The sequence below is a fragment of the Macaca mulatta genome, chromosome 2 (genome assembly GCF_049350105.2).
Source record: "Macaca mulatta isolate MMU2019108-1 chromosome 2, T2T-MMU8v2.0, whole genome shotgun sequence".
In the NCBI taxonomy this organism is placed as follows: domain Eukaryota; kingdom Metazoa; phylum Chordata; class Mammalia; order Primates; family Cercopithecidae; genus Macaca; species Macaca mulatta.
The window spans coordinates 90,407,366-90,479,454 of NC_133407.1; the positions used below are offsets into that span (position 1 = coordinate 90,407,366).

A 72,089-nucleotide genomic window follows, 5' to 3' on the forward strand; every position below is an offset into this window, starting at 1 on the left:
CTCTCTGCAAGGACAAATGTCCTTGTCTTTTTATACAATATAATTCAGATGTTTTGTTATGATGCCCTTTCAGTGGTTGTGCAACCCTTTTCCATGGACAGGATGTATCTCAATCACCCAAGGCCTTTAAAAATCATTGAGGATTCACTACATCTCAATGGATCCTGGAGTTCTATATTCTGAAAAAGCTACTTATAATTATTGTGATGGTTGGCCGAGTGAGGGTGCCTCTCTGCTATCATCTTATTCCATTCTTTTGCCCTCATCCCAGCATCTGCATGACAACAAATAAATACAGGGAAAAAGTACACAGTTTCAAATCCTGCATACACAGATTTAAATTCCAGATCCCCTGTTAACTAACTGACCCTACACAAGTGAAAATCTCTTTGAGATGCTGCTGAAAAGGGATATATTAATAGTTAATCTAAAGGGCTATTTTAAAAGTTAAATTAGATCATGTATGTAAAGCACCTAGCATAGTCATTGGCACTTAGGAGTTCAATTTTTAAAAAGCAATTATTGTCAATTTATCATTGCTACTCAACTCCACATATGACCACATTTCTTTAATAATTTATTAAATTATAGCTGAATTTAAGGGCACCATAGGTATCCATAGAGAGTTTCAAGCTCTTCTCATTTTTCTCATAAACAGTGGCTAACATCTAAGTGAACTTGGTCCAATAAAATGGTCAGATATTGTCAAGAAAAATTAGAATATTTTTGCTCAGACAGGACAAAAACAGAATCATTAAACAATAATTTACTGTACTTTATAAAAAGAAAGGAAATTGAATGATTGAAAGAATCTATTAAAATTTCACCATCTAGTTTTAATCTTATTCTTTCCAAATATGATCTTTTGAGGTGCATATTTTGAAATAGCCAAAAGTCACTCTGAGCAACTTCTGAAAAGCAAGAATAGGTGGAGAGGTTAATAAATCATAACCTATTTTCTTAGCCTTAAATTTTATTTCTCCTTTCTATGAAGTGTTCCAAGTAATTTTTCTCCTGAAGTTATATTTTTGCCCTTGTTCTACAAGTATCCATTTGGTAGGGAAGAGTGCAGTTAATGCTGTGACATAAATTTAAGACTTCCCTTTTTTTAATCCTTGAAGGGATAAAGTTTTCTAAAGGAAGCTTACCCCTTAAGTTTCTGACTCTCTTCAAGTAAGTATTAATAGTGAGTATAAGTGTTCAGAAAGTTCTAATATGGGTTTGCCTTTAAAAACTTCAGTGACTCAAAACATTTATTTTTTGCTACCTCTGCCAGCAATCTGAATATAGAATAAACTAGAATGTATACAGTTGGTCACCATTCTTGCCATAGCTCTCTGGTTGGACACCTGCAACCCTAATTCTTATAGGATTGCTCTTATTGAGGCTGCTAGTTAATATCCAGCCTGGAAAATAGTAAATGTTCAAGAAATAGCTATTTAATCTATGAATGAATGCATGAATGGGTGTTATGGGAAGAAAAGGAAACAGGTATTATCACAAGTTATAAAAGGAAAAAAAAAAAGCTTTTGGAGAGAGATTAAATTGGAGTTGAATCTCACATGATAATGGAAGCTTGTTGGTGGTAGATGTGGAATGCTGTGGAAAAATAACCAGGCAGAGAAAACTATGAGTTAAGACACAAAGAGGAGACAGAGTGTCTTTAATGTGAGGACCTGCAAGCAGATTTTCAAAGCACTAGTTGGAGATAAGCCTAAAGAAGCAGGCAGAATCTAGGTCATAAAGGACTTTGGTGTTACATGAAGAAGTTTAAACTTAATTCTGTAGGTGATGGATAGTTACGTGATATAAGAGAAAGATTTTAAGAAGTGAGATAACTTGATCAAATGGATCAAATATGTATTTGGTTTGTTTATGGATTACCATAGTGGGTGTGTGTAGGAAGTATATGAGGAGGGCAAGGTGTGACACTTGAGTCCAGAAGACCAAACTATTGGGTGTTCAATACCTATCTCTTGACACAATAATGGTGGAAATGAAGATAATAGTGATAATAATAATGACAATGGTAACTATGATGATGACGATGGAGATTGTATGCCTAACATGTTATCAAAGCCTTACTTTGCATCAAGTCCTGTGCTAAGCACTATGTTTACTGCCTCATTTAATTATCACAGCACACCTATGAGGAAGGCACTTATTTCATTTTATAGATAAGAGAACTGGGACTTAAACAGGTTTTAAAAAATGCAACTCAGTACTCCTATAGTATTTTTCCTCAAAACACTTAACCTCAGTTGAAGAAGAGAAAACATCATATAAACCCCATTGAGGGTAGTGGTTCTGTGAACTAACCAGCTTGCCAGTACTCTTCAAAAGTGTCCAGTTCATAAATGATAAGAAAAGATGGGCCGGGCGCGGTGGCTCAAGCCTGTAATCCCAGCACTTTGGGAGGCCGAGACGGGCGGATCACGAGGTCAGGAGATCGAGACCATCCTGGCTAACACGGTGAAACCCTGTCTCTACTAAAAATACAAAAAAAACTAGCCGGGCGAGGTGGCAGGCGCCTGTAGTCCCAGCTACTTGGGAGGCTGAGGCAGGAGAATGGCGTAAACCCAGGAGGCGGAGCTTGCAGTGAGCTGAGATCCGGCCACTGCACTCCAGCCTGGGCACGAGCGAGACTCCGTCTCAAAAAAAAAAAAAAAAAGAAAGAAAAAAGAAAAGATGGAGGAACTATTTGCTTTGCTTTGACAATTATACTATGGTTACATAAGATGTTACCATTAGGAAGAGCCGAATGACAGATATATTAAAACTCGAGGCTGGGCACGGTGGCTCATGCTTGTAATCCTAACTCTTTGAAACGTTGTGGTGAGAGGATCACTTGAGCCCAGGAGGCCGAGGCTGCAGTGATCTGTGGTTGTGCCACCCTATGACCACAGCGTGAGACCCTGACACTGTACGAGGCAGTGTGAGACCCTGCCTCAAAAAACAAAACAAAACATAACAAAAACAGAACAAAACTTCACACTATCTTTGTAAATATTCTGTAAGCATACAAATATTTCAAAATAAAAAAAGTTTTTTGCACGTCTATGTGCTCATGAAACATGGCAGGCAAAACACAAGTAGAGCAATGTATTCTGTACTGCTAGAAAATACATAGTAAATGAAAAAATACAGGATCCAGTGTGAAAGAACTCCCAATGGTCTGAAACTATTTGAGCAACCAAATAAATAAAAATAATGTCAGATTATAAGTAAAATAATAAAAGAGAAACCTGTTAGTCTGTGTTTATAAAAGTAAACGTCCCAATAAATAACTAAATGAGTTTCAAGGAACAAATATTTTTTTACAGAAGAATCCCCAAGAATAAATGTAGAAGGAATGGGAAAAAGAAAAAGTACCTTAGAACATCACATGATAATTGGTACAGGCAAGATCCACTGGCAAATGCTAAAATAAGTGGTTAAAACTTTAAAGAGAAAGAGGATATTTTCATGTCTGAAACGTGTATTTATGAAATTTTAAAAAATTAATATGGTGGTTTTAACATATATCCACCAATTCCTTGATGCTCTCCCTTCAAGAAGTAGAGTGTAATTTTCTTAAATGTTTTCAAAATTGAAAAAAAAGTTTCAGTACCTAACTCAAAAGACATTAATAGGCCAGGCGCGGTGGCTCACACCTGTAATTCGAACACTTTGGAGGCCAAGGCAGGCGATTACTTTAGGTCAGGAGCTGAAGACCAGCCTGGCCAACATGGTGAAACCCCATTTCTACTAATAAACAAAAATTAGCCGTGCGTAATGGCAGGTACCTGTAGTCCCAGCTACTCGGGAGGCTGAGGCAGGAGAATTGCTTGAACCCAGCAGGCAGAGGTTGCAGTAAGCCAAGATCGCGCCACTGCATTCCAGCCTGGGTGACAAAGCGAGACTCTATCTCCAAAAAAAAAAAAAAAAAAAAAAAAGACATTAATAAACCAATCACAGAAACCGAAAGAAAAAGGAAAATGGCCACTAAACAAGAAAGGATTACTATTACTGATAATGAGAGAAATTCAAATTCGTATTACTATGTCATTGGTATTTTTAAGATTAGCAGAAATTCAAAAGTTTGAAAAAACACTTTGTTGGTAATGTTGCAGACAGAACTTCTTATAAATGGATGCTAGCACTTAACTCCTCAAATACATACAACATATGCATTAGACCTCATTTGTAGGTGCAAAATTAATTTATAAGGGATATATTGAATAGACAGTGGTGCAATAATAGGTCAATGCTATAGAGTCATGAAAAAGAATAAGGAAAATTTCTATGTATTAAGATAAAATGATTTATAGGAAATATGTAGAAAAAATCAAGACATTGATTTATTCTTACACAAAATTTAGTGACTCTGGATTTTATATAAAATGTGAAATTTGGCATGAAAATGAAATATGAATTAATCTACCTACATACATATTTGCCTAGTGTTTCTAAAATAAACAAAGGAAAGATAAACCAGAAAGTAATGAAATTCGTTACCTATGTATGGATGTAGAAATGGGGTGGAGCAGATAGGAATGAAAACCATATTACTTTGAGTATAATTTTTACTTACTTTTGATTTTAATCAAGACTATATATGCTAATGTAAAACTAAAGGAGAAAAGAACAATAACAATTAATAATACAGATACAGATAAGTCAATACATCAAATTTATAATATAGCTACACAGAGAGAAGTATTATTTCAAATAAGTTTTGAGTACAGTGTTCTAAATTTCTATCCTTTATAGAATACTTTCTACAGACAAAAAAATTTAACAAAAAAATTTAAACTACAGAGAAAACTTCAAAATCTATACTTAAATTTATAATAGTAATATACTGGTATTATAATTTGAAACCACTTGTGAATATTGTAGAATAAGTAATTTAAAATAAATATATTGTTACTATAAAATGATTTTTCCATGTTAAAAATAGATACAAATATAAAATTAAAAAGTAATAAAAATCTCCTTATATTAACTTTAACCCCTAAATATCAACAGAAATTTATAATTTTTAGCAATTTATTTCCTGGCTCTGTCTACTGAAGTGGCCTAGAAGCAATACTATCCTCGTAGGAGTGAAAATACCTAGCACTCAGAACTTCATTTCAAACTGCCACTCCTCTCTAAAAGGAATAGTGTCTAAAAATAATGACTGACTCCAAATCTTGAACAGGTAAGATACAAGGTGAACCCGAGACATTTTAGTGAGCCACAAAGAAAAAAAAAAAAAAAGGCTTAAATGAGAACTCATTATTATCCCAAATCTGTAGTTACATTAAGGTTCACTCTTAGCGTTGTACATTCTATGGGTTTGGGCACATTAATAATGAAATGTATTCACAATCAAGCTGTCACGCAGAGTAGTTTCACTGCCTTAAATTCCTCTGGGATCTGCCTATTCATCCCACCCTCCCCATTGACCCCTGGCAACCACTGATCTTTTGGCTGCCTGCATAGTTTTGCCTTTTCCAGAATGTCATATAGTTGGAATCAAACAGTATGTGGTCTTTGTCGATTGGATTTTTAAACTTAGTAATATGCATTTAAGGTTCCTCCACATGTTTTCACGGCTTGACAGCTGAATTCCTTTTAATGCTGAATAATATTCTATTGTTTGGATGTACCACAGTTTATCCATTTGCCTAGTAAAGGACATCTTGGTTGCTTTCAAGTTTTTGGCAATTATAAATGAAGCTGCTGTAATCATCCATGTTCAGGTTTTTGTGTAGACATAAGATTCAACTCCTTGGGGTAAATATCAAGAAGCACAATTTGTGAGTCACATGGTAAGAATATATTTAGTTTTGTGAGAAACTACCCAACTGTTTTCCCACATGGCTGTGCTATTTTGCATTACCATCAGCAGTAAGTGAGAGTTCCTGTTGCTCCACATTCCCACCAATATTTGCTGTTGTCAGCGTTCTGGATTTTGGCCATTCTAATAGGTTTGTAGTGGTAGCTCACTGATGTTTTAATTTGTGTTTCTCTGATGATATATGATGTGGAGCATCTTTTCATATGCTTGTCGTAAGTATATCTTCTTTGGTGAGGTGTCTGTTAAGGTCTTTGGTCTCTTTTGTTAATCATATTATTTTTATTGTTGATTTAAATAATTCTTTGTACAATTTGGGTAACAATTCTATAACAGATATTTCTTTTACAAATATTTTTCCCACTAGGTGGCTTCTCTTTCCACTCTCTTGTCAGTGTCTTCCATAGAGCAGAAATATTTAATTTTAATAAAGTCCAGATTATCAATTCTTTCTTTCATGGATTGCATCTTTGGTCTTGTCTCTAAAGAGTCCTTGCCAAACCTTAGGTCACTAGATTGTTTTTTATGTTATCTTCTAGAAGTTTTGGAATTAAATGTTATACATTTAGGTCTGTGATTGATTTTGAGTTAATTTTTTTAGAAGATGTAAGGTTTGTATCTAGATCCTTTTTTTTTTTTTTTTTTTTGCATGTGGACATGCAGTTGTTCCAGCACTATGTGTTGAAAAGACTATCATTTCTTCATTGTATTGCCTTTGCTCCTTTGTCAAAGATCAGTTGAGTATATGTATGTGAATTTATTTCTGGGCATTCTATTCTGAAAATATTAATTTTTCATCTTATTGCGCATGGATAGAGACATCAAAAATGCCAATCATTTCAAAGCAGCGAAACTACTCATGTTTTCCTGACTGGTTCATCTCCCCTCAGAACCAGCTATACATTGCTAGCATGATTTTTTTTTCAGGCCTTTTAGCCAGAAATTGCTATAAAAATGGGCTTTTTTAAAAACAACTCTGTTCTATTACTTGAGTTGAAAACCATTTTAAACAGTTACTAAAATAACAGCAGATTAAATTTCTATGCCGTGGTATAACTCTATGTATCAGAGATGTCAAGAAGCGACATTATCTTTGCATATTATATGCTATATTGATATGCAAGTGTATGACACGCCTTGTTTACGCAGAGGGAAATTTAGTTTCAGTACATTTCTGGACTAAACATTTCTGGGTTAAAGTACAATTTTGGTATCTGAAAGGGGGATCTGCGAGCTATCCATGCTAACATGGGGAAAGTGTCAGAGGAGGAGCCTTTCCTTCCTTCGTTGCCATTAGCACAGGTCTCCAGGGCATATCTTTTCTCCTGGGTTTCTATGTTTGTTTTACTCACTGCCTCTCGTTCCTCTGCTTAGGACGTTTTCATGAATAAGCCAGAAGAGAGTCAGCACAGAAGCCTCCCCACAACCTGGAAAAAGAAATGAGCTTTAACTTTGAATATCACACAGACATAGTGAGGTAAGTCATTTTTTAAAAAAAATCAGTAGAATGATTTTTAAAGGAGTAGTGTTATCACAGATATTTCTATTGGCATATTGGCCTAACTTTTCCCACTTCTCAATAGGGAAATATGACTTAGCTGTAGTATCAAAACAAGAAATGGCATATGAGCAATTGGTAAAGTATCCAAAAGTGTTTTTGCCATATATACATACATGTAATAAAAAGCATAAGAAAAGCTAAAGGCAATCAAATGTGTTAATTACTGAGACCCTCAAACTGATGTTAATCCTTTAATCTTTTACTTCCTGTTGCATTAGGTAAAAATGCGTTTGACAATAAAAGTTAAATTTTTATTCCAAGATGTTTCTTGAGCATCCCATTGTTTACTATCTGTAACAATCAGGGACTGGAACCAATAATAAACCCATGTTATTAAGGAATTGATCACCTCTTCTAGTAGAAGTGTCAACACATGACAAATACATTTCAGAATAGGTTTATTTGAGCAATCTTGCTTTCCCATTCTTTAAAATTATTGCCCTCTGATTTATCTTGAATATTTAGCTGATATTTGAATCCATATTCAAAAGCTAAAGAAACGAATGTATTTTGTTAAAAATCACCATAAAAATTCAGCTAAATAAACCCCCAAACCAAAATTATTTCTCTGAAATCACACAACAATATTAGCTTAAACTGAGGGGCCGACCCTGATTGTATAAAAGGCTTTTATTCAAGTAATCCAAGGCAACAGAGAAGAGCACTTGTTATTAACTTCACCATAAAAAGGCAGCAGGGGAACAAATACAATGATTGTTGTGGAGAAGCAAATGCTAGATGAATATGTATATTTATGAAATGTATATACATACTGAAATGAAAATATATATTTAGAAGTTGTCTCCAATCTGCTAAGTCATATCTAATATACCACTGATTATATTTGTATGCGTTTTCTTATGAAATGGAACAATGCCAAGTGAGTCATAACACTAGACTTCAATATTTGTAATGTTACATTTTGAATCCTTTGTTTAACGCATATTACCAGAATAAAGTGTTTGAAATTACACCTTTTATAACCCATACGCAAAGCAACTTCTCTGACATACAAATTATTCTGACATACAAATTATTTGAGTAATCTTAAAATAATGTGATGCACAATAAAACTAGAATATCATCTATTGAGTTTTTATAAATATTTTCATTTTTTCCTCTATGAGCTTTTTTACAACTTATAAATGTCTTCTATAAAACATGATGTTATTTTCTCTAATAATTTAAAAGTGCTACATGAACTATTTCATTGTTTTTTCATCTGTTCCTTAAGTCAAATAGAAAGTCTATTAAGAAAATCATTTATAAATTTAAATCCCTAAATTGGTAACCAGTAAAGTATAAACTCATTCTACTTTAATGAGTTCAAGTTTTACTAGTGTTCATGCATAATGATCTTGAGATATAACTGTTTGCAGAGAGGAAATTTATATATTCTCAAATGCCTTAAAAGTATTATGTAGAATGTAACAATAGTGTTCTGCTTAAATTTTAGTGTATGATTTTTTTTTTACTTGAAGAAACAGGGAATTCCTCAGTGTTAAAAATTTAAAATATTATTAGCTTCACTTTTTTTTAAAAAAAAAAGGATGGTTATTAAATTGGGCATTTAATCTGGAAAATTCAAATCTAGATATATGGATTGAATGGTCCCTAAGTAGCAAATGGAGTCTATTTTGAATGGTTAATTTATTTTCAGGCATACACACTTCCTCTGCTATAAAATCCCTCAATTTGATCCAGTTGCATCTGTCTTTCTTGTTTGTTTTAAGTGACGAAATAAAAATAATCACAGTTCAAGCTTTCCTTACCTACTCAGGGAAGAAGGAAAGAGGGTACGCCGTGGTGCCAGTCTGGTAATCATTGATGAAAAAGTGTCAGGGAAGAGCAGTCATCTATGTTTGTTCAAGGAAAGTTGATCCTGGGAAACAATATTAAATATTTTATAGACCAAAAGTCCTACTTAAGGATCAAAAAAATCAATAAACATTGTACCCAACATGTTGGTTGTAATAACACAGCATATATTGCTGACCATACATCATCACTTTTCTCTTGCCTGCAGTGCTTCTTTCAAACATTTGCACGTTTCTCCCTGAGCACTAAATAACAGAATCATTACCAACATAATAATCAGCTTAGGATCAGCAGATATGTAAGTAAAATTATTTAATGACACCTTTCTTTAGAAATTATAATGTACTAAAGTACATTCTTCTCTCTGAAAATTTTATTTTGATCACTAGAGCTTGTAGACACTAACATGTGAATGCAAATATAAGAGTTCTTAAACATGAAAATTTGTATGTACACAAAGGATTGAAAGAAATCTTTTAAAATATGAATTTAGTTTCTATGTCTGGAGGTGGATACTAAAAAGTGTAAAACATGATCCCTGGCACTTAGTAGTTGATGATATGGTCGGAGGAATCCAGGAGACTACATAGGAAACAGATGATGATTAATGGCAAAACCAGAGATAATAACAGTAATTTCCAAAGGACTTTCAGAAGGTGAAAAATGTAGGTTAACAACTCAATAAAGGTCATGGGCATTTGAGAGGAATAGTAGCATTATGTGGACACTCGAATAGGATCTGAAAAAAATTGAGGAGAAGAAGAGGATCAGTTCAAATGTCACCTCTAGAGCTACTAGCTTCTTTAGGTTCCCATCTAATGCTGTCCAAGCAATGGCACTTGTTGCTAAATTGCTTACTCCTTCTCCCCTTCCCTCCCACTCCCAACACACTCTCCTTACATCCTTATGAACTACTAAAGGGCAGAGCAGGATCTTCATTTTTGTATTCCCAGAGTCTTGAAGGTGCTCAATAAATATTTGTTGAGTGCATTCTTGAATGATTACAAAGCAATACAAGCAAAAGCACAGGGCAGAAATAAGCACAGCATGTTCTGATTATACTGAAAGAACTAGCTGTGCAGAAGAAAGAATTTTATATTGCAGGTAATAAAAGATAAGTCAAAATAGCTCAGGAGAAGTCAGATCTTTGAGGACCTTGCTCGTCCAGATGAGCATTATCTTCTCTTTGCTTGATTCATGATTATAATTTCTCTTGGTCAACCCAGTCCCATTATCTCCCAACCTTCTGTGACCAAAAGATAACACTAATGAGATCTGAGATCCTCCTTCGGTATCAATCCTTAGGCTTCATTCTGCCCCCTATCTGTGACATATAGAAAGTGAATTTTCTAAAGATTAATCTGGCCGAGTACAGAATGAATGAGAGAACTAAGAGCTATTGTGAAAGACCTGTCTAGAGGACAATACTGGAGAAAGTTTTAAGGAAACCACCAGAGAGGAATAATTGAAAGAAACGGGTATTGATAAACTGTAATACAGGATATCAAAGAAAGGCGAGCAGTTAAATAGACTCCAAATTTCTGTGAGAGCGTAACTGTGCTTTTGACAGATGTAAATGAAGGAAGAAAACGCTAATGGATCTGCTATAAGGAAAAGATGGCAAGTTTGTGTAAGGCATGTGGAGTTGGGGATGATGTAATGACACATAGTGGAAATATCTTAGAAATATGAGGAGGTACACGTGGAAATAGAAATGACAATCTAAATATAGTGAAAGTTGATGCTGCGAGTATGGGTAAGATTTTAAACATGGAAGAGAGCTCTGGACCAGGAATTTTAAAAGTATCTGAATGATCTAAGTGTCTTTAAGTTGCTCAATCTCTTTTCTGTAGATCGAGGATAATACCTCTTCTCTTTACCTTATGGGGAAGATGTAAAAGTGAAATGGGGGTAAGACTATTTAATAACATAATGCATTTTTTATTATTTTATTTTTATTTAATATTTTGTGGGAAACAGAATAATCATAGCAACAACACTTAATTGGAACAATTGCTAAACTCAAGAAAGTCACGTGGTTTGTTAGTAAGTGTAGACAGTAATTCATTTGCTCTGTTGTATATAAATTGTCTACATTCATTTTTACTTCTCATGTAGCAGTGAAAATGGTGCTCATAACTAAGTAGATGTTTCAGTGAAATATCCTACCATGGCCACATTTAATATATTTCTTTGATGCACTTAACTTTTGTTCCCAGTGTCATGAAATGTAGTCCACAGAATAGTACTCTCATCTTATACGTTACACATACCCTCATTGTTTTCAGCTAGTTAAGTATTTATATCTGGAACTTCTCTTTGATGAGCCCTTTGACATTTTACTCTTCTCATTTTCAGAAGTTCCCTTTCTTCTTCCTTCTCTGACTTCTTTTGTTCTAGAGCTCCATTTCAATCTCCCAGCCTGTGTGAGCTCATCTCTAATGTCTCATTAGCATTTTTCCTACAATTTCTCAGAGATCTTAACACTTAGGCAATTTTTGCATTTCTTCAAAAATTTTAAATATTTGAGTAAGTAGCTAAATATTAACAATACATAAATTTTAAATGCACATAAAATTAGTAGAAATAGAAACCTTTTTAAGTGATACATTTTAATGTTATGTAGTAGAAATTCTAAGCTGATTTTTTAAAACTTTTTATTAATACATACTAATTATACATTTCATGGGGGTACATGTGATGTTTTGATAAATGCATACAAGGTGTAACGATTAAATCAGGGTTACTAGGATATCCAGCACCTCAAACATTTATCTTCTCTTTGTGTTAGAAATACTTCAAATCTTCTCTTTTAGCTATTATGAATTATTACATATCATTATTAACTATAGTAACCCAACTGTGCTATTGAACATTAGAACTTATTTCTTCTATCTAACTCTGTTTGTATTCGTTAACCAACTCTTGTTCATCCCCAAGCCCTCGTCTTTCCCAACCTCTGGTGACCATCATTCTATTCTCTGACTCCAAGAGATCAACTTTGTCAGCTCCCATATATGAGTGAGAAAATGCAATATTTGTCTTTCTAGTCCTGGCTTATTTTGCTTGACATAGTGACCTTCAGCTCCACCCATGTTGCTGAAAATCTGAGCACTTCATTTTTTTTAATGGATGAATAATGTACATATACTACATTTTTAAAATCCATTCATCCATTGATAGATTTAGGTTGATTCTATATCTTGGCTATTATGAATCGTGATTCAACAAACATAGGGTGAGGGGTACAGGTATCTTTTTGATATATTGATTTCTTCTCATTTTAATAAATGCTCAGTAGTAGGATTGTTGAGTCATATGGCAGTTCTATTTTCAGTTCTCTTAGAAATCTCCAAAGTGTTTTCCACAATGCCTATACTAATTTGCATTTTCCTCAACAATGCATAAGAGTTCCTTTTGTTTTCTACTTTTATTTCAGGTTTGGGGTACATGTGAAGATTTGTTATGTCGGTAAACATGTGCCATGGGGGTTTATTGTACAGATTATTTTATCACCAAGGTATTAAGCCCAGTACCCGATAGTTATCTTATTTGCTCCTCTCCCTCCTCTCAGCCTCCCCACTCAAGTAGATCCCACTGTCTGTTGTTTCCTTCTTTATGTTCATAAGTTCTTATTATTTAACTCCTACCTCATGAGTGAGAAAATATGGTATTTGGTTTTCTGTTCCTGCATTAGTTTGCTAAGAATAATAGCCTCCAACTCCATCTATGTTCCTGCAAAAGATATAATCTCATTCTTTTTATGGTTGCATAGTATTCCATAGTGTATATGTACCACATTTTCTTTATCTAATCTATCATTGAAGGACATTTAGGTTGATTCCATGTATTTGCTATTGTGAATAGTGATGCAATGAACATTCATGTGCATGTGCCTTTATGGTAGCATGATTTATATTCCCCTGGGTACATATCCAGCAATGGGATTGCTGGATCAAGTGGTAGCTCTGCTTTTAGCTCTTTGAGGACTCACCATACTGCTTTCCACAATGGTTGAACTAATTTACACTTCCATCAGTAGTATATAAGTGTTCCCTTTTGGTTGAACTAATTTGCACTCCCACCAATAGTATTAATATATAACTTTCCCTTTTTTTTCACAACCTTGCCAGCATCTGTCAGTTTTTGACTTTGTAGTAATAGACATTCTGACTGGCGTGAGATGGTATAACATCATGGTTTTGATTTATATTTCTCTAATGATCAGTGATTTTTTTTTTCATATGCTTGTTGGCTGCATGCATGTCTTCTTTTAAGAAGTGTCTCTTCATGTCCTTTGCCCAATTTTAATGGGGTTGTTTTTCTCTTATAAATTTGTTTAAGTTATTTATAGATGCTGGATCTTGCACCTGTGTCAGATGTGTAATTTGCAAATATTTTTTGTCATTCTGTACATTGTTTACTCTGTCGATAGTTTCTTTTGCTGTGAAACAGCTCTTAAGTTTAATTAGATCTCACTTGTCAATCTTTTGTTTTGTTGTGATTGCTTTTGGCATATTCATCATTAAATATTTGCCTGTTCCTGTGTCCAGAATGGTTTTGCCTAGGTTGTCCTCCAGGCTTTTTATAGTTTTGGCTTTTACGGTTTGAGTCTTTAATATATCTTGAGTTGATTTTTGCATGTGGTGTAAGAAAGAGGTCCAGCTTCAATTTTCTGTATATGGCTAGCTAGTTATCCCAGCATCATTTATTGAATAGGGAGTCTTTTCCTCATTACTTGTTTTTGTCAATGGCTTTTGGGTAAATAATAAAATTAAGGGGGAAATCAAGAACTTTTTGAAAATAATGAGAACAAAGATACATGTACCATAATCTCTGGGACCCAGTTAAGGCAGTATTAAGAGGGAAATTCATAGTGCGAAATACCCACATCAAAAAGTTAGAAAGATCTCAAGTTAATAACCTAACTTTATGACTGAAAAAATTAAAGAAGCAAGAACAAATCAACCCTAAAGCTAACAGAAGTTGAGAAATAACACAAATCAGAGCTGAACAAAGGGAAATCGAGACATGCAAAACCATTCAAAAGATCCATGAATCCAGGAGTTGTTTTTTGAAAAAATTAATAAAGTAGGTAGGCCACTGGCTAGACTAATAAATAAGAAAAGACAGAAGACCCAAATAAGCACAATTGAAAATGATGAAGGGAATGTTACTACTGACCCAAAGAAATAAAAGCAACCATCCCAAACTGCTACACACACCTCTACGCACACAAACTAAAAAATCTAAGAGAGATGGACAAATTCCTGGATATATACACTTTCCAAGACTGAGCCAGGAAGAAATTGATTCCCTGAATAGAACAATAACGAGGTCCTGAAATTGAATCAGTAATAAATAGCCTACCAGTCAAAAAATGCCTGGACCTGATTGATTTACAGCTGAATTCTAACAGATGTACAAAGAAGAGCTGATACTATTCCTACAGAAACTATTCTAAAAAATTTAGGAGAAGACGCTCCAACCCAACTCATTCTATGTGGCCAGCATCATCTTGATACCAAAACTGATATAGGCACAACAGAAAAACAGAACTTCAGGCCAATATCCTTGATGAACATTGATGCTAAAATCGTCACCACACTACTGGCAAACTAAATCCAGCAGCACATTGAAAAGCTAATCCACCATAATCAAGTAGGCTTCATTCCTGGGATACAAGGTTAGTTCAACATACACAAATCAATAAATGTGATTCATTACATAAACAGAACTAAAGACAGACACTGCATGATTATCTCAATAGACACAGAAACGTCTTTCAATAAAATTCAACACTGCGTTATGTTAAAAACTTTCAATAAACTAATTATTGAAGGAACATACCTCAAAATAACAAGAGCCATCGATGACAAACCCACAACCCCCACAACCAACATCAACTGAATGGGCAAAAGCTGGAAGCATTCCCCTTGAAAACCTGCAAAAGACAAGGATGCCCTCTATCACCACTCCTATTCAACATAGTATTGAAAGTCCTGGCCAGAGCAATTAGGCAAGAGAAAGAAATAAAAGACATCCAAATAGGAAGACAGGAAGTCAAATTATGTCTATTTGCAGATAACCTAAATCTATACCCAGATAACCCCCTAGTCTCATCCTGAAAGCTCCTCCGGTTGATAAATAACTTCAGTAAAATTTCAGGATACAAAATCAATGTACAAAAATTACTAGCATTCCTATACACCAACAGCAGAAAAATTGAGAGTCAAATCAGAAAGGCAATCCCAGTCACAATCACCACACAAAAAAATAATACCTAGGAATACAACTAACCAGGGAGGTGAAAAATCTTCACAGTGTGAACTACAAAACACTGCTCAAATAGAGAAGACACAAACAAATGGAAAAATATTCCATGCCCATAGATAGGAAGAATCAATATCATTGAAATGGGTATGCTGCCCAAAACAATTTACAGATTCAATGCTATTCTATGAAACTACTAGTGACATTCCTCCAGAACTAGAAAAAACTATTTTAAAATTCGTATGGAACCAAAAAAGAGTCCAAATAGCCAAGCCTATCCTAAGCAAAAAGAACAAAGCTGGAGGTCTGATGTTACCCAACTTCGAACTATACTACAGGGCTGCAGTAACCAAAAGAGCATGGTACTGGTACAAAAACAGGCACTAGGTATACAAAGAAGAGCTGGTACAGAAACTATTCTAAAAAATTAAGGAGAAGACACTGTATTCTGATATAAGCTCAAAAATAAGGCTGCACATCTACAACCATCTGATACCTTGTCATCTTTGACAAAGCTGACAAGAACTCTTTTTCTCTGTAACCTCACTGGCATTTGTCATGTTTTTGATAATAGCCACTCTAACCGAGGTAAGGTGATATTCCATTGTAGTTTCTATTTGCATTTCTCTGATAATGTGATATTGAGCATTTTTACATATTCTTGTTAGTCATTTGTGTGTTTTTGGAGAAAAGTCTATTCAGATCCTTTGCCCACTTTTTGATGAGATTTTTTTTTTTTACTGTTGAGTTGTTGGACTTTCGTGTACATTCTGAATATTAGCAGCTTGTTGGATACATAGTTAGCAAATATTATCTTCCATTCTACAGGTCGTCTTTTCACTCTGTTGATTGTTTCCTCTGCTATGCCGAAGTTTTTTACTGTAATATAATCCCATGTGTCCAGTTTTGCTTTAGTTGCTTGTGCTTGTGAAGTCTTAGCCATAAAATCTTTGCCTAGACCAATGTCCTGAAGTGTTTTATGATTTCTTCTAGTAGTTTTATACGTTTTGGTCTTACATTTTAGTCTCTAATTCATTTTGAATTGATTTTTGTATATGACGAGAGACAGAGATCTAGTTTTATTCTTCTGCATATGGATATCCACTTTTCCCAGGACCATTTATTAAAAAGATTGTCCTTCCCACAATGTATGTTCTTGGTACCTTTGTTAAAAATCAGTTGACTGTAAACGTAGAAATTTATTTCTGGATTTTCTATTCTGTTCCATTGGTCAATGTGTCTGTTTTATATCAATATCATACTTTTGATTATGATAGCTTTATATTATATTTTGGTGCCAGATAATTTGATACTTCTACCTTTATTCTTTTTGCTCAGAATTGCTTTGAGTGTTAGTGGTTTTCTGTGGTTTCACAAAAATTTTAGGATTGTATTTTCTATTTCTGTAAACAGTGGCATTAGTATTTTGATAGGGATTACATTAAATCTCTAGACTGACTTGGGTGGTTTAGCCATTTTCATTAAATTAATTCTTACAATTCATGATCATGGGATGTATTTATATTCTTTGTGTGTGGCCTCTTCAATTTCTTTCATCAGTGTTTCATAGTTTTCATAGTAGAATTCTTTCACCTCCTTGGTTCAATTTGTTCCTAGAGTTTTTTTGTAGCTATTTTAGGTGAAATCACTTTCTTGATTTTTCTTTTTTCTTTTTTTTTTTTTTTTTGAGATGGAGTCTTACTCTGTGGCCAGGCTGGAGTGCAGTGGTACGATCTCAGCTCACTGCAACCTCTGCCTCCCAGGTTCAACTTTCTTGATTTTTTTTTTTTCCAGCTAATTTGTTATTGGTGTATAGAACTGTTACTGAATTGTGTATGTTAGTTTTGCATCCCGCAACTTGACCAAATTTGTCAGTTCTAAGAGGTTTTTGCTGGGGTTTTTAGTTTTTTCTACATATAAAATTGTGCTCTCTACCAAGAAGGACAATTTGGCTTCCTCTTTTTTCAATGTGTATGTCTTTCATTTTTCTTCTCTTGCCTGATTGCTCTGGTGCTGGCTTCCAGTATTAAGTTTTAGAGTGATGAAAGTGGGGATCTTTGTCTCGTTCCAATTTTTAGATGAAAGGCTTTCATCTTTTCCCCATTCAGTATGATGTTAGGTGTGGGTTTATCAAAAATGGACTTTATTATATTGAAATGTGTTCCTTCTAGGCATAATTTGTTGAGAATTTTTATCATGAAAGGATGTTGAATTTTATCAAATGCTTTTTCTGTATCTGTTAAAATAATCATATTTTTTGTCCTTCATTTTGTTGATGTGATGTATTACCTTTATTAGTTTGTGTGTTTTGAACCATTCTGGCATCCCTGGGATAAACCCCACTTGATAACGTTTGACCCCTATATCAGTGAGTTTCATCTTTGTGTGTTTTCATTACGGCAAATATCATCCTTTCACTTCCAAATATAGTACCTCTGTGAGCATTTCATGCAGGGCCAGTCTAGTGATGATGAATTCTCTCAGTCTTTGTTTATATGGAAAATATTTCATTGCATTTTTTAAGGATGGCTTTCCTGGGTAAAAGTTTTCTTGGTTGGCAGCATTTTTTTCTCAGCAATTTGGATATATCATCCTATTCTCTCCTGACCTATAAGTTTTCCATTGAGAAACCAGCTTTAGTCTGATGGGAATCTCCATATATATGACTGGACTCTTTTCTCTTGTTTTTAGAATTGTCTCTCTTTGAATTTTGATAGTTTGCCTATAATGTGCTTTGGAGAAGACCTTTTTGAATTGAGTCTATTTGGGAATTTTGAGCTTCCTATCTCAGACTGTCTATGTCTCTTGCAAGAATTGAGAATTTGGGCCACTAGGTGACATATGTAAGTACCAGCAGTGGAGGATTCAGGTGAGTTGGTCCTCAAGCCTCCAGGAAACATGCTCAGGTGCCAGCAGTGGCAGCAGTGGGTCAGGTGGGTAGGTCCTCAGACCGTTAGGTGGTGTGCATGACATTGGAGTGGCAATAGTGAAGGAAGATTAACCTTTGGATTCCGAGTGGCATACATGGGGGCCAGCAGTGGTAACAGCCAACTGGGTAAGTCAGTCCCCAGGTCCCTGGGTGGCATGCATGAGTGGGTACCAGTGGTATTGGCAGTAAGCTTAGCAGGCTGCTCTTTGGGCTCTCAGGAGGTATGTGCAAGGATGAGTGACCAGTTGGGTTAGACCCATCTTTAGGCCCCTGGATGGCTTGCATGTGCACCAGTAGTGGCAGGCAGAGCTGGTCAATTGGTAGGCCCCCTACACAGCATGCATGGACAGCGGCAGTAGGTGGGATAGACCACCCTCAGGCCCCAGACAGTGTTCATGGGTGCCCACAATGGCAGGTATGGCAGCTCCTTGGAAGATGTACACAGGCACTGGGAGCAGGGCAGACCTGTCCTCAGGCTCCTGGATAGTGCATGCAGGCACTGGTGGTGGCAAGTGGCAGAGATGAATCTCCAGGTCTCTAGAAGATGCGTCCAGGTGCCAGCAGAGCCAGCAGCATATGGGCCAGGCCTATCTTTAGGCTTCTGGATGGTGCACACAGGCGCTGGCAGCAGCAGGCAGGCTAGGAAGCATAAGACATTTTGCAAATATATATTGTTATTCTTCTCCATATTTATTTCCCTGCCCCACCCATGATCATCTTTCGTAATAAAAATAAATCATCATATGATAATTAGAGTAATAACATTAACAACTAAGTAATCACATAACACATACTTCTTAATATGCAAATAAATTTAATTTATGTTCTACTCTGTATCACAGAGATGAAGAAATCTAGAGTAATATAAGATAAAATATAGAAAAGCAATCTTGTTTCTGCAGTTTAGTAAGTGCTAAGCATTGTGCAATTAGAGTTATATGCATTATTTAATTTAATCTTCGTAGCAACTCTATAAAGTAGAAATTATCCTGTTATGTCAGTGTGATATGTAAGCATTTAGGTAACTTTTCTATGGTTCACATAGGTAATGCCATATCATCCTCTAATCTAGGATGATAGTAACATTATTGTTTCATTTACCACTCACGGGGACAAAAATATGGCCAATTAGACTATAACATGCCATCAATTTCAATTTGTGCCTCAATTTCAGAAATGTTACATATACAGGAAAAAAATGCATCTTGTTAATTGATGAAGTATTATAATTGATAGCTATGAATCCTTTTTTGCTTTCAATCAATACACAATACCACCTCCCAAAAGAAAACTGATTTATAAATCCCAGTTTCAGGGGTGTCATTGTTTCTCTAATACTTGGTACCACAATCAGTTAGATTTGGAGTATGGTCCAATGAGCTTTAAGCCAAACAAGCAAGCAAGGAGACATATATTGTTTCACCAGCTGTACCCCATTTTATTTCATGGTATTTCCCATTAAGAAGAATCATGGCAGGATCTGAGACTTTCAAGCTGTTCTAAACATGAGACCACTACTGATGGTGCTGAATTTTTTGAAATTTACAGCCAGAACAGTTCTTCTGTGATAAGAATCGTGTCCAAGAGAGATTTAGAAATGACTGAAAACTCTCTTACAAAGAAGAGAGACCATAATACCCAAATAAGTTGTCAAACAGATGTCTAGTTGGCTTCATTAAAAGCCTTATAATCAATGAGGATTCAAGATATGTTTTGCTGCATTACTAATATGAGGTTTTTTTTTTCCATCATGATCCCAAAAAGTAAACACTGAGAATGCAAACAACACAAAAAAATATTTGTTTGGCTTTACAAAGTGCATTGAAAGTTATTTATATTATTTAACTCACATATTGTTACTTTGAAATTATGTCTCCCCTCCAAGTACTAACCATGCTAGATCCTGCTTAGCTTCTGAGATCAGATGAGATTGGGTGTGCTCAGGGTGGTATGGCCATAGACACTTTGAGATTATGTCTATAAAGCAATCAATAAAGGTAATACTGAAGCCACTTGTGAACCATATACCACAAATGAGAAATTACATTGTAAGTAGTCAATAAAATATTTCCACAAAGCATCAACTACCTTCAGTCTCTCTAATGCTGTCTCCAACCTCCAGTCCTATGTATCTCTCTAAGAACTACACACCCACACACAGTTAGAAGGAGCTGGTGTCACCTCAGAAATTACCACTCAGCCTAGTATATACTTCAGATCCCTTAGACATGTTAGTTAAGGAACCATAAAAAGCCATGAGGCAAACCAACGATCAAAGAGAAAGGGAAGGCAAACACACTCATCCCAGTTATTTGCACTAAGTTAAAAAAACTCCAGATAGAATCACAAGTGTTTACCTGATCCATATAAGACTGTGAACTCTAGGAGGGCAGTGCTGGAACCCACTCATCTGTATTCCTGGAGTTTAGCATAGGGGTGACACTCAGTAAAAATTGGATGGGGCAAGGCATGATGGCTCACACTTATAATCTCAGCATTTTTGAAGACTGAGGTGGGATGATTTTGAGACCGTCTTGGGCAATAAAGCAAGACCACATCTCTACAAAAATATTAACTGTGTATCAGGCATTGTGGCACATATCTGTAGTCCCAAAATCCTGATCCTAATAGTCATGTAGGAACCATCCAACCCAATTTTGCATAACTAAGCAAATATAACTTAAAATAATTTTTGACCAGGAGTTTTATGACAAATGAATTTGTTAAGAATAATCAAAGCCATACTTTTTTAATGAGAAGATAATCACATTTACATATACATGATAAGCTCTAAAAGATAACTTAAGGATATTCAGTGGGTTATGCTATCAAACTCTAGATTCTTTTGCACATATAATAACCCATAACTGGTGAAGCAGGGGAGTAGCTATTATCCTCCGATAGCTCCCAAGCTATTGTTTGCTTCAATTGTCAGCAACTGAGATGCTTATGCTTGACTTCAGAGCCCTCCTTACTAATTATTGGTCTTGTTTGCTTGCTTTTTGTGTTTTAAGTGTTATATTTTATCATATTTTTAAAACATTTTATGCTCTTGGTGATGCATTTCATACATAGTTCTTGGGATATTGTTGGTGCTTCCATAAACATTTTTGAATGGAGGAATAAATGAGTAATCATACTTGTGCTGTCAAAAACTTCTTAAACGGTAGCCTCTCTGAAGACAAGAACTACAACTTGGTAAAGCAGTGCAATGTGTACAAAAAAATTTCTATAGGAACCTTTATGATTCACCATGTATTTTTATGAACAGCATTTTATTTCATTCTTGCGATAGCCTTGTGACTGACATGAAAGTAAACACATTACATCGTAGTGAGTGGCAGTGTGTATAAGACACAGAGGAAGGAATGATGGACTCTATCTGGGAAGGCATCCTGCAAGTGTTGACCTACAAATTGAGTTTTGAAGGAAAAATAGATTGCTTTCAGGTGGGCCTGAGCAGGATAGACATTCCAGATAGAAGGACTAGCATGTTCAAAGGCAGATCAGGCATCATTATTCCCATTTATTAAAGGCTTAAAACCCAGTTAGTGAGTGATAGGTAGGACTTGAATCTACTTCTGATTTTTAAGTCCTGCATTATTTCACTACATTATATTATCCTTCTAGTTCATTTAGTATTAGCCAATCAGTTGGCATACCCTGAAAGACAGGAACTGAAAAAACAGCTGCAGGCTTCCTCAGAAATAACTTGTTGGGTCACTACAGTAAAATCTATAAAGAAGAAAATTCAAAGATAAGTAATAATCTGTGAAAATAAATCTAGACAGCAACAGGAAATAAGGACACAGCATCAGAGGCAACCAGCTGAAGGAAATCAAACACCTAATAGGTGCCCTGAATAAACATAATAACAATACTAATCCTGAAAATAAATCACTGTGAGTATCCAACTTTGGAATACACCCCAGGAGAAGATTAAATAAGTCATCATGAAAACAGACCAAGTATGAATCCACTAAAAGGAAAATATTTTATTTTTTAAAAACCACACTAAGTTAATAACTATTGTAAAAAATCTTTATATAAAACCTATTAAAAGGTCCTCACATCCCACAGTAAACATCGTTTTTGCTATAAAAATGTGAAAATATTTTTATAATTTTCCTTTTTAAGTGCTTTGGATCTGACTAGTTTATTTAATTTATGATCATCAAGTATCCAGCATTCATGGTACATGCTTCAGAATTCTTGTAAGTGAGGAAACTTAACCTAAAAATTGTTTTCAAATATTATAAAATGTTTGTAAACATTAACTATTAATCAAGCTTATATAATATTTCATTTTAAGGCTACTAGGTGTTTTCAAATTAATATTACCATGATTTTTCATATTTAGGGGCCGATAAATTGTATCTTTCACATCTACTAAAAAAGCCATAAATCCCTGGCATTGTATCTGTATGTCCACATTGGCCAGTGTATAATAAAGGACCTACTTAAAAATTTATATATGTACATATGATGTGTGCAGATTTAAAGTAATGAATCTAAGTTACAGGGTCAGGTGTACTCTTCTATTTTTAAAATATTTATATTTTATTTTGATATTTTACCTGATTTTGGTAACAGATTTCTAATCTCAAGAAGAATAGCATCCAGGTAGACTATTGCAGTTTCTTTCCCTATGGCTTACAACATTTTCAAATGCAGAGCTGACCTTTTGTCATTTACATACAAGTCTACTTAGAGATAGTAGGATACATACAATGAGACCTGTCACAGTGCTGCTTTCCTGCACAAGCTGTCAGGAATTAAACAGTGTTAAAAGTGCACACTTTAAAAATGCTCAATGAGTTGAAACTAAGTGACATAAAACAAAACAAGAAAGGCAACCATTTTTTTCCCCCAAAAACTATGTGATGTGGTTTGGATGTCTGCCCCTCCAAAAGTCATGTTGAAATGTGATTCCCAGTGTTGGAAGTGGGCCTGGTGGGAGGTTTGGATCATGTGGGGGGGAGGGGGTGGTTCCTCCATGAATGGTTTAACAATATCCCCTTGGTGACAAGCGAGTTCTGACACAGTTCACAGGGGATGTAGTTATTTAAGAGTCTGGGGCCGGGTGCAGTGGCTCACGCCTGTAATTCCAGCACTTTGGGAGGCCAGAGCAGGCAGATGACCTGAAGTCAGGAGTTTGAGACCACCCTGGCCAACATGGTGAAACCCCATCTCTACTAAAAATACAAAAATTAGCTGGATGTTGTGGCAGGCACCTGTAATCCCAGCTACTCAGGAGGCTGAGGCAGGAGAATCACTTGAACCCAGGAGACAGAAGTTGCAGTGAGCAGAGACGGCACCACTACTCTCCAGCCTGGGTGACAGAGCCAGACTCCATCTCAAAAAGAAAAAGAAAAAAAAAAAAAAAAGAGTCTGGGACTTCCCCCTTCTCTCTTTTTCTTGCTCCCTCTCCTGTCATGTGACATGCCTGCTCCCCTTTTGCCTTTTGCCGTGATTGTAAGCTTCCTGAGGCCCTCAACAGAAGCAGGATGCTGGAGCCATGCTTGTACAGCTTGCAGAGTCTTGAGCAATTAAACCTCTTTTATTTATAAATTACCCAGTCTCAGATATTTCTTCATAGCAAATCAAGAAGAACCTAATACTAGATGTCAATAATTTTGCCATCCGGCCTTCCCCAAAAGCTTTCTATCAGAAGCATATACTAGGAGTCTTTAACAAGAAGGGAATTTGATTTAACTATAAATGAGATTAAGTCCCCCTTCATCCACACATCTAAGCAGATTTTGTGAAGAAGTGGTTTTTGTGGGGGAAACACCTTATTCAAAGTATGAAGACATTCCAGCTTGAGTACTTTAAAATCATGTTCTAAGTTTAACCTGAAAAGTCAATTATCCCAGAAAACACCCAGGAAATCAGAGTGAAGACAGGCATCGAAATTAAGCTACCAATGTTTCTCCTATTCTCAGTTATTTCTTTTTTTTTTTTTTTTTTTTTTGAGACGGAGTCTCGCTCTGTCGCCCAGGCAGGAGTGCAGTGGCCGGATCTTGGCTCACTGCAAGCTCAGCCTCCCGGGTTCCCGCCATTCTCCTGCCTCAGCCTCCCGAGTAGCTGGGACTATAGGCGCCGCCACCTCGCCCGGCTAGTTTTTTGTATTTTTAGTAGAGACGGGGTTTCACCGTGTTAGCCAAGATGGTCTCGATCTCCTGACCTCGTGATCCGCCCGTCTCGGCCTCCCAAAGTGCTGGGATTACAGGCTTGAGCCACCGCGCCCGGCCAGTTATTTCTTTTAATGACTGAAATTCTCAGTTATTTCTTTTTTGTTTCTGACTCTGACCAAGAAATGGAGCAATAACAGAAATTATGACTTGTCTGGATACATCTTTCCATCAGGCTTGTATTGAAGCCCTGTAATATTACACAGGATTACAGAGTAAGCATCAACAGTGACAGTGGATGGTAGCTCAATTAATAGACATTCATTCATTCACCTATTTATTGCACATTGATAGTGAGAATGTGGTCTGTTCTTAATGCTTGGGATACAGGGACATCTCTGCCCTAAAGAAGCTCAAAATCAGGTATAAAGCTATGAATAAATTATTTATAAATTGGAATCAATATATTAACAAAGAAAGTGATAAATATAAAGTAGAAGCCTGTACAAATGTAGAGTCACAGAACAGAGAAGAAAGAGATTAATAACATTTTCAAAGACTCAAGAAAGAGTCATCGGAAATGGTAATATTTCTTCTAAGCATGTAAAGATGAGTAGGAGTTTACCAGATGAGAGAAAGCTCATTCCAGGCAGAAAAAAGACTGTGCAAAGGTCCATGGTTTGAAACATAACTAGTGTATTTGGGGAACTTACATTTAGCTTGAGATTCCTGGAGCTGAGAATACACGTGTCTATTGAACACTTGAAATGTGTGTGGTATCAAAAGTTAATTAACGTGATAATATTCTGGGTAACCTGTTGTTGTTTGGACGTATTTCTTTTATTTGGTTAGTTGGTTTTTCCTCTCATAATGTGGCTACTAGATAATTTTAAATTACATATGTAACTTGAATTATATTTTTATTGAACAATGCTATCCCAGAGTGTAGAAAACGAAGAACTGGCTGAGCGCGGTGGCTCACGCCTGTAATCCCCGCACTTTGGGAGGCCAAGGTGGGTGGATCACGAGGTCAGGAGATCAAGACCGTCCTGGCTAACACAGTGAAACCCCGTCTCTACTAAAAATACAAATTAGCCGGGCATGATGGCGGCGCCTGTAGTCCCAGCTACTCGGGAGGCTGAGGCAGGAGAATGGTGTGAACCCGGGAGGCGGAGCTTGCAGTGAGCCGAGATCGGCCACTGCACTCCAGCCTGGGGGACAGAGGGAAACTCCCTCTGAAGAGCCTTTCGTGACGTGAAAGATAGTCTCCACTTGCTCTCCAGAAAAATCTCGTGTAATAATCAAAGAGCAGTCATGGGAGGTAGTGTGATAGGGACATTGCAGGGTAGGAAAATCTTGCAAAACTCCTAGGAAGGCAAAAAGGAGAGGATTGAGGCAAGAGCACAAAGGTAATCACCACTTAGGTGGGTAGATCTGCATGATGAGAAGAGGAAGATTAGTTGGACGGAGTGATCACAGCCCAGAGCATAGCACACATGGTTTTACAGTGGCTTGCATCACAAGTTCTCATCATCCTCATCATCCAATTATTAGGACTTTGTATTTCCCAACGGAAGCAGGAAATAGCGCCTGGCTGCACTTTAGACAGTGTAACTGCAGGTTACACTGGGCCTCCTAACTTGGCAATGTGACTTTACTTAATGAACACTCTTCCTATCATTTAATACCCACCTTGGGAATAGACCTTATCTTGGCAGACAACTGGTCATACTCTCCAGGAACAAGCAGAAAACTGAAGGAAGTAATGTTTTCAAGGCAGCAGATGGCACTCTTTTCTATGCTTCAGTACTAAAAGTTTCAATGAAAGAAGCTCTGTCTGCTATAGAGAATCAAAAATTTAAAAGACTGCAGCACTTTTCAGGAAAGTGAGGGATGCTTGGTTCTGAAGTCTAATCTACACAGAAATGTTCATGCCAAGTTCTACAAATTTATTCTAAGGAAATGATTTGAGAGAAGGAGGGCATGGAAAGCATGCAATGCCCATCCAATAATGGGCATTGCAGCACCGTTTGTAAAATTAAAAGCAATATAAATACTCAGAGATACGATATGGGGAAGTTTTTGTCCATGTAGTTAATATAATATAATACAATATAATAATATAATATAATATAACCATAAAAATGATAGCAGTTGAAAAATGCTTCTTGGCTAGATACAGTAAAAATGGTATTTATATAAAACAATCTTTGATCTGTAAATACATAAAAATTATGTGTATTATACATGTACGTATATACACACATGAATGTTAGACTGAAATTTTTGATACAAAAATAAACGTAGTTGTTTAAGGGTGCTGGTATTATTAATGCCCTCGTTTTTCACATTTCAAGTAGTATCTAAGTAATTGCCTAAATATGACAGCATAGCTTCCCCTCCTAAGAGAGACTTACCCAGGAAGCACCAGGGTAATCTGTGCTTTAGGTAATTTTGAAATAGGGAAAGAAAGTTAAAGTAGTCAAAGACTCACCAAAGCAAGTTGTCAGGCAATGGGAAAATTGACGTAGCATAGTGTCTAGAGCTAGCTTTCTCTAGAGTTGCTATTGGACCTGATGCAGCATTTCTTACCTTCCTTGAGGAAGCTGTTAAGAACTGGCTACTCGAAAGTGAGGCTCTGGTGTTACAATTCCAGAGCTCGCATCCAAAAAGTATATGACGCTGTAATGATGGATAGTTGTTGGAATTACCATTGTTCTCACTGGCCCCAAGAAAGGGATCTGTGGCTCTGCAATGGGGAGAAAGACAGGTTGCTCCTTGCTTTCCATGTCAGCAGTATGGCTCAGAAGGAAGCACCATAGCCGCAGTCACCCCAAGGAAGTATGAGGCACAGTCTCTAAACACCACTGAGGCATCACCGCTGCAAGATTCATTCCACCTTAGGGGAGGCAAGACAAGGCTGAGTGTGCACTGTGTAATTACCATTTACTGAGCCTCCATTGTTAAGCAATCTTCGTGTCAGGTGCTTTATGAATGTTATACGCCTTACCTTCAGAGCAACTCTAGACAGGTTTTACAAGCTCCACTTTGCCCAGAAGGAAACTGAGACCCAGAAAGATTGAGTATTATATCCAAGCTTTCTTAATAAGAAAATTACTGAGTTGAAATGAAACTCAGCCAGCTGATGCCATGCTCTTTTCACAACACTACATGAATGCAAATGGTCTCCTCTCCTGAAACCTGGCATACAGTGGCTCCTGGAGAAGCTTCTCCTTAGCTCTGAGGGGCTAAAGAAATGAGAGCACAACAGAATACTGAGTTTCAAGTTACTCAGAACTCCCTCAGGAAAACTTCCTTGTTTTACAAATGTGGAAAATGAACCCGAAGGGGATAAGATTCTATTTTAAAACAATATTTGCACAATACTGTTATGGACTGAATTATGCCTCTCCAAAATTCATATATTGAACCTCTATTCCCTAGTACCTCAGAATATGACTGCATTTGGGGTAAGAGTCACATTTAGGTTAGTTTTTATGAAATGAAAGGGTCGTATAATGCCAGGGAACAGGCTTTCATTCTAAATGAGATTCTTTCTCCTTCTGAGATTAAGCTAAGTAAAATGTCTTGTGGGCAGAATCACAGAATATTAGAGACTACTTGTTGAGATTATCTCACCTCTTCTCATTGTCTAGATGAATACATAGGACCGAGAAAGACTTTTTGTGCTTATTGTACCAAGATATGGTTCTCTCTTTCATGAAATTGAGAGAACTAGAAATCAACAAGTAATTGGCAGCAATTCGTGTCAGTATTGCTCTTATGCATTTAGCTATAAGCAGAAGGGAGATATTTTTAATATTTTCTTTACTTAAAAAAGAAATACTACAAACAAGTTGATATTCTTGTGGCACAGTAAAAATCCTTTGTCTATTCCCAATTTGTCAAAAGCACAAGAATTTTCAAGCTCTTGACAGGACACTCAGAATTTAATCATTTAAAAAAAATGTTTTGTTTCTATTGAGAGTTCTTCTCAATTATGTCCAGTAGGTGGCATTACTTTAACCACACAAAGCAAGAAAACCATGAAAAAGCCAGAGTAATTCTGACACAGATCAGAAGCTCTCAAATGTTGGTCTTCAGACTAGCAATATCACCATCACTTTGGAACTTGCTCAAAATGCAGATTCTTAGACGCTACCTCAGACCTATTGAATCATAATCTCTAGGGAGGGGTCCCAACAATCGTGTTTTAATAAGTGATTATGTTGCATGCTAAAAGGTGAGAACCACTGAGATAGAAAATCAAGTTTGCATGAAAATCAGACAACAGTTTTTCACGCTGAGGCAACATGATAATATACATTGCAAACGTTATTTCCTAATGAATGCAATGTTCTTTTTTCAGAGTCAGCGTGGACAAACCTCAATCATCAATATCATTTCTGTTGGCCTTATTAATTATTTACTATGGGCCTAGTATTTCACCAGTATCAACTCATTTACTCTTTATAACAACCCAGCATGCCCAGTGCTCTTACCTCTCTTTTTACAGATGAAGAAACAGAGGCTTTGATGTCACAAGACTGACTCGTATTATGCAACAAGTAAATGAGAAGACAGTACTCAATATCAGCGAGGTCTTGACACCAAAGCCCTTGCTTTTTTCTTTATGCCCATGTAGGGCTGTATTTTAGTGAATAAAAATACAGAACTTCCAGTTAAATTTTAATTTTAGATAAACAACACATTTTTTTTAGTATATATCCCATGCAATATTTGAAACATACTTATACTGAAAATGTATTTGCTATTTATCTGAAACGTGATTTGATTAAGAGTAATTTTATCTGACAACCCTATGCCATTGTCTCTATCTGTTTGCATTCCAATCAGTTGCAGAAAAAGGAGCTAGAAAATAATCTTTCTTAACTGTTCTTAGGAGTAAATCTGAGCTTGGGCCTCACTCCAGAAGCTGCAGTTTAACATCAGTCCCAGGTGATTTGTATGCACATTACTGTTCAAGGAGCAATGCCCTTAGAATGTGTACAATCCAGAATGACTGTGGTCTAGAGCTAGCGACAAAATTTAAAGACCCCTCTAGACCTGAGAGTCTATGAATCTGTGAAGGAAGTGAATGTGAGACAGAATAACAGTTTACTATTTTTTGCACTTACTTAAAATTCTGATACAACTCCATATGAGGCAATAAAAACATTTAAAAATCAGTAAATATTTTATGTATAGAATTACAATACTTGAATAGGTTTTTGAGGATAGGAACAAAATTAAGCAGAATTTTACAATTCTTTTGTAAAGCATCACAAGAAACATCTTTAATGGATTTCAACTCTCTTCTTCAAGTCACAAACAGAATAGTTACAGCAGAAATAATGCTACTCATTTTATAAGTAAGAATACTTTTGCTTAAATCCATCACATCAAGTATGAGATGCAGAGAGAGTAAAATAGTTTCCCAAATGATCCATGTGCTTGTTGATTCCATGTTTATTGAAGCCCTGGGGGAGGTGAAATGTGAAGATGTGTTATGATAAACATGTGCAATTCATGGGGATGTTATGTCACCCCTTTATGCAAAACTTTAAATAAATGGTCTGTTCCGGGAAACTGCTTCAAGTTGCTAAGACAAGAATGACATCCAGGCTACGCACGGTGGCTCACGCCTGTAATCCCAGCATTTTGAGAGGCCAAGGCAGGCAGACTATGAGATCAGGAGTTTGAGACCAGCCTGGCCAATATGGTGCAACCCCCGTCTCTACTAAAAATACAGCTAGGCATGGTGGCACACGCCTGTAGTCCCAGCTACTTAAGAGGCTGAAGCAGAAGAATCACTTGAACCTGGGAGGCAGAGGTTGCAGTGAGCTGAGATCTCACCATTGCACTCCAGCCTGGTCGACAGGGTGAGACTCCATCTCAACAAAACAAAACAAAACAAAAAAAAGAGTGACATCCAACAGTTCCTCCTGCCATGCCTACAAAAATCATTACAGCTCAAATAAACGTATGGGCAGTTCATTTAGCAGACATGTATTCATTTCCTAGTATGTTCCAGGCTTTAAAGAATGGGCGTATATGTAAGAAAAAAGGGGCAAGGAAATACCATCATGTGCCATGATCCAGAGGACTAGGAATGATAGTACTATCCAGGACAGAACCTTGAAATGGAGAGAGAGAGAGACCTGTGTGTGTGTGTGTATGTGTTTGTGCATGCGTGTGTGTATGTATGGTGTTGGTGAAGAGAGGCTGGATACAACATCGGGAAGCCAGGCTGGGGGATCTGATTAGAAAATCTCTGCATTCTCTATTCTTAGACTTACTATCTAGCCACTGCCTTGCCTCTAGCCACAATTAAGGAAAAGTAATTCATTTCCATCTGTCTGGTTTTAAGTAACTGGAAAGTCTTTCTGCTTTAATACATATGCATTTTCCATATTTTTTTCTCTCTGACATTAATTTGCACATGGCTTAGAAAAAGGTACTTCACTAACTATTAACCATGGTACTTAAGAAGTTGGGGACTTCCAAATCATTAATCATAATAAAAATATATAAATCCATCTCTCTTACTATTTGGCCCACAGAAGTTCACATTATGAAAAGAGTTTTAGTGATTTATTTGGTCTTGAACCCCAAGGTTCTATTTTTCATAAATCCCTTATAAACAGTCTCCATTTTGGACAGTGAACAAGTCAATGCATGTTGCATTTTTTCACTGAATCCACAGGGTTATTAAAATGTATACTTATCCTCCAAACAAGAATCCAAGCTCAAGCACTTGAATAAGAATAGCTCAAGCCTTTCCTCTTTCATTTGCTCTGTGGAAAGCAACTACAAGGCAGGGATGAGTCAGTATGTGTGTCTATATAGCAGGAGTAGGCAGTAGCCCTGGTTTATGCTAAGTCATAGGGGAATTTTGCAGTCATTTTGTGCTGTGCTGTCCAGGTTTTTCAACATCAGTGGAACCTTTTGGGTTTCACCCACTGTATGGAAAAATCCACGACTGTCCTAAGAAACCTAAGAACAAATCACTGGTCTGCCTATCCTTCCTACACAGGCTATTAACCACAGTAGCAAGTACCCCGTTCTGGGCTGATACTTAACATTTTGGGTTTTCATCCTTACAAATTTACATAAAGATATGTGTGATTATCTCATTTTGACAGGGGAAAAGAAAACACAAAGTCAATCAGCGAACCAATGTCAAGGGGAATCTAACAGATCTGTCAAAAGCCAAAGTCAGTTTTGTGTTCACTAAGATGTACTACTTCCTTACTCCACATACAATGTGATAAAAAACAAATGAAAAAAAAGCAGACTTGGAAGGAAAAGGCGATGACTGTGGCAAATGGGCAATATTAGGTTCAAGCATGGAGCAGGGTGGAGCTCAGAGCAAAGTCAGCCAGCCAGGCCTACTGATGATGTAAATATTAAAAGTGTTTATACGAGTGTTCATTAATCTCCATTTGCACCTGATGGGAGGTAACTCTCCACAGCATTTCTGTGAGTCTCATGACAGCTTTTGTTTAGGATGATCTTTTCAAGGACGTGTGCATAGCAAACCGCCTTGGAAAGTAGATATAGTCTGTAGCGTACCTCTCTAGGATAGAGATAGAGAAGATTTGTTTCCTGACCAGGATAATATAGATAACTTCTTCCCCAGGGGACAAAGATGTTTTCTAGCATCCCTCTTGAGTGGCTTCCTAAGTTCAGTGTTCCTCAGCCGTGACACAACTCACAGTGAGTGCAGTATCCACCAGGACCTGACTTCGCATGGGCGCCATGGAAACTGGAGAGTAAGGGGAGCTGAAGCCAACATGAAGCTCATCTGCCTGTTGTCCCACGAGCAATCAACTGAGCAAATCAATTTGTGTTCATTGTCTCCTTACCAGTCAAACCTATGGACTTCTGCAGAGCTGACCTAAACCCTTCCTGATGCTGTTTAAGGACTGCTTGAGATCATCATCAGCTCCTGCATCCCCATCCCTTCTCCACACTTCTCTGTCTTGTTCTGAGCCTGGGCTTCCTTGCCTCTGGCTTCCTGGTTAGAATTGGCATAATGGGAGGTGTCTGGGAAGATGGGAAAATAGGAAGAGTGAGAGGTCAGGATATTTATTCTTCTTGTTCCTTCTCTGCCCCTGTGGCTACAGCTCCTGCTCGTAGTCTCTCTTTCACAGCCATACTCTGGTAAAAATATTATGTCATTCTTGCTAGACCTTGGGTACATCACTATCGCTTATTAAAAACTTTCACCGGCTGGGCGCGGTGGCTCACGCCTGTAATTCCAGCACTTTGGGAGGCTGAGGTGGGAGGATCATGAGGTCAGGAGATTGAGACCATCTTGGCTAACACGGTGAAACCCCGTCTCTACTAAAACTACAAAAAATTAGCCAGGTGTGGTGGCGGGCACCTGTAGTCCCAGCTACTTGGGAGGCTGAGACAGGAGAATGGAGTGAACCTGGGAGGCAGAGCTTGCGGTCAGCCAAGATCATGCCACTACACTCCAGCCTGGGTGACAGAGCGAGACTCCATCTCAAAAAAAATAAAAATAAAAAATAAATAAAAACTTTCACTCTATAAACAGCTTTATGAATCTCTATAAACAGCTTTCACAAAGCTATCTGCAGTAAACTATTTTGGATGTGCCACCTTGTTTTTAAAAATAAGTTAAGGCAGTCTCTTACATGTATGAAACAGGTTATACACATATACATACAAGACTGCTTTAAAACCATAAATTACCTCTCGTCCTCATTGTACTGAGTCTTTGCAGCTACCTAGGACCTCCATAAGGCAAAGATACTTGTCTTCGTCAGTATGCATCTCACTGCACCTCTTCTCGCAGATAGTTATGGTTCCCAGTGTGCAAATAATACACTTTAAGTCTTGGTATAGTTAAATAAATGTATAGAAAATTAAATAAGGACCACAGCATAAAAACTTTCTACATAAACTTAGATCATTTGAGGAAACTTCAAGTGAACTCAGAACCACAGTTTGTAGTTGGAAGAGATCTTTAAAGATTTTTAATAAAACTCTATCATTGTACAGTTCATTTGATTTTTGGAAAACTGAAATTGCATGAGTTCTTTTAGTCCCTGTCAAAATCATCACATTTTCCCTTTTTTAAGTATCATTCCTATGACGCACCAGAAGAAATTACAAGAACAGTTCTAAAATTCCAAAATAATAGAAAAGTATATTATCCCAGTAGTACATCTGAACAGAAACCTTTTGTTGACAATAATTACGACGATGAGACTGTGATGCTCATGCTAGGTCTCAAAGGATGAGCAGGTGTGGGCCAGGAGGATGAGACTGTGCAAGGTCAGCTCAAGCAGAGCAGGCAACCTAGGCAAAGGCCTGAAAGGGAGAAAGAAATTGATGTATCCAGGGAGCTATAAGCAGGTCAGAGTTATAGGAGCATCAGCTAGAATTGAGGGAAAACAGAGGAGAGAAAGGTGAATGCCACCATTTAAAATTATGTGTTTCTAGCCACACAGCCAGGTTTTCTCACCATAAATGCCTGCCAGCACTGGGCTGGAGAATAGCCAAGATCAAAAACACTCAGATTCTCAATTGACCAAACAATCATGATTAACTATTTGAGAGCCCTATTTCCATTAATAGTTCTTGAGCACTTGCTGTGTGTCTAAGCACCGTGACAAGTGATTCTATCAAAATCCTAAGTAATTTGATTCAAATTAAGTGGTCATTATGAACCAAGGTCAATGCATCTATTGAGCAGTTTCCATCACCAGTGTCTCTCCCAAGAGTTGGTTTCTTATTCTCTCCCATGAAGTCTAAATCCAAAAAGCATCTAGATCAATGCAGTTCAAGATAAGGCTAAACTCTACATGGATGAATGTGAGTTTGCACAAGCAGTTGTTTGTGGATAATTACCCTTTCCACAATCTACATCAGTAACTCCTAAAGCCTCACCTAAATAGCCATACAAATATAAGTAAAAACAGAATGCTTTTTATTTTGATACAACTTCCAGGTGGGTTGCCCATCACTTAGCATCTCCCCAAAAACCAGTGTCTTCTCTAGACTTCTTTATATAGAAATGTGACCTAAGTAGAATTTCTACATAATATTTTTAAGGGAGGAGTTTTGAGAAAGAGAAAAGTTGTGTCAGAAATTAGAACAAAGGTAGGAATGAATAAAAAGACATTATGTTTCTGCTAGCGAACAAGTTATATTATAACTAAATAGATAATTATTTCAAAAAGCAATTAATAAGAGACAGTTAGACAAGCCCCTTTGGTTTAATGCTCTGCTGCTGCCATCTTGAAATTCTTAATGATTTTTACGCAAAGGGTCTCATGTTTTCATTTTGTATTGGACTCCACAAAGTATGTCTCTACTCTTGCCTGTGATATGGGAGTCTTCAGATGGGCAGGCATTGCATGCACAGTTGGTCAAGGAGCAAATGAAAAAGAAAGACTTAATCCAGACTTTGAATAAAATATAGGAGGTAGATAATTTAGGCAAGGGGAGGGGGAGACTTAAATAATATTCTTCCTGGGAAAAGAGCAAAAAAAAAAAAAAAAAAAAAAAAGGTAATAATAATAAAATTAAATTAAAGCCTAAAATTAATCTCCCAAAATGGTTTCAAAAAAATAAGTTACTCTGCTTAGGCTTTGCCTGTTTTCTCTGATTTATATAGCCAGTATATTTACTTAAATCTACATTGTTGTTTCAGCTTCCAGAAAGGATTTATTATTGTACACAGACCATGAAATAAGTTCATAATTATCAGAGAATTCCACAAGGTGTCAGCCTCAAGCTAAAATGATAAATTCAATGCTGGGAAATAGTTTTAATTTTAAGAAATGAAGATTTGAAGTCTCCATTTTGAATTCTGTGTCTGGGGCCTATAGTAATATAGCAGCCCCTATTTTTTGGGTGCCTCCTATATGCTAGGCACTTACCATACATTATTTCTAGTCTTTAAAATAACCCTGTGCTATGGTATGAATGTTTATGTTCCCCCAAAATTCATATATTGAAATCCTAAGCCCATCGTGATATTTTCAAGAGGTGGGGCCTTTGGGAGGAGATTAAGTCATGGGGCAGAGCCCTTATGAATGGAATTAGCATCCTTAACAAAAAAGGCACAGGGGAGCTTGTTTGCCCCTTCCACCTTGTGAGGACACAGCTAGAAGGCACCATTTATGGGGAAGCATGCCCTCTCCAGACACCGAATCTTCATGCACCTCGATCTTGGACTTCCCAGACTCCAGAACTGTGAGAAATAAATTTTTCTTGTTTATAAACCACCCAGTCTATAGTATTCTGTTACAGGTGCCCAAATGGACTGAGATATCTCTATTGATTTTAATCCCCATTTTACAAATGAAAAAATAAGGTTAATGAGTGTTAAGTCAATTTCCCAAGGCATACAGCCAGAATAAATACTCAAAGACAAAACTATCTGAACCCAAATCCTGTGCAATTTCTGCCATACTGCCTCAAGGCCTCAAATAAACAAAGCAGTAAAAAGCGTTCAAGAATGGATATAAAACAAACTCTGGGACTGTCTCCTGTCCAGGCTCTATTCTACGGCAGCTAAGGGTGCTGGACCGTCACACTGGACCTAATAAGCATCAACCCAGCAGCTCCTGTCTCCTGGGTTTTTGAGCACAGTAGGGCCACCTGCCAGAGCAACTCCCAGGATATAGAACCCTGCAAAAGGGCATTTCAATATCCATTGGTTTTTATCATCATCTATTATTGTTGTTATCTAGTATTGTATAAGTTTCAAAGTAATGTTTGGTGGAAATCATAAGCGTTAATATTACTGTTGCTTCAGATGTTTCTGATTGGGAAATCACAACGGCAGGAATTTCTGCTCTCAGGAGCCTCCTCTATAACCATAGTTTCTTGACCAGACCTACAAATTCAGCCCTTTGCCTTCTGAAGCTCTGGGGCCATTCTTCTCTTATTTAGAAGGTGATTTAATATTAAGCTTACTGCTGGTTGTTCTGGGCAACATGGTAGTTGAACCTTAGACAATCCCCTCTCTGTCCCAGGCTCTTGTCATTTGGACCCATTGCTTTGTTGTGCTGAACTTGAATCCCTGCCTTGGGAAGGCAACAGCTAGCATGAGGATTAATATCTCTGGCTCTGAGTTTGAGTCCCAGTACCATCACTTTTAGGGTGACCAACCATCCTGGTTTGCCTAGGATTGTCCTGGTTTCAGCACCAAAAAGTCCAGGATCCCATGAAATTCCTCAGTCACAGGGAAATGGAGATGGTGAGTCACCCAAAGTTCGCTTCCTAACTGCTCAACCTTGAGCAAGTCACCTAAACTCTCAAGGCCTGATATGTAAAATAGGCAAAATACTAATATTTACTTTATCACATCCTTGTGAAGATTAGATGAGAAATGCATACAGGGCTTAGCATAGAATAAGCATGCAATACATTTTAGTTAATAATATTATTACTCTTAGCCCACCAGTACTCACTCAGCCTATCATTCTTCCAGAGCTCCTAGGACTGGAAGACTGCTTTGTTCTTGCCAATCATTTCCAAGAAAGGGAAGTCCTGCCCTAGAGCCCAAGATAAAAAATGGGGGCCCTTCCTGCCCTCTATCTACCCTTGCTTTTTCATTTTTCTTGTTCCTACGCTATCAACTCTCCTACTTAACAAGCCTCTGGGAGCTCTTTGTTTTTAAGCATCGGTAACCATTTTGACAGTTCACACTCCCAAAAGCCTCAGTGACCATGAGAATGTCCCTCTAAAAAGGCAAAGCCAGTGATCACGGGCCCAGGAGGGAAAGCCTGAGCCTGGTGGTGCCTAAAATCTGAATGTGGCTGAAAATGTACACCCTGATTCTATTCACAGGTATAATAACATGAATCTAGCCTCAAAAATAATTTTGTTTACTTGGCCAATAATCCGTCTCAATTCAACTGCATCTAATGTCCTGTGTAATTAATGATCTTTCTCCAGCCAGGCATTTAATGGCTGTTATGTTTGACTACACTTTGACATGTATATCTTCATCATTATAAATATTGCATTTTACCACTTTATAAAAAATCATATACATAATTAGATTCTGTTTTATTTTATAAAATAACATTATTTTTCTCTGCAGCAAGAAAAGGAAAACATGGCTAGAAGTGGTGCCTGCTCTATTTTCTTTTTCCATCTTCTGTACACTTGTGTTTATGTTCAAACACATTAAAACTATCTGTACATATTGCCTCACTTAGGAAAGCTTGCCAACACTTTCTGGCTATATGTTATCTACTACTCAGGAAATCATAACCAAGAGTCTACAACTGAAAATAGTGTGCTTTATTTCTATCTTCTAAAGAGATACTCGGGGTTTATATTTCCTCTTCATAGGATACTGTCACTAAATTTTTAGACTTTGTCATTTTAAGTAAAATCAATACTATAGGGCAGTAATATCTATATTTTGTCCATTATCTTCTTATCTAAAATGTCTTATTAAACAACTGAATGGCTTATTTGTACAGGAGAGCCATTTTAGATAATTGTTCATGCAGATTTCTGTGTAGCTAAAGTCTACCTTCTTCCCACGGCTTAAATGAAGTTCTCAGGTTATTACTCAGTAGACTTCCTTCTTCCTGTTCTAGCCCATTTTTGAATCCTTCTCAGAGAGAGGGATACAAGATGGATCCCCAAAAGCTGTAGTCCCCTCTTAACTCTGTGGGAGAGATTCACCTATCTACACAATATCTAGGCCTATTCTCAGGTTGGCTGCATAGGCCCAGTCCAAAGAGAGAGCTGGAGATAGAGTATTTGCTAGTTCAGCTGGGGAGGCATCTGCATCTGGATCCCTGATCCACATGCCATGATTAAACAGGAACACTCAAATAATTAAGGTATTACTATAGATGATCTCTCTAATAACCTCCAACCTTTGGGTTTTATGACTTTGCGATTTAAAATGAATGGACTTGAACTATATAAATTACCATATACTCATGGTGAAGAATAGATCTATGATGCTGGAATGGGAGGTTCTGGTTTCTGGAAAAGTCAATCAGGAAACCACATAGTGGGGATAGAGATGGCAGGAGCTTGAGGGTGGAAAAAGAGAGAAGAACTTCAAGGCACTTTCCTTTGACATGTTCGAAGGAAACATTGACTGTGTCAGCATTACTTGCCCAGCACAATTGCTAATATACTATCAGGAATACCAGAGGCAACAAAAAGGACTTACCTAATGAAAGAATATTGTCTTATTATAAATCAATCGATCCTTTAATTAAAGACTTCTTGGTCCCATGAAGGTGAATATATCACCATCACGCCAATGCATGTTTTTCTTGTTGTGAGCATCCGTTCTTTGGATATTCCCAGAAATGAAACTTCATGGGACATAAAATCCTGCATCCTTAGGATGTTAGACCTGAGGATATTAACAAGTCATCTAGTCCAGCTCTCTCATTTTTCAGATGAGAGAATAGTTCAAATTGTGAAGCACAGGTTTATCCAGACAGGACTTCACCTCTCCAACAGGGTTTCAGGATTATAACTTTTCATTACCACAAAGAAGAGATGTAGAAAATTACAGGTTTTGAATGTGATGATAATTCTTTTAAAATATCCCTTGCTCTTGATCTCTGAATTATTGGACCAGTTCCAATAAGCTAAGATTGTCATTAATTTTTAACTTAATCTCGAAAATAACAAAGAAAGCTATATGATCTCACAAGGAGAAATACATGGAAAATTTTCCAGCTCATTGTCCATGAATTTTTGTACAATTATGCATTTGTAAATCTTAATTATACCTCTGCGATCTATGTCAGCACACTCTATTGGAAGTGGCTTTCATTATGATCTCAGACCTAGCACAGAGTTCCTAAAGTACATACATTTCTAGAAGACATGGAAAGTTTCTGAGAGTGAGAAAGTTCTGTGCAATTTCAGATTGGTTCATTAGCATAATTGTTTCAACATTAATAAGAAAGATTCAGGCAATTTAAGATGTTTGTGTAGAAAAATATGTCTATAACTGTCTCCTCGACAATGTAACATGGAAGAACCACTGATTCACTGTCCAGAATCACCTCATCAATAGCAAAAACAGCTTTCACTTCTTTAACTGTTGCTTGCAAGTGTTGACATCCTGCTTGTAATTTCTTTCCTGAAGAAATTCTGTCCCATTAATTCAGAAATTCAGACACTTACATATACTCACTTAATCTTACACATCCATGCTAAGAACAATTATTTACTTAAAAATGAGTTGATGACTCTAAAGAATGACAGAGGGATCCAGTCACACCATTTGTGGCAAGTATTCCAATCTTTGATTCGGTGGATTAATCACCACCAGATGAAACACAATCTCACCCACAATACTGGATAGGGTATAACTAACAATGATATAATGATATTCCAGACTTTTGTATAAATTTATTCCATTTCCAGGTTTGTTATATGACTTACTTCCAAATCAGAAGATTATCTCTGCTCAGAAAATTAAAGTTAGTTTCCCAAGAGAATAGAAACATCAAAGACAGAAAGCCTTACTTTGATCTTGATTCCTCAAGGGTAGGGATAGGAGGATGAGTTCACCCAAGAATGAAACAAAACTTGACACCATGCAGCCCCCATCTGATTTATAAAGAATCTTTTCTCTCAGGTCTCGTTTATTCATTCATTAATTTGGCCAATATTTGCTGAGCACCTACTATATGCCGGGTGCTAGGCCAACACCAGAAATTCAAAATCAAATAAGCTATGTTCCTTCTCTCAGGGAGCTCATCATTAATTAGCCATGTTAGCAAATAATTACAGTGCTCCATTCAGGCTGATATCTAAAGTAAATGCTTGTGTAATTCATGAGCAGATGGCACAGATCAAGCTTCAACCCTTTCTGTACTTATTGAATTGGTATTAGTATCTCTGCATATCCCCTCAAAGACTAACAATTTCATACTTTAGATGATTCTTTCAACAATGCTTTGCCTTTGACTAAAATAATCAATACCTGACCACAAAGATGCCCAAAGTTATTAACCACGTAATTTCGCATCTTTCAGGAATTTAATTCCCCACTCCCTTCCTCCCCATACACATACACACACAAAGCGTTTGTCTCACAGTGAGTTAATTCCTGAGTGCTTTTCCAGCCTCCCTTGGCCTATAGATACCGTTCAATTACAGTGACAGGCAGTGAGTCCACTTACCACCTGATACCCCAAAACACTTCAGGAACATCAGGTAGGTAGCTCTTGACATCAGGAAGACTGACAGTTAAACCAAATCCTAGTTATAGGACTGGAGTTTAGAGACATGAATTTTCTACTTGTACAGATGTTACAATATCAAGAAAATAGTCACTATTATTCAGTCCTTATCATAAGCTAGGTACTGTGTGTTAAGTGTTTAGCAGGTATTATTTAATCCTCACAAAAATGAGGTAGATACTGTATATTAGCCCATTTTCATGCTGCTGATAAAGACATACTCAAAACTGGGCAATTTACAAAAGAAAGAGGTTTAATCAGACTTACAGTTCCACATGGCTGGGGTGGCCTCACAATCATGGTGGAGGGCAAGGAGGAGCAAGTCATGTCTTACATGGATGGCTGCAGGTAAAGAGAGAGCTTGTGCAGGGCAACTCCTGTTTTTTAAAGCTATCAGATCTCGTGAGACCCCTTCACTATCACAAGAACAGTGTAGGAAAGACCCGCCCACATAATTCAGTCATCCCTCACTGGGTCCACCACACAGCATGTGGAATTATGGGAGCTACAAGATGACATTTGGGTGGGGACACAGAGCCAAACCATACCATACTGCTATTATCCCCATTTTAGAGATAAAGCAATTGAGGTCAAATAACTTGCTGAAAGCTACATAGCAGTAAGTGGTGAGGCCCTGATGGAAAGTCCAGCATGCTGACTTCAAAGCCCACTGATTAGGAGGACATAGTTAAAGAAACTGGAACCCCAGATCTTAGGGTGGCACTATTAAGACATCTGAACGCTGACTTTAACTCTTCATATTTTCTTTGAGGACAAAATTTTCCTTAGATTTTGATGAACACCAAGTGCCATGGCAAAAGTCCATTAACCACACAATTTTGTCTCATCTCAGTAGAGCCTGATTTGCACAGCCATCTGCTTCCAAATTTTACTGTTTCTGCTGTATCACAATGGCTGTTTATAAAGCTTATCTCTGGTACAGATATAAAAGACAATAAGAAGTTCTGAAAGGATCGATAGGACTATAAAAAATAGATTTTCAAGTTTTACCATCTCTGTCTTATTAAATTTAGCCATTTATTTATTTATTTATTTATTTACTTATTTAGCTAGGAGTGAGTACAATGCTGGTTGCATCTGAAGAACATTTTATATTCTGTTTCAGAAACTTGTTGATACCTTGCTTATTAATTTAAAAATAGTCTGGGTGCCTTGTATTCAGGCTAAGAAAGAGACTCCCATTGCCCTGAGTCTCCACTAAAACAGAGCACAGAATCAACCACTTTTAACATTCAAAAATGAGCCTCATGGACACATCAAAGTAAGTCTAGTTGAGAGCTGTGTAGCAGCCAGCCACAGGGCCCCACCATTATTAATGGTGTCAATATGAAGTTCCATGTCTGTAATCTGGGGGCAATGTTTGTGATGATGGCATATTCCTCCTTTCAATTCTCACTTTCCTCTTAAGGAAGACTGCTCATTTTTATCCCCTTGTTAGGATGTTCCTAACAAGACGGATGTACCATCATGCCTTTAAGGAGGAAGAAGAAAGGGCAACTGCAGGAGTTCAAGTGAAAAATGAAAGCTGAATCATTCTCAGTAATATCCCAAATTTATATCCCTTAGTGTCACAAACTGAATTACCTCTATAAACATTAGTTTAGAAAAACAACTTTTCACTTACAACTGCATGGTGAAGAACCACATCACATCCATACAGGAAGGATCTTATTTTCAATCTAATGTGCCAATGGCAGTTTCCAATAAGAAGAAGCAATTTGCCAGCCTTGCCAATTACAATTTGTCCTTGGCTGAAGATGACAGCAAAGTCTATGCCTCTGGTTCATTGAAAACATCAGAAAGATATCCCTAATACTTAGTCTGTTTCTCTGTGAAGTTAAGCGTTAAGGAGGTGATTAAAATTCAGCTTAACTTTGGTACCAAATCAAAGGAAAGATATTGCTGTCTGATGGTAGGAGAGGGTTTCAAAACTATCCAAAGCAGCAATAACATGCATTTAAATTCCAAGCCCTGTGGATGACATTGAAGCTTGGTGCCTCCAGTTTCACACTCACCAGGAAGCTGATGCTCTGTATCCTGTGGATATAGGGCTAAAGAAGGTATTGACACTACTGCACACAGATTGATATAAACATGCAGCTCTTGCCTCATTTAACACCACTTCTATTAAAAGATGACCCTTGGCCATGAAAGAAAGGTCTGGGAAGAAATGGCTCATATTATGACACTGATTTTCTGTATAATGACTAGAAAATTATTTTGCCTCTTTTTGCCCAAGCTATAATGTTAAGACACATCAGAGAGTTGATTTGTGAGGTTGCTATGATGACAGAATCACATGAAAAAGCAGATTGGAGATATTAGCTGTGTTAATCGGCTTTTAAAGATAAGTAAACCGATGACACGCAAACAATTATCCAAGAAAACACTTTTGAAGTTGATCTGCCACTATTACATCAATGCAACACTGGATTATTAGTGTGAGGAAGTGGGAGACTTTGCTTCCTAATTAAAGGTATTTCTTATGTCCTGACAATGATTTGATGCACAGGAAATTAAGCCTAAATTATCTCCTCTGGTTCAAGCTGTGTGATAAAAGTTTTAGGGAGAGACAGGATCTGGTGATGTATTTATTAATTCAACAACCCTTCACTGAATATCAACTCCATGCCTGATTTGGCTTCACTAGAGGCACAAAGATGAGTAAAACTGGGCTCGTGCCTCAAAGTACTTGCAGAAGACTGAAGGGGGCATACCTGCTCCCCAGCCCTAGCCACTACAGCTGCCCTCACTGGAGGTTCACATTCTCCATGAGCTGCCTGCCTGCTTTCCATGCTGATCTCTGTGGGAACACACTCTACTCCATTTTTACCTAATTAACTCCTACTTATCATTCAGATTTTAACTCTGTGCCTAGCACATGGTATTTGCTCGATAATTATTATTGAATGAATCACTAAATAAACAAAACATCATAATACAATACGAGAAGTTCTCAGATACAGGAGGAAGCAAACAGCCCTTGGGCACTGGGACCATGGTAAGGCTATCAAGTAAGGCTTCACAAAGGGCATTTGAGCTCCTGGTATTTAAGATATATTTTGAATGGAATTGAAGGATAAATAAGGACAACATGAAGAGAGGGTTACAAAGTGATGAGAAAAGAGGAAAAATTATACTAAACAAAGGGAATATAATCTGCAAAGTCATGAAGGTATACATGAGAATGAATTGTTGGACAAACAGCAAGTTTAGGGTGACTAAAACATAGAGCACGTTGAGAACAGTTTAAACTGGAAAGTATGTATGAACCCTATGTTGAAGGCCTTAGATGCCATAGTTAAGAGTACTAATTTTTTTCCTAAGGTGATGGGAAGTCTGTGAAGGCTTATACACAGGTGTATGCATTGAGATTCAGAGGCAAAGTAAGTGAAAAACAGTAACCACTCTAGCTTAAGGAGAAAAAGAAGAATTTATTAAAGAATATTAAGTAGTTCAGAGACACTCTGGGAGAGACTGTGAGTCCAGACTTAGAGGCTCCAGCAAAGACCACTGAGCACATACTCTAGCAGTCACATCAAGACCCTGGGCACTAGTCAGCAAAACCTCCACCAGTGCTCTAAGAAAGCCATTCCTGTCTCCCTCAACAGAAATGAATTTCACACAGCACCTCCTTCCTCCCATTGCTTTTCTCCAAATCAAAGTCATGCTCATATTCTTCTGATTGGCCCGGGTCATATGCCAGCACCATCACTGCAAGGGAGACTGGAAAGTGAATTTCTAGCTTCTATGTAGGAACCCATGATGTGAGAAATTTCAAGCATAGAAAAGGTATTCTAAAGAAGCTAAAAGGCTACAAATCATAGAAACTATCCACTGCCACATGGAAGATGCATAATCAAATTGACATCATAAAAAGATTCATTTGGTAGCATTATTGAAAATGGATTGGAGAAGAGGAGAGTTGGGAGACAAGGTGATAAATATAGAAGGTTAGAGCAGGCAAGAGACAAAAAGAACATGGACTTTAGTGCTGACAATGGACACGTAAGAGTGAACACAGAACAAGAATATGAGATCATAGGAAGCAAGAACCTGGACTGTCTTTTCACTTCTGGGACAACAGCACATAGCAGTTACTCAATTATTTTTGTTTTTATTGTTAAGGAGTCATTTACATACAATAAATTTCACCTTGTATGTGAATTCTGAACATTGTTGTTCATAATGTAACCACTACCACAATCAAGATATAGAACAATTCCATCACCCCCTGAATTTCTTCATGTTGCCCTTTAGTAGTCAATCTCACAACTCCAGCCCCTGGCAACCACATACACACAATATGTAACCTTTAGAGTCTGACTTCTTTCATTTATCATAGTGTGTTTGAAGTTCATCCTTATTGTGGTTGTATCAGTACTGTGGTACATTTCTGTTTTTTCCTTAGTAGTATTCCATGGTACAAATATACCAGCATTTATCGAGGCCCCAGTTGAAAGATATCAGACTTGTTTCTCATTTGATGGAAAATAAATCATCCATATGTTTGTGCCAACATAATCTTTATTTCATTTGGGCAAACACCTAACTGTATTGGCACTGGGTCATATTATAAGAAATGATTAAGTTAATAACATACTGGAAACTGTTTTCCAAAAACAATGTATTATAGCTTAAGTTACTCTGCATCCTTTCATGTACTTGAGATTGTCATTGTTTAAAGTTATTCTAATAGGTATCCAGTAGTACCTTATTATGGTTTTAGTTTGCATTTTCCTAAAGACTAGTCATGTTAAACATCTTTTCATATTCTTATTTATATATGATTGATCTTTTTTGATAACATGTTAAAATATCTTGCCATCGAAATAAGTATTTGATGAATTTATAAGCAAACTTATATTAAAGATATTTAGAAAAACAAAGTTGCCTTCACCTGAAATAATTGGACATTGCTAGGGAAAGGGAAAGATGGGGTTGAGGAGCACACCACACTTTTAAGTGAATATTGATTAACAGAGTTTAGCTAAAGGATTTAGAAAGCATGACCAAAGATGGCTGTTCCTGAGCCTAATTAATTATTACAATTCAATAGTTTGCACCCAAACCTAAAATACATAGAACTGGATAGCTTAATAATGCTTCCTAGAAATTTTCTGCATTTGTAAAAACAGATAAACTTCAATTAGTTTTTACCTCCTTCTTGTAAAATAAATAAATAAGTCTTGAAAGCCAATTCCATATCATTCACCAGGAAATGCTGGCAGTGGCTGGGTGTTTGCTCTCCCAAAGAGTACTAAATAAAATATTCAATGAGGAGAAAGAGAAATGTAAAACTGGAAACTGTAGGCCCCAGAAGCTAATTAAATGGTTGATCCTTTGTAATCACCTTCACTACAGTGAAGGAAGCTGAATAGCAAGGTCAAGAGATTAGACTTTGCTGCCTTCTGAGTCATTGAAGAACCATAGGTTCTTGGACAGTAGGGGGTAGCTAGTAGCTGATGGAAGAAGAGTTGCTTTCTTTGCCTAGAACTTCCAGATTATAAAAATAACACTGTAGGTTGCATCTGAGCCAGGCCAGCACTCCACTGCATCTCTTGCTGCAGCTGGGAATGAAGATTGCTGCATGGCCAGAGCAGCTGACAGTCAAAGGAAGCTGGAGCCAAAGAGTGGACATGGGCCTGCCAGCATTTGGAAGCTTCATGAAAGATGAACTAATCTTGTTCTCTATTTAAACGGTCATAGTAGAGCAGTAGACATCAAGAAAAACTGAAAGAAGAAAATAAAATATGGAATACATATCATGGTGTTACTGTGAAGTAAAAACATTAGCTGAAAAAAAGTGCACTGTCCCTTGAATCAGCCCAAGCAACATTATAAAAAGGCCAGACTAGGGGGTGCGAATTTTCTCCATCCTCAATTGAATCTTCCACTGGAGTAAAACAACAGTGTGGAGACCTCAAAGATCACTGATTTCAGCCCTCACTTCCTCAATAATATGCGTGATAGAAAGTTATAAGAGAGTTTATGACTCCCCCATGCACAGGAAATTATTTGGTGGCATCACAAGTTAGAACTTGGATCTGGTGATTTGCCACTCAGTCACTCTGCCAAAAATGTCAATGAGAAAGAATGCAGCCACTATGGTGTCTGTAACTACACACTTCCCAAAATTTTATATAGGTATTTTGATGAAGCCTTTGCTTTACCCCAACCCTATTTCTGCTCCTAAAAATTAAACAAGTTATCAGAGAACTTATCATTTAATAATTTTTAAATGCATGTTATACTTAATGTAAAAAAACTATTTAGTGTAAAGCTAAGAGAGATGAAAGAGGAGAAATAAAATTAATAGAAGAGAATTTCTATAGCATGGTCTTATGGAAATGACTGCATCTGGAGTTAGGTGTTAGTCCATGAACTTGAGAAATACTCCTGGGGTTCTGTTTGTTACTAAAATGAACATGTTAGTGCTTTCCTATTAGGGATGTTGTTGGCTTCTCCAGATCTCCAGGATTGTGCACATCCTACACCACACTATTGCAGGACTTTTCCTTAATTCAGCTAAAGATGGGGTTCTTTGTCCCACGGCCATGAAAATTCAGGCTCACAGACAATTTGAATGATGAGTGAGACAGGGTTTTATTGAATGAAGAGGAAGAAAAGGGGGGAAACAGGGACTCTTGCTAGGTCAGAGTCCCTTCTAGAGCACTTCATGCCCATTGTTAGAATCCCAGGTTCCACACAGGAAGAGAAAGAGCCAGACTCCTCCCTGCTACAACCATCATAAACTTCCCAAGGCTCCACCTCAGTGGGCAGGCTGCCTGGAGATTCTCTGAGGACTCCCTCCCACCTGGCTATCTCAATACTGCCTGGGTATAAAATCAGAAGCCACAAAAGAGAAATCTCCCTCTTCCTGGAGGACTTATTTAGTTCTACATTAAATAATTTTAATTATTAATTTTTTATTCAAATAAAGACACAGATAATAGGAAAGAATGCAAAATGTTAAGAAATTTAATGTACATTACATGATTTTCAAAAAATTGAAGGTTGTAGCAAGTTCCTTTGCCTATGCCTTCAAATATATTTTCTCTACTTCACAAACACAAACAAAAACAAAACTCACACTCTTGAGAAGTGGCAGCGTTATTCAGTGAAAAGAGTTTTGGAAAGGAAATATTTTGCTTGTCATTAATAGTTTCTTTCCTCTAACAAATTGTCTCTAAGGTGGGAAACTACATGTGCATGCTTGACACAACTTGAAAACAATACAAAACAACAAATCACAATTGCAAAGTCATACAACACAAATGGAATCACAATCCGTAAGGGTGGCAAAGAAAGAGAGTGCATGTGGTGGGCAATATTAAGCTGATATGCAGACCTGGTAAGTTTCCAAAGTGTTCTGGGACTAAATCAGGGACAGGAATACACAGAGGGAAGCCCATACGTGGTCGAGGTTGGTTCACAGCAGAAATGACAGTTTAAAGATCTATGTAGCAGTCCCTTGTTCCTGAGAGGGCACCGTTTTCACATTCAGAAGGGCTTGTCCCTGGACTAGATAACTGCCCAGAGTTATTTTTCTTCGGTAAATCAAAGCTATCAATTACAACCTCCTAGAGCAGCTACTCCAGCTGCTGTAGGATAGACAGGGATGAAAAGGAAAATCATTGACTGTGCATAGCTCCTTCTGGGGTTGTTTCCTGCCAGGGATGGTGTCAGACAAGTGCTAAAGGCACTGTTTGTTTCCTGCCCCCATGCTGAGCTCAGACCACAACCGAAACCAGAGCCTGCCATTTATCACTTGACCACATACATCTGAACCTGTAAGACCCTTGCACAGCCTTCACTGAGGTGTGAAAACTGACAGTTTCCTTCTCCTGCCACTGGTTCTGCAGTAATTAAAGCTTTTTTGCTGTCGCACTCCTATTAGTCTCTTGGTTTTAAAGATACTGCTAACACAGATAAGTGTGTATGACCAAACTCTGAATTAAATTGCTTTTACAAGCCACAAGAAAACCAGATTAAGCTTGCAATTTTCATAAGAAAATATCTTAGTAAAAGGTTCAAAAACAATGGCTTTTTGAGCAGAAGTTTGAATTATTCACAAACGGTAATGATTTTTAGAAATCATTTGTTCAGATAGTAACTATTGATTGCTATTTTGAGCTAGGCACTGTTCTAACCTTTACACTAACACTATTTGATAGTTGTTCATATGGATTAAGCTTAAAAGAATTGTTTAAAAGTAAATGATTAATACATGCTTGTAAAAAATAAGTTAAAAATGCTTGAGGACAACATGAAAAGCAAATGCCTTTCCCATGAGCACCATTCCCATCCTACTATCAATAATCTGTTGTTAATTCTGCAGTCATTTTTCTCTCTGTGTGCAATGTGTGTGTGTGTGTTTAAATATAAACTGTTTAATAGTGTTTTTTCTTTTGAAAAAAAGTCATAATGCTATACATACAGTTTTTTGACATAATTTTTTAATTCATTAATGTATTGTGGACATTCCTCCATGAATCATACATATCGTTTTTATTCTTTTAACAGCTATATAATGTTATACAAAATTAATTTACCTTATTTCTCCTATCAATGAATATTAAGTTTTTTTCCAAATTTTCCCCATGACAATAAGCTGGTTATCCATGAGCACCCTTATATTTATATCCTTGTGTGTTTGGGATCGCAATTCCTCACACCCCGGTCAATATTGGAGATTAGCAATCTTATTACATTTTTGCCAGTCTAAATCTTTTTTAAATGCATCAGTTAAGAAGTTTATTTTGTTTTTGATGTAAGAGATGGGGTCTCACTCTGTTGCCCTGGATGGAGTGCAGTGGCAGGGGTTTAAGTGCTCACTGCAATCTTGAACTCCTGGACTCAAACAATCCTCCCATGTCAGCCTTAAGAAGCATTTTTAGTGTCTTCAATAACATTTCCCAATCACTATTAAAATTGAACATTCTTTCATTTGCAGGCCATTTTCACATGTGTGTTCTACAGATTGCCAACCCATATCATGTACTTGACTCTTCCATGAGGCTGAGCTCTAAAACACAATGCTTTATCTTTGCATATTTGCTTGTAGAAGCTTTTCATAGAGATATCTGTCCTCAATCTTCCATATATATTTTGCAAGTCAGGTTATGTGTTTTTCTATTTGTTTTCTTCTGTCTTCCATGTGGCATACTTCCAGTAAAACCGGTTCCCACTTGGCTGTTCTTATTTAAAAGTGAAGCATTTAAATCCATATTTAAAACTCTGGGTGCAGAGATAGGACTTGCCAAACAGCAGACTTCATTGAGAGGTCTGATGGAGAGCTGATTCTTCCTTGAGGGACCCCAACATATTAGTATCTGTAAGTCTTTTCCCTGAAACTCCCCAGCTTTTCCAGAAAACAATCTGCCTCTGCCTGAGAGAATTGGTGAGGTGGAAGCTTTTCACAGATATTCTGGAAGGCTGTCAAGGGAAGTGAGCTTGGGATTTCACTTTTCAACCTTCAGACTTTTAACTAATTCCTCTGTTTTCAGCCTGGGTCCTTACACCCGCCTGTTCTCTGAGTTAAAAAGATCTCTGGTCAAATTTCCCCAGAGTATAAATAAGCCCATCAATCCCCTGCTGGGGAGATGGCATTCACCTGGTTTCATAGATTAGAGGTGGGGAGCTGGGGGCCTGACTACCCCTAGAGCCTTTTAACCGAATGTCTCGATTCAGTTCACTCCTTACTCTATTGCTCTATGGTCCCTGGCGCCTCTATTCCGGAATCATATGATGCTTTCTGATGAATGAGTGTGCTTGTCATGGGGATCCCATTCTCAAAATACTAAATTTTTGCAGTTCTTCCAGCTGTCTGCTTTCCATCTTCTAAACTCTTATTAAAATCTCAAGTCCACTATTGTTTCCTCTTTTGTTTTATTTGCCCTCATGGATTTATGCATTCAAAAATTTTTTTTACTATTGTTTTAGTGGAATGAAGGATGAGAAAAAGATAAAGTTCTGAGTCCAGTGGTTCCTGTCAGTCTTTCCTAAATCTTATCTCAACTGCAGATATTCCTGTGAGAGTCTGTCAAACAGAAATCATCAGCGGCTCTCTTTTGGTTTATAGATCACATTAACTTATGTGACAAAATTTTCCTAAGTAATCCTTGTAATTGGACAGAGAAATATTGGGACCAATAGAAAGAGCCCTGAACTAGAAATCAGGAAATAGGCTCCAGTTCTGATTCTGCTATGAATTAGCTCATTTTCATGGACAAATCACTCTACCTCTTAGAGATTACGTTTGTGGTGGTTGTTGTTTTCATCAGTAAAATGAGAGGGTTTAACTGCACGAGCACTAATGTTTCTTCCTTATTTTATAAAGTGATGGTTATTTGAATGAAAATGTTGAGACTGGTAGCAGGATAATTCTGGATCATGGGGCATGTCTGAAAGATGGAAGTAACACAGAATGCTGCAGCCTAAGATGCTGAAGCGGCTACGCTGTCTGTGGTATATACCTGGGGTTCATAGTCTGGTACCAGGAAAATTTAGAACACAGACACACACGAGGAATTTAGGAGCAGAGAAAAACAGCTCTCTGTCTATAGAGAGGTCGTCGGAGTGCAAAGACTGGCTGGCCGTGGATGCGCCGGATTTTATAGTCCAGCTTGAGATGGTGGTGTCTGATTTACATAGGGTCCACCGATTGGTTTGATCAAGTGTGACGTTTACATAGTGTGTGGGGAAGGTTGGTCAACCCTCCCTATGCAAATGAACTCTCTCTTTGGCCTGCACCATCTTGTCTGCTCCTTACTGTACAAGTGGCTGACACAGAAAGGAAGATGGAGCCACCATCTTGAAGATGAAGTCTCTAGTTCCTGGTGGCATTCATTCATGCAAGCTCCTGGCTTGCTTATGGATGTCTGCAGGTCGACTCTACAGGCTGTTCTTTGTTAGAAAATTATTTGGGGCTGCTTTTCATTAAAAAGAAAGCCTCACTGAGAACTCCCATACTCTTGCTATCTGCCTAAGTGATTGCTTCTTAACTCCTATACCAATACCACTTCACAAAGAGACAACATAGCTAGCGCACAAGAATTTGGAGATTTGGAATCAGAGACCCTTTGTTCAAATCTTCAACACATAAATATATTTGAGTAACAGCTGTGTAACTCCAGAGAGCCTCATTTTTCTCACCTGTAAAATGTAATTTATAACACTTATTTTACAAGATTTGTGCTTTTCTGTTTTTAGGGTGCTTTTGATAATTGTAATTTGTAATTTTCTCTACAGATACTCTGAACAACTTTTCTGCCACACTTATTTTTTGAAATGCATGATTCTGTCTCCATGATCTGATGCACAAGAGCCCAACATAACTCAGGGTGAGACTTGGCTATATGGTATTGATAGGGTTTGACTGTGTCCCCACCCAAATCTCAACTTGAAATGTATCTCCCAAAATTTCCACATGTTGTGGGATGGACCCAGAGGGAAGTAATTGAATCATGGGGGCCGGCCTTTCCCATGCTATTCTCGTGTTTGTGAATAAGTCTCACTAGATCTGATGGGGTGATCTAAGGGGTTCCTGCTTTTGTTTCTCCCTCATTTTCTCTTGCCACTGCCAATCATGATTCTGAGGCCTCCCCAACCATGTGGACCTGTAAATCCAACTAAACCTCTTTTTCTTACCAGTCCATGGTATGTCTCTATCAGCAGCATGAAAATGGACTAATACAGTACATTGGTACCAGTGGAGTGGGGCATTGCTGAAAAAATACCTGGAAATGTGGAAGTGACTTTGGAACTGGGTAACAGGCAGTGGTTGGAACAGTTTGGAGGTCTCAGAAGAAGACAGGAAAATGTGGGAAAGTTTGAAACTTCCTAGAGACTTGTTGAATGGCTTTGACAAAAATGCTGATAGTGATATGAACAATAAGGTCCATGCTGAGGTGGTCTCAGATGGAGATGAGGAACTTGTTGGGAACTGGAGCAAGGGTGACTCTTGTGTTTAGCAAAGAGACTGGTAGCATTTTGTGCTTGCCCTAGAGATTTGTGGAACTTTGAACTTGAAAGAGATGATTTAGGGTATCTGGTGGAAAAAAATGTCTAAGCAACAAAGCATTCAAGAGGTGACTTGGGTGCTGTTAAAGGCATTCAGTTTTATAAAGGAAGCAGAACATAAAAGGTTGAAAAATTTGCAGCCTATGTGTTAGAAAAGGAAAATTCATTTTCTGGGGAGAAATTCAAGCCAGTTGCAGAAATTTGCATGAGTAGCAAGGAGCCTAATGTTAATTTCCAAAACCATGGGGAAAATGTCTCCAGGTCATGTCAGAGACCTTCACAGCAGTCCCTCCCATCAAAGGTCCAAAGACCCAGGAGGAAAAAGTGGTTTCATGGGCTGGGCCCTGAGTCCCTGTGCTGTGTGCAGCCTAGGGACTTGGTGCTCTGTGTCCCAGCAGCTCCAGCTATGGCTTAAAGGGGCCAACGTACAGCTCAGGCTGTGACTTTAGAGGGTGGACACCCCAAACCTTGGCAGTTTCCACACGATGTTGAGCCTGAGAGCACACAGAAGTCAAGAATTGAGGTTTGGGAACCTCCACCTAGATTTCAGAAGATGTATGAAAATGCCTGGATGCCCAGGCAAAATTTGCTGCAGGAGCAGGGCCTTCATGGAGAACATCTGCTAGGGCAGTGTGGAAGGGAAATGTGGGGTCAGAGCCCCCACACAGAATCCCTATTGCGGCACTGCCTAGTGGAGCTGTGAGAAGAGGGCCACCATCCTCCAGATCCCAGAATGGTAGATACACTGACAGCTTACACTGTGTACCTGGAAAAGCCACAGACAATGCCAACCTGTGAAAGCAGCCAGGAGGGAGGCTGTACCCTGCAAAGCCACAGGGATGGAGCTGCCCAAGACCATGGGAACCCACCTCGTGCATCAGTGTGACCTGGATGTGAGACCTTGAGCCAAAGGAGATAATTTTGGAACTTTAAAATTTGACTGCCCCACTGGGTTTTGGACTGGTGTGGGCCCTGTAGCTCTTTTGTTTTGGCCAATTTCTCCCATTGGGAACAGATGTATTTACCCAATACCTGCACCCCCATTGTATCTAGGAAATAACGAGCTTGATTTTGATTTTACAGGCTCATAGGCAGAAGGGACTTGCCTTTTCTCAGATGAGACTTTGGACTATGGACTTTTGGGATTAATGCTGAAATGAGTTAAGACTTGGGGGACTGTTGGGAAGGCATGGTTGGTTTTGAAATGTGACAACATAAGATTTAGAGGGGCCAGGGGCAGAATGATACGGTTTGGCTGTGTCCCCACCCAAATCTCAACTTGAATTGTATCCTCAGAATTCCCAGGTGTTGTGGGAGGGACCTGGGGGAGGTAACTGAATCATGGAGGCCAGTCTTTCCCGTGCTATTCTTGTGATAGTGAATAAGTCTCAAAAGATCTGATGGTTTTATAAGGGGTTTCTGTTTTTGTTTCTCTCTCATTTTTTCTTGCCACTGCCACATAAGCAGTGTCTTTCACTTCCAGCTATGATTCTGAGGCCTCCCCAACCACGTGGAACTGTAACTTCAATTAAACCTCTTTTTCTTCCCAGTCTTGGGAATGTCTTTATCAGCAACATGAAAATGGACTAATATAGGTATGCTAAAATCATTTAAAATATTTGTGTTGTGGGAAAATGTAGGGAGAAACTGCACGTTGATGAGTCTGGATCTAATATATTGGATTGGAACATGGAACTGCCCTCTGAGGGTCAGCATCCAGTTTTGGTCAATCTGAGGGGTCTGCTATCAGCATTAAAAGGTCCAGTTCAGTTGGTGGGGCACAACCTGATAGGTGCAGACAATGCGTGAGCCTTGAAATCAGGCAGCAGAGGGTGCAAAGACTGTGAGTAGACTGAGCTATTCAGAGAAAAACTAGTCCTGTTCCAAATCTGGTGACTAGGGATTTTTAAAAGTCATCCCTGAAAAGGGAGACTAGACAGAAGGCTAGGTCTCAGCCAAGTGGGCTGAGGCTGTGAGGACAGCTTTGTGGTTACAGCAGGAACTTAGATATCCAACTTAAAAATACATACAGCACTGAGGCAGAGGAGCAGCTAGTCATGATGAGCTCACGTGGCTGGGTCAAGAAAATGCCATGGCACGATATGCTTGCACATGTCCAGAGCTCCCGTCAGTGGCTACGCAGCCAAAATTAAATCCAGCTTCCTTCTACTTCCATGTACTGTCTGCCTTACCCTAGAATGGCCCCAGAGTTGTACAAAACCATACCTGCAGCGATCTCAGTTGATCTAGGCTTGAGGAGACAAAATGCAGGCAAACCATTATACCCATGTTGACTTTGAAGCTCAAACAGAGGATAGACAACAGTCAACTGCATTTTAGCAAAAAGTCAAGGAGGACATTGAAAGGAGTGTAACTGTTACAGGTGTTGCACAATGGACTTAAAAGAAGGAAAAATTGTTTGGGAAGAACAGCTTCATGCCTATCCTGGTAACTCTTTTCTCCAAAAAGGGAGTGGTTGGGAGAAGAAAAGAGCTAAATGAATGTGTTAAATATCAAAATTTCAAACTATGAAATTAAGATAATTTCTTGGAAGAGTGTGATCTAAGGCATATGAATTCAATGAGACTGAACACAGAAGCAACCAGTCTGTCTGGGACTTTATTACTGACTCTGAATGTTTGGTTTGCTGAGTACCAGGCTTTCAACGGAGACAGAAAAGAGCAATATTTTAAAAAGAAATTTTATTTCAATGTTGGTAATCAAGTTTATTAACATTCTCAAAGCTCATTTAAAAATGAAATTTCAAAGAGCTGTTTCTTTTTCAATTACTCAAGCTGACGGGGTCCATTTTTGATGTGTCATTTCTGATAGATTAGGCCAGTCAACTTGCACAAGATTATAAGTGTCACACAGCACAGCATTAGTAATGTCACTGAACAGGGCATACATATCAGTGATGACTGTACCAGAGAAGCTGTTTTATGGAAGACATCTGCATCTCAATATGGATTTCTCATCTTTGATTCTTTCTCTAGAATTTCATTTTCTCTCCGTTGTGATTTTTCTCATATCTTATATCTTGGCCTCTTGAATGCCTTTCCTGTGTGTTTGACCTTCAGTTTGCCCATTCTCCAGAGAGAACTGATTAGTGAAAAAGCGTTTTTCTAGTTTACCTTCCTCAGTCTCAATATGAACACCGCAGGAGAAGAAGACACACATGAATGGCTTGGCTTACCTTGTTGAAACTTAAAAAGTACTCTAATAGTATGACTGAAGTTTCCAGGGTTTTTACTGCTGAACCTATTTCATTTGAGTTTCTTTTCCTTTAAACAATGAATATTGAGTCAACTACCTTTAAAAAATTATACAGGTATGATATGGGGTAACTCACAGCACTGAGCGGAAAACTGAAGAACAGTCTTTGAAACAGGCAAAACCCAAAGATCTCTTGAAATCTACATGGTAGGGATAAATCATTGTTATTGGGACTCCATCATTTTTGGGTGTTAGGTTTTCTACTTTATGTGCTAATTCCAAGGAGAGAGGGCTAGTGTTCCTAGTTGGGTCTTTTTCCCACTTTTCAGCTAAAGGAAAAAAAGAGCTGCTTGATTAATCATCCCACTAGCCTATACTCATTGGACAAGAAGAGATTCCCTTCACTTTCATTGGAAAGTGAAGGGGAAGAGCTGCTTGGTCTGCAAGCCCCCAGATATCCACTGCAGCCCTGAAGGAGCTGGTTGCCACGAAGCTGGATCTGAGCAGTAGAGATAGCATGGTAAATAAAACATTGTGCTAGAATTTCAGTAGTGTTGGGAGATCACTAAGTGGGAAAAGCTGGGGATGAGTGCCAGGTCACAAAAACCAAAGTCAAGGGGCCCACAACCAGCTGGTATAGTGGAGGGGTTAAGAGCTTAGGCAGCAAATTCAGAGAAACATGACTGCATAGCTTAACCTTTCTAATTATGTTTCCTCATCTGTATAATGAGGATAAAAATAACACCTCCTTTGAGAACGTTGATGTAAGACATGCATGATGTAATGCCCGTGAGGGGCTTAATATAGTACCTAATACTTAGTAAGCATTGATATATGTTCTCCTTCTTGAGATAGTCCCAAGATTGTCAAGTGAACATTTCTTCATATGGCTTATTCCTTTCAGATGCTCATGCTCTGCCTCTATTATCTGGGAGAATTTTCCGCCTGAAGGAAGTGTGTTCAGAAGCCTGTGTTCAGAAGGCTCTGTTAGACATTTGCATGACTCAGGCTGGAGTACAAAACAAAAACAAAATAGTTCCCTTTTACCCTTCTATACTCAACCTGACCTTTGTCATGATAAGCACATTTCCCTCCTGTATGTTACTCTGTACCTCAAGGGACCATATAGGATGAAAGTTTGACAGAGGTACGAAGAGGAGAAGAGAAGAAAAGTAAATGAAACCAGGAATAAAATGTATGATGAAACTCTGAGAGTCTACATATTCTTAGAAGCCAAGAGTGAACTGAACCTACTCAAGAGCTCCTCCTCACCTGCAGCCCTCATGTTCAGCAAACCATAACCAGGACTTTTTAACGGGCAGTGCTCATTCGAGGCACCCATCTTGTAGGGTTATATAGAAAGAACCAAAACAAATGTAACTTCTCAGTTATCCAGTTTCAATCAAAGACCTCCAGAGAAATGCTCAGTTCCTCAGTCCCAATTGGTTTCAAGCAATTAGAATTCCATTTCTGCAGATTAGAGAATTGCTAACAACTTTCTCTTCTCCAAAGGTCATTTAGGATTTTAGGAGATTGTACTTTCACCAGGTTAACACTAATTGGAGCTGGTACTGAGATCTGCAGATATTGGAGCCACAGACATTACATTGACTCCTGGTCTTCCATCTGATCTCATCCAGAAACATCACTTTCCCTTGTGGCTAGCAGTTCCTACCTTCTTTTCTTTAAGACTGTTACAAAATTTAGCTTGTTAATTGTGTTATATGGTGCTGTAAAAATATCTGGGGAGAAAGTTCACATTAATGCTTGTCTAAAGCCCAAAGAATATAAAGCATTATTATTGGCAGAGGAGATACAATTATAGTGACATAGAATTCAGCAGATAGTATGTTTTTCATAGTCTAGGGAGAGAGAATAATCTTAGGTTTTATGAAATTTTAATTAAATGAACATATAGGCTCAAATAATATATAGCAGACACAAGACATACAGATTTTCAATTAATCTCCAGTGAATTTTCTGTTCTTGAGGTGCCAACACGAGAAATACTTGGCAGATGGGCCATCTATGCAGCACATTATGCTGATGCCCTCACATGGCTTTGCATTCTGCAGGAAAGATGAATCTGAAACTTCAGTTGTATGATATAACTGAATACTAGATGTAATATTCAGTTAGTATATATGTAGTATATATATACTATATATAGTATTCAGTTATATATGATATGTATATATAGTATTCAGTTATATCATATTACATATGATATATATATCTCATATATATGAAATACATATATTTATATTTAGGACTCTCTTGAATATATATATATATATGTGTGTGTGGAGGAGCTCTTGAGTAGGTTTAGTTTGCTCTTGGCTTCTAAGAATATGTAGACTCTCAGAGTTTCATATATACATGAGATATATATATCTATATATATATATTCAAGAGAGTCCTAAATATAAAACAATTTTTAGACCTAAGTACCTTGAAATGTCCAGGATTTAATTAATTTGTAACTTAAATTCACAATGACTTTGCCACTTGGGCACACTATTGATAACCTGTTTCATAGGCTATCTTTTATTGCTAAATTATAGAAATCAGCAATTATATCAGGATGGGTCCATAAAGGGGCATCAACTCCATTACTAAGGAGACAATGGAATTTGTCCCAAGTCAACTTCAAGTCATCTTCCTGATATTGTTCAATAGGCATCCTTAAATAATTTAATTGGACATCATGAAGACATCCTAGTCTACATAGCAATGAAGACAACTTTGATAACAGTAAAGATGCTGCCACACATCATTAATCTTACTGTTCAAAGATGAAAGATGCATCCATGTGTCTACTGCCAAATAGAAGTTTATGAGAAAAGCATCCAGATAATTGACTAAAATTTTCACATTTTTTGCTTAACATTTTGGCACCAGGAAGATAGCCTCACATGACACACTCTGCAACTACAACATCCTTGCCTCAATTCCAAAAGCACTTTGTGAGTGACATGTGAGGTCCTGTGGAAAACACTGAGATAACTGAGAATACTTCAGACTCCAGAGAGATGAAAGACTGGTAGAATATAGTAGACACATTGGTAAACCACTATACTGTAACCTGAAAGAAGTAGTGCCATAAAGAAATGATGACATGGAAAAGAGAAAGGGGGCAGGTGTGTAGAGAAAGTGATGACCCTGGAATTGTGCAGCGCAGGAGCCTTGAGAGTAGCAGGTCCAGGACTTTGGGCCAGACTTGAATTTGAGTCCCAAACTGGACATGTATGACTTGGGCAAGTCATTCAACATGTCTGGATCTTCCTGTCCTCCTCTGTAAAGTGGAAGTAATCTCTCTTCACCAGGTTGCTTAAAATTTAGATAATGTATGTCAACCCAGTATTACTTGAAATGCGGATAGATAAGTTTCTAAGGTGGAATTTATTGGCCATGTAAAGCATCATTTAGTAATTATTACTGGTTTTAATTTTGAGAGCAGTTTTAACAGGCCTCTAGAAACTTTGATGCATGCTAAATAAACAAACATTTAAAATGTGTTTGTTTACAGTAAAATGTAAAGAAAGAGATTTAAGTGTAAAATGGCAACGTAATTCTGTTTAATAATTTAAACTTTATAGTCTGGTTTTAATAAGTTCAAATGCAAGCTGTTGGATGACATAAAAGTGATATAGTACTACTTCATTTGGATGATTAATGCAGCATTAACTTTTTTCTTTTACACACCCAGCTAATGTGCTCATGTATGTACATATTCTGTCCTGGGAATAATTATTATTGATGAGGTGTTTGCTCATGGATAATTTTTAACTACTTTGTAAATCTTTTCAGTTCAAATGTCACTTTCTATTGCAAGATTAGTTTTTGATTAAATAAAGATGTAACTTTAAGTGTTGGAGTCTCCTCTGAGATTAAAGTTAATCAAATAACATTAGACTGAATTTACACAATACTGCAGCAAAAATAGAAGTTTACAGATCCCTTCGAGAGTGGAGAGTTAAAGATGCAAAGTAATTCATATGAAGTACCCAGAACAGTGAAATTCATAGAGACAAAAACCAGAATGGTGATTGTCAGGGACTGGGGGAGGGGGAATGAGGAATAATTGTTTAATGGGCACATAATTTCAGTTTGGAATGATGAAATGGAGACAAATAGTGGTGATTGTGGCACATCAATATGAATGTACTTAATGCCATGGAACTGTAAACTTAGTAACAAGACGGTAAATTTTATGTTATGCATATATTACCACAGTTAAAAAATGTAACTTAAAAATTTGCAAATCAGCTCTTTTTTTCTTTTTCTTTTTTTTTTTTTTTTTTTTTTTTTGAGACGGAGTCTTCCTCTGTCGCCAGGCTAGAGTGCAGTGGCATGATCTCGGCTCACTGCAACCTCCACCTCCCGGGTTCAAGTGATTCTCCTGCCTCAGCCTCCCAAGCAGCTGGGATATGCCACCACCAGCTAATTTTTGTATTTTTAGTAGAGACGGGGTTTCACCATGTTGACCAGGATGGTCTCGATCTCTTGACTCCACGATCCACCCACCTAGATTTCTTTTATTATTATTACTAATTTTTTACTGTAAGTTCTGGGATACATGTGCAGAACATGCCTGTTTGTTAACATAAGTGTACATGTGCCATGGTGGTTTGCTGCACCTATCAACCCATCATCTAGATTTTAAGCCCTACATGCATTAAGTATTTGTCCTAATGCTCTCCCTCTCCTTTCCCCCGACTCCCTGACAGGCCCCGCTATGTAATGTTCCCCTCCCTGTGTCCATGTGTTCCTGTTGTTCAACTCCCACTTATGAGTGAGAACATGCGGTGTTTGGTCTTCTGTTCCTGTGTTAGTTTGCTGACAATGATGGTTTCCAGCTTCATCCATGTCCCTGCAAAGGACATGAACTCATTCTTTTTTATGACTGCATAGTATTCCATGGTGTACATCTGCCACGTTTTCTTTATCCAACCTATCACTAATGGGCATTTGGGTTTGTTCCATCTTTGCTATTGAAAATAGTGCTGCAATAAACATACACGTGCATCTATCTTTATAGTAGAATGACTTATAATCTTTTGTGTATATACCTAATAATAAGATTGCTAGGTCAAACAGTATTTCTGGTTCTAGATCCTTGAGGAATTGCCACATTCTTCCACAATGGATGCACTAATTTACACTCCCACCAAAAGTGTAAAAGAGCTCCTATTTCTCCACATCCTTGCCAGCATCTGTTGTTTCTTGACTTTTTAATGATTGCCATTCTAACTGACATGAGATGGTATCTCATTGTGGTTTTTATTTACATTTCTCTAATGACCAGTGATGATAAGCTTTTTTTGCATATGTTTGTTTGGCCACATAAATGTCTTCTTTTGAGAAATGTCTGTTCATATCCCTCACCCACTTTTTGATGTTTTTGTTTTTGTTTTCTTCTTGTAAATTTGTTTAAGTTCCTTGTAGATTCTGGATATTAGACCTTGTTACGATGGATAGATTGCAAAAATTTTCTCTCATTCTGTAGGTTGCCTGTTCACTCTGATGATAGTTTCTCTTGCTGTGCCGAAGCTCTTTAGTTTAATTAGATCCCATTTGTCAATTTTGGTTTTTCTTGCAATTGCTTTTAGGGTTTTAGTCATGAAGACTTTGACCACGCTGGGAAAACTGTCTAGCCATATACAGAAAACAGAAACTGAATCCTTTCCTTACACCTTATACAAAAATTAACTCAAGATGGATTAAAGACTTAAATGTAAAACCTAAAACTATAAAAACCCTAGAAAAAACCTAGGCAATACCACTCAGGACATAGGCATGGATAAATTAGCTTTTAATGATCTCCCACTTCTAAATAATCCTGGGGTTGGGAGGTTTTGTTGTTATTGTTTATTTGCTAATTTCAATTCACTAGGGGTAAGAGGAAATATTAAAAATAAAAAAGCGCTGTAGTGAGCTATGATCATAGCACTGCACTTCAGCCTGGACAACAGGTCTCAGTAAATAAGTAAATAAAAGAGAAAGTTTAAATTATAGTGGCATCTGCAAAAGTTTTTTCAAATTAAAGTTCTTTAGAGATTGCACAGACAATTGAAAATATCTCTAATGTTTTTACCCATGTGTGTCTGGCTTCAGATAATGCACAATTTCAAGGAGGAAAAGAACTGGTGTTAATCAAGTGCTGAGCCAGGTACTAGATGCTTCCTGATGGCTTTGTCTCATTCTATTCTCACAAGAACTTGTGTAGCATATTATTATTCGCATTTCACAAAAGAGGAAAGTAAGACTTCAAAATTTTAACTGACAAGTTCGGGTTTATGTTCCTAGTAATCTATGAACTTGGTGATTTGAATCCATGTCTCCTAAATCAAGGCCCTCGGTAGACTTTTAAAACTTTGGTTTTATTAATGCGTTAAAAAATTTGTATTTTGTTTCCTTCCCCTGTATAAATAGCTAGTTGCTTCAGCAGTATTTCGCCATTCCTAGGAATTATATATGGTATACCATAGCAGAAGGAGTAATAGCTAGGAGTTTGGAGCAACACTCCAGTCACAGCACTAACCTGCTCTCCTAATCACTTGAGTTGATCGGTGAATCCTGTCTGTGCCTTGCTTCCCCCAGCTGTGAAGAAAGAGAGTAATATCTATTCTGCTTGAGTGAGTTACGCATTAAAGGCCAAAAATGATCATATGTGAAAAAACATGCATGATTATGACAGTGATTAAGAGTTACAATACAAGTGAATCTAGAATTTGCAACCACAATGCTTATTATGGCAAAGATCTGTTCAGGTTGTCTGACTAACCTATAATCATGCAATAATCTAAAATCTTTTTATTTGAAATCTCTTATATTCATTTTCTCAGGATAATCTCTCCATCCTTCTTGATAATATTAGTCAATGCCATTCAAACATCATCTGGTGTGGAGACAGTGTAGAGTTTTATGAGGTTGAGAAACTTGTCTCCACAGCGATGTTGACTACTTCCCTTCTTGCTCCACAAGCTCTCCAGGCCCTAGCCTTCCCCTTCTCAAGTAGAATCTTAGAGTCAGTCACCGACAAATGAAAGTTCTTGGTGCCTATGCAACAGCTTGGGAGCCCTGGTCAAATTATGTGTCAACATGACATTTCTAGATGTGTAACTGACTTTATTGTTTGGAACTGCCTTGGAGATGGTGCACTGAGCGCCTTCTGGACTGGTAATAGGTGATAATGAATGAGGTGGTTGTCATGAAGATAAACTAGGCTGGCAGGGAGGACAATTAAAATGATGTGGCCACAATGCCAATGCTATTTTAAAATTTAATCATGCTGCTGGGAGGCTTATTGGGAATTTATTTTCCATAATAAAGAAACCATGCCGGATGCTGGTGCTGTGAATTAGAATCTATCCACACAAAACAGCAAAATGCTGTTCTGAAGATGAACCAGGGTAATTTATAAATGTAGACAGTAAAACAGCATGACTCAGAACCTAACATTATGTTTTCTCTCTCTGATTTACTCCATTGTTTGCACTTTAGTGAAGCCAATCTAGTAATTACGAATTGGCCTTACTTTTACTATACGAGCTCAGCCTGAAGAGGGTTATACTCACAATTCAGGGTGAAAAAAAATGCAAACACTCAGGAGAACTTTAAGAATTCAACTGATAAACTTAACTTCCAAACCAAAATAATTTAGTTCTAATAAGTAGTGTCTTCGAAGGAGTTAACCTTACTAGGTGACACCATTAGTATTAGACACACTTTGCGTTTTTCACTTTTTAATATGTGCAAGTAAGTAGGAAACAGTGGCTAAGATCTCACCCTCTAGAACAGAAGTTGGCAATCTACAGACAATAGGCCAAAATGTTTATCATAGTTTGTAAATCATTTTTTAAAAATCAAAACAAAATAGTTTGTGACAGGTGACAATTCTATAACATTCAAATTTCAGTGACCATAAAGTATTATTGGAACACAGCCATACCCATTCATTTACATGTTATCTATGGCTGTTTTTGCGCTATAACCACAGAGCTGATTAGTGGCAATAGAGATCAGATGGCCCTCAAAGCCAAAAATACTTAATATCTGACCCTTGACCATAAAAAAAGTTTGCCAGACAATGCCCTAAAATTATTCTACTTAAATTCACATCCTTCCGTAATTCACTTATTAGCTGGGTATTCTTGGGCAATTTAGCCTTCCTTGCCTCAGTTTTCTCGTGTGAGGGTTATACTACCAAATGCATGCTATTCAACAGAACTGAATAAATTTGTATAACAAGGACAAAACACTCCCTGGTGCACAGTAAACATTCAGTAAGTGTCGTTATTATTATATTTCATCTTATTAAATGTTAAATGGTTATGCTAGTGTGGAAAACTGTAAGAAAAAGTCTTTAGTAAGTGAGAAAATAATTGAAAATACAAAATCAATATAAACATTGTGTTATGAAAGGTCAGCAAAAAAAAAAAAAGTCATAGGGAAAAAAGTAGTGCACATGTATTATTCACTCTATCACCCTGCAGTGTTCTCAACCAAAAATCTTAGTATAATTTTGAAGCCTATTAATTCAAAACTGAAAATACACTTAAGTAAAAACAATTGGATTGGCACATTGGCCATATAGCTTAAAGATAGGATTAAGGCCCCTGGAATTATTTCCCTAATATAATACATAATTAGATATTGATCATGAGGCTGAAACACCAGCTTCAATTTAAATACTTATTACCAATTCTATCAGCTCATTGTATTGCCTTATGTATTATAAAATATAAGACAAGTGGTTGAAATGCTAAAAATATTTTAATTTCAAAATTTTGCTTACAGGCTTTTAAGCAAACTTTGTCTACTTTTACCTTGAATCAAATTTAATCTGGATTGAAATAGATATGCTTAAGAAAAAAACAAAGCAAAGGTGGGTGGTGGAAGACAATCACCAACACAAAAAGAGTTACTTGAAATTATTAATGGTAAAGAATTAAAAATGGATAGGGAATATAAATAATAACTTTAAGAAAAAACACAAGTGGTAAACAAATCAAGAAAGAACGCAAATGGTAAACAAATGAAAAAAACTCTTTGTCTGATTATATTGATTCAATTAATGTAAGATATATTTACTTGTAATATAGCACAGATTTTTCCTCAATGATAATAATGTTAAGGGTAGAATAATCATAGCAAAGGCTGATGCAATGTTTACTAGGGGCCATATTCTTTTCTAAGTGCTTTGTATGAATTAACGCATGAAATTGTCAGAAAAATCCCTTAAATTAGGTATTACTATTTTTAGAGCCATTCAAATATTTTACTAATAAAGAAACTATGGTCCAAAATTATACACCTAGTTGGAGGTGGATCTGCTATTTGAACCCAAGCTGTCTGGTTCTGCAATTGTGACTTCCAATCATTATGTTATTGATGCAAATATACGGATGCATTCATTCTCTGCTGATTTCAGAGAAAACATTGCATATTGTGAGCTGAGGACTGACAAAGAAGGGGAAAATGTTCTTCATTGATTTCTTCTTGACCTTAACCTCTTCCAAGTGACTATCCATTCTTAGTATTGTACAGCCAATGGTAAATATGTTTTCAATAATATTTTTAAGACAACATAACAAAAGACTTTCCAGGGCTCATGACAGCAGTTATTGGTCAAGTCAGAACTACTACATGAATACACTGTTTTTGTTCCCAGGTTTAGGGTCAGATGAGCAATCACAAATTTAAGTTATAGATGGGGTTTTTGTGCCGATATGCAGAAAAGAGAAGGGACAAGCATTTATTGAGGTTCTGCTAAGTCCTAAGATCTCGGCATATGTTGTCTCATACTGACCTCATAACTCTATGAGATATTATTATCTACACTTAACAGAAGACATCTCTAGATCAGATTAGCTGAGTTATTTTAATTAACAAAGCTCACACAGCTAGAGACATAGCCTGGTTTTAACTCGTTTATCAGATTCCAAGACTATGTTCTTTCCAGTACATAGCACTGCGTTCTATCTAAAGAGTTCTTATCTCTGATTTGATCTGTATACCACGAGGAAATGGAATTCTGATATGTCTTGTTGCAAGCTGGGGAACAAAACCAGGAGAGTGCAGAGGGAGTAACAAATACAAGAGCAGGAAAGGACACTTAAACAGAACAGAGGGAGGACAGCTTGGATAAACAGTGGGATCAGTAGCTGGAGCCCATAGTTGATTTTTATGTGTTTCTTTGGCATGATATGTGAGTAGATTCGATCAAAGGGTTGAGGACACACACTTTGTTTACAATTTATCATTAATATCATTGGAAGGCAGCATGGAATAATCCACATTATGTGGGCCACTCCTCAACTATGATGATGAAAACATACATCAATAACACCCATAAAAACTAATGTAGGTCAATACCTGGGCATCAGGTAGAACCACAAAGAGGAACAGGATGCAGATTCTCAGGAACAGGAGGACTCCAATATGTGGTGAAATGACAGCATTACAAAGTCAAGCTAATGGAGGGAATCCTGCCTCGTCAGTGCAGCTGATAGGTAAACACCCAGCCAGCAGTCAGTGCCAGAGGGCCTGCTATAAGCTGACAGGATCCCAAGATAAGAAGAACTTGGGCCTAGAGGAACAGAACTACACCCGGCAATGGCTAATGAGTTTCATGCTGATCTGTAAAGCACTCTTAAACCACTTTACCAAGCTCTGTTCTTATACAATGATGTGTCTATACATCTTTCCCACTAGACTGGGAACTCTTTAAAGGCAGACCCTAACATAGATTGTAAATTTTATAGAAGATAAATAGATGTAACAAATGAACTTAACTACATGAATTTGATGGAAACCCACTTACCATATTTGGGTCACAAAAGCTCAGAATAGGCGTGGCAGCCAAGATAACTTGATACTGATTCACAAGAGTTACCAAATAAAGGCTCCTAATATTCTGTTAACCAAGATCAGAACTGTTCCAAGGCCCCTATATGGTTGGGTCCTCAGGCGGGCTACTATAGCCACTGCAGTGGGATAGGAGCTATGCCAAGGGTTGGAGCCAGCTGGTCAACACAGTGAACTTTAATGACCATGCATTACCCCCTTGCTTCTATGAAATAGTATGTCATAGGCATTACTTGATGCCTCCATGAGAAATATCAACTACCCCTCCCCTCAATTTCAAAGCAAATAAGTTTAATTGACCAGAGTCATACTGTGAGTCAGCAGCAGACCCAAAACATGAACTCAGAACTCTGACAGTCCAAAAACGACTCTTTATCCCTGTGTTTCCCTTGCCCTTTAAATGTAAAGATGATGCTGTGGGCCTGCTGACCCAAGACGTGATACATTTTCTTGAGCTGATGAAGCTCTATAGAATCATCAGCACTCTCTAATCCAGCCGTTTATTCATTCATTTAGCCACTAGCTCAGTATTAAATAATAAAAACACGAAGAACAAAAACAGCTTGGCCCTACCTTCCTGGAGCCCACAAACCTTTCCCAATATATTTTTGAATGAATATGACCATAGATTTAAAAGTGAGTTAAAAAAAGATTTTCTAGGTAGGGAAAATTCTGACACATAACTAGATACATCTGACTATGTATGTATCTAGTTTATGTCTAGATATGTCTAGACATATCTAGAACTAGAATGTCTAACTGGAACTGCCAGGCATTGTGATGATAATAAATGAGATGAAGATAGAAGACTTGTTTAGTTTCATTGCAAATTTTATATTTCTAATAATGTGAAGGTCTTTAAACTACATGGGATCTGAAATCTTAAGCCTTAACGGCCACTTTTCAGTTCAAAGTAGTTTTGAATTTTTACTATGTACCAGGTAATTGTATGAACTAGTATTAAATTTCCAAATAACCCAATTAAATGGCATCAAGGGATAACTGAGCTTCAGAGAATTAAGTTGCTTGCATAGGATCAAAACTACAAAATAGCAGAAGGAAAATTGGGATCCAGAGCTCTGGGTCTTCAGAGTCCATGCTTTCTTCACTTCCCCAAGCTACTCCCCTTACAATAGGTGAAGAACAATTGGTGGTTTGGGGAAGGAGAGGAACCTCTCATGATTCGATTGTAGCAATTAGTGGGTTAATTCTGGCCCCCCATAGGGAGTGTGCTTAGAGACTTGGAGTCACTCTAGGGAGGGAGCATCTGTACCATCATCATAGCAGCCAGATTTTACCAAGGGTTGGAGGAAAGGGAGAATAGGAGGGTGTTTACTTTGTATTGGTACCTGGGAGACTGAGGCTTCCAACAACTTCACCAGTAGTCTAGGTTCACAGGGAGTGCATTTTATTTAATGCTTTTGAGTTTCATGAGGCAGCAGGATTTAGTGAAAAGAGTGAAAGTGAGTCAATGAGAGCAGCCTAAGCCAGCAGTCAATGACCTGGGCTTAAGTCAGACTCTGCTCTGATGCCAACCAGCTCTGAGCTGGCTCTTTGTCCCTGTGTTGCCACTTAGGAAGCAGTTTCTCTACATTATGCCTCAGGTTACACGCTGGTCTTAGCCACATGGAAATGATCTGATGATACCTTAAAATAAATATGAACAATACAAAATGCACTATACAAACCCTAATGTATTGTTTTCTTCTTTTAATATTTTAAGACTGTGAAAACCAAGGCTTGTTAAAATACTGTTCCGAAGGGTCACTTGAGTAATCTAGGCATGGGCTATGCTCTGTGTTGCAGCTCACCCGTCTTCTTCGAAATATGCAAAACTCATAACTAAGAATTAAGACTTAGTTATCAGTATTTTCCATCTGACTGCATAATTATAAGAGTTGATTAGAAAGTCTCTTTTTAGCTCATTTGTATCTCCAGGGTAGACACAGAATTAGGCGGCTGTAATTGCAGAGGCTGGAGAAACGTGAGGCTTTAAATGGGTGTCTATAAAATGAAAAGGGGAAAAAACAACCCAAAATGTACCCAGTTAATTTAGCGTGCGTTTTTATTCACTTGCTTCTGATTCTCTAGTACAACCATACAGGCTTATAAACAAGTTTTCTTTTAGTCTACTGCTTTTCTCTTATTCTCCACACATGTGTTAATGCATTTTGATATAAGGGTGAATTCTCACAAACAACATTCATCTCCTCGTATGTATATATTGCTAACCCAATAACTGACTAGAACATTAGGAAATTAGTTCTTAGTCACACACTGTGATCGATTTAATATGCAGAGACCTAAATCTTGCAAAAAGGAAATCATGTTATCTAGAAACTTTCATTTAGATGCAGCTAGAAGAATAAAACATGGCCCAAGAAGCATAGAGAGTCTGAAGCATATGGCAGAATTTGACCCTATTTTATTTTTTGCTTCTACTCTGTAGATTAAAATTTTATTTTAACTTGAAATAAACAAATACACACCTTTCTTATTTCCCCCTTCCCCCAAAATATAAGAGCAAAATAAAATTATCTTTCATTTGCAGCTGCTACGAAAACCATCAAGAGATAACACTAGTAAATAATGTAGCTACATAAAAAGCTTTGAAGCCCACAAATAAGCTCTTCTTTTGCTAGAGGTAGGGGTAGCAATGCTAAGTAAAGAGAACGAGAAACAGTCAAGCCAATAATTCCTGGTGACAGTCTCTGCATCTATCTATGTCAGAAGGTTCTTTGAAATATGAACCTTATTATCTCAGGTAGCTGGGCTCTCAAAGAAATCATTAATTTAACAAATACATATGACAGTTTATTCTGAACTGGGTAAGGTGTGTTTTAAGAGCAATGTGAGCACATGAAACACAAATACATCTGGCCAGGTGAGTCAGGGAAGGTTTTGTAAAGGATATGACCTTTCATTTGAGTTGGATTATCAAGTTAACAAATGTGGAAGAGTATTCCAGGCAGAAGGAACAACATGAGCAAAGTGCTGAAGGCATACAAGTGCATGGAAGACTGAAGTAATGATTTGAAAAATCCCACAGAGCTAGAGCATAGTGTACTTGGCAGGAATGGGTAGGAGATGGGGCTGGAGAAATAGATGGGGCCAGATTGTAAAAGCTCGTATCTGAAGCTAAGGAGTTTAGGCTTTAGCCTGAAAGCTGTGGAGAAACATTTGAGGTTTCTATGCAGGAAAGCAACATGAAAGCTGTAGGAGTTCTATTCTGTTTGTTCAATAAATTTTGTTGAAGTATAATAGAGACACAAAATAAGTGTTCAACTTATTGAATTTTACAAAGTGAACATATGTCCACCTCAGGCCCTGGTCAGCCAGATAACCAGTAATTGGGTCAAGAAACATAACATTGCCAACTCCCCAAGAGACTTTCCCCCCACCGCCCCGCCAACCCCATGCTCCTTTCCTGTCATAACCTCCCCCCACAAAAAGGGAATAATTACCTTGATTTCTAATACTGTTGATTAGTTTTGCTGATTTTGAACTTCATATGAATGTTGGCTTTTTTGGCTCAATATTAAGGTTTGTAAGATTTTATCTACATTGTGACGCAGATTGAATTCATTCATTCCCATTGATGTATAGTATCCCATTATATGAATATACCATAATTAATCAGTTCTAATGTTGAGGTGTGCATCTGGCTTATTTTCAGATTTGGATGATCAACAAACAATGCTACTATGAACACCTCATACAAGACTTTTGATAAATATGTGAGCTTACTCCTGCTGAGTATATGTAGGAGGAGCAGATTTGTTGGATCAAAGGGTATGCTGATATTCAACTTTAGTAGATACTGCTAAACATTTCTCTAAAACATGCAATTCACACTCCCCCTAGCGGTCTATGAAATACCAGTTCCTCCACATGCTCACCAACCTTGGTACTATCATATTTTCCATTTTAACCTTTATCAGGCCATATGGTAGTATCCTGCAGTTTATTTTGAAGACAGTGATAGTGAAGAGAGATTAGAGGTTGAACGGCCCATTAGGGAACTATGGCAATAATCCAGGAATGAAGGCATGGATCCGGGGCAGTGTCAGTATTTGGAAGCCAGCTTCTGCTGAAGCTGGTATTTGTCACGTGTCATACACATCCAGTAAAAAAGGTCATATGCAATAATATGAAGCTTAGTTTCTCATCATTTCATGCACACTTGTACTTTTTCCTTTCAATGATAAAATAATTTCCATTTATATAGGATCTTTCATCCAAAAGCCCTTTGCAAATGAAGCCAAAGAAATGCAGCACAGTCCATGTCAGTTATAGCAGAAAACAAAAGGCCCAGGTGTGCCACCCACCCCCACCCCGACTGCCTCCTTTGTCAGGAGCAGGGTTGCCAGGCTTGCCTCCCCAGCACTCCCTGCCTACTGTGCCCTGGAGTGGCCTTGGACCTGTGAGTGCTGGGCCCTCAACTGCCATGAGGGTGGCATGGGAGGTAGCCTGCAGGGAGACAACCTGGCCTGATCGGCACCCATAAAAGCATTTGCTCCCTGCTCTAGGAGTCCTGGTCACCAGGGCAGCCAGGCGAGGATGAGGGACCTGGAGAATGGGTGGGAGTCCAGCCAAGGCACCTGCAAGCCAGAGAGGGGGTTTCAATTTCCTCTGAATAGCTTGACTAATGATGATCACTTGCTATAGGAACAAGAAAGCTTTCGATCGTGAATTTTAACTTTCAATCCCAAGTGTTTTAAGACAGTTTTTAGAAAGTTGGTAGGTCATACCATTTAAAGAACCGTTTCTGAGAGGCAGGGTCTGTGTGAGGTGTCAGGGAAGTGGTACACCCCCATCTATTATACCCGGCCTTCCGATACAGAGGCATCAGTTCCCTTGCATCCACTTCGCACCATCTTCCCCACCCCGCTATGCAACAAGCCCAGCCTGGTGCCTGGGGGCAGTGCTCTTTGTCACCCACACAACCAGCACAGTAGCATTTGCTGGGCTGAAAGGGAGGGTCATGCAGGGGTGCTTCTTCGGAAGGGCTGGCACCTGGAGAAAGCCATGTGGGTTGGAATTGGGATTGTGAAAGAGTTTATAGAGGAGGCTTTTCCTACTAGATCACCTTATTAAATAGCACAACATTCTTTCTTTAAAGCAAGTAAAAGTGTATGTCTGCTTTCTTCCTTTTTTTGGGTTAGTTCCCTCTTTCAAACAAATCTCTCAG

General features: G+C 37.7%; 1 long non-coding RNA gene across 1 annotated transcript; it reads left to right on the forward strand.

The window, feature by feature from the left end:
- Positions 1 to 7,126: 7,126 nt before the first annotated feature.
- LOC144339051 (uncharacterized) lies at positions 7,127 to 48,675 on the forward strand. The gene is made up of 3 exons (XR_013413660.1): positions 7,127 to 7,301; positions 47,981 to 48,140; positions 48,464 to 48,675. It is a non-coding gene; the product is annotated as an uncharacterized LOC144339051 (long non-coding RNA).
- The last annotated feature ends 23,414 nt before the right edge of the window (positions 48,676 to 72,089 follow it).